The following is a 72,089-nucleotide window of genomic DNA, read 5'->3' on the forward strand; positions in this document are numbered from 1 at the left end:
CAAAAAAATAATATGGATTCCATATTACCAAATGGACCGAAATTTAGGAGAGGTTTAAGCTAATTAATTGTTTAATTGGTAGCTAAACATAATGATTGTTTTGCTTTTTAGCCATGCATGCCTATGATGCATTGTGAAGGCAAATAAATCCATGCATTGGCTCCCCTTTTCTTCTCCCTTTTACACGGTTTAGAGAAGAACAATTCATCATTGTTCTTCTAATTATTTTACCCATAATATACAATAGATTGTAGATTATTAATTCATTCTATTCATTCATCCAAAATACTAGTTTCCTAGAGAAATAAAATCCTCCCTTTTATCTCTCTAAAACCGAAATATATAAGAGTTTTATAAACTTTTTGGTTCAATTTTCTACTAAGATTAATATTATACTAGATCTTATAATATTAATTGTATTAAGGGTTAAGCCTTGGGTATAGTATTTAGGGAGAGATCTTACTCTTAGATCTTTGTTCTTCCATTGGATTAAGCTCAAGAACAAAAGAGAAAGGTGATCTCTTTTGTGCCCAAATATCCGAAATTAATTATGTAAGGACATGATTTCTCCTCTATTTACATTATTGTTTGCATGCATAAGATCCGTTTTAATTTTATGACAAATTAATTAGACATATATGAGTATGTTATAATGTACTTGAATCTACATTTCCTTCAATCGGTATCATGAGCCACGGTTGTTTGCATGCAAATTGGTTAAAAGTTTTTCCGAGTTATATGAATAACAAAATAAAACTTGTAAAATTTGTGTTATTATGATATATCACGAAATAATTACATGCATGTTAATATTTCTGGTCCTAAAGTGTTTTAGGATTTTTGGTTAATTTTTCGGATTTTTATTGTTCATATTTTACAATAATGGCATTTAAATGTGATTTTATGAGTAAAAATGTCATTTTTGGTCTAAAAATAGCTATACTTCGAATTTTCACTTGGTTTTTGGATATGTTGTCACACATATTATTTTGAGATAACCTGTAAATTTTCATAATTTTTGCACTTGTTATGCTCGAAAAATGAATTTTTCATTATTAAATTCGGATTTAAGAGAAAAATAGGTTAATATGAGTTAAATTTCGAATCTGGTCATGGAAAATTTATATGTTGTCACATGCAATTTGACAAGATGTGTGTAAAATAATTGGCTATAAAGAAGTCTTTTAGCATGATTTATGAATTTTTGAAGAAAAATGGCATAAATAGTGACATTATTAATGAAAATTAATAAAATATAATCTATGACTTAGGAAAAACGTCTAATGTTGCATTTTATTGTATTTTTCAGATCTAAAATTGAAAAGTTAATGAAAATAATTTTTTCCATGTTTTTATGATTATTTTATTAAAATCGATAAACCGCAACATTGTTTTTCCTAAAATTTCCAAATTTTTAACCTAAGTTTTTGAACATTATGAGTGTCATGGAATTTTTCCAGAATGTTCATGAATTTAAATTTCAAATTTTGAATTTATTTGGAATTTTTGGATTTATTTGAAGTTTAATAGCTTAATTTTGTATTTTTGGCCCCTTTATGAACAATTTTGTAAATAAAGGTTAATTATGGTCAAATTATTAGTGAAGACTATATTTTGAGTCCTAAGAGGTTAGGGTAATTAACTTATGCATAAATATGAGTTTATGTATTTTAGTGATTATAAAATGTTGAAATCACGCAAATCCGTAAAAACCGAGTAATATACGATATTGGCTAATTAAAAGGCGATTTAGCATAAAAATTTGAGCATGTTCATACATAATATAATGCTGCATTTTTATTTATGATTGTCATAATTTTAATTTATGTAATTTTGAATTATGTAATTTTACTTAGTATGGCCTTAGATTTTAATTGGTATTTCCCGAAATGTATGGGAATATCGATTCGGTTGTAATTTTTATTGTGATCTCGTATCACCGTTTTGTAATATTTAATAGATTTATTTTATTTTAGTTACAAATGTATAATAGGAAATTATGTAATTTATTATGTAATTTTATTCATTCCGGAGTTCCAAAAGACGGATTACTTCAAGAATGGCGATACATATAGACGGTGTTACCTCGAGATGCGTGCCACAACCGAAGTTCAAGGGACCAATGGAGTTGGTTTCCGAATATGTAATAGATTAATAGTTTTTCTATTTTAGGAAAGGCCATACTAGGATTTATTTACTTTTATGCTTGCATTTTATTTTATGTCACATGCATTGCTAAATCGCCATAACTAAACATGCATTGTCTTTTATCGAGTTTATCGACCGTGTCAATTAGAATTATCGTAATTCACCGCTTTAGTTCACTTAAAACGTGATAGATAATAAATTGACATGACCTCTCGCTAAAACTATCAATTGAGACATAGCCTTACCAAATAGTAGAAACCATGAAAACCTATTTCGCGAGGGAGTGCGCTCGGCCCCACCGGGGTACAAACCTTGTTACGTAGGGGAAGTGGGTGATGAATGTTAATCCACCGAATTCATGTTGATGAGGGATGTATCGGCCCCACCGTGCCCAAGTTAATGTGGGTTTGGATCATGGACACATTTATTCGAAATTTGGATTGAACTCAACAAAAGTATTTGATAAGGGATGTATCGGCCCCACCGTGCCCTTGTCGATGTGTTTTGGGCTATAGATAATTGTTAATGTAATATTATCGACCAAGAGTTCTAAAAGTAGAATCGATTAAACGTTAATCCACCGAGTTATATTGATGAAGGATGTATCGGCCCCACCGTGCCTAAGTCGATATGAATTTGGGTCTTGGAATCATTTATCTAGTTGGGTAGAGGTCACTAGAAAAATGCTTATAACTTGTTTAAATCATACATTTTTACGAGTATAATTAAAACGACAATTGTTTTACTCCTTATATTTTGTTTTGTAGACCACTTCTTATTCATAACAAATGGCAACACCAACTCCTAATGCTACACCACTCGCTACTTCATCTTGGCTCCGATCCTTTATGGATCGATGTAAACTTGAAAAGAATGGGTCAAATTTCTCCGAGTGGGATGCCCAACTCAAATTAGCCGCCGAGGGTGACGACAAGCTTCGTTACCTTACCGAGGCCTCTCCACCCGAACCCTCCACTAGGTCCACCGCGGCCACTAGGGAAGCCTATGAGACTTACCAAAAGGAGTCCGCCGCAATGAAAAATGTCTTAATATTTGCGATGGAGGCGGAGCTCCAAAGGAGAGCCTTTAAAATGGGCAATGCTAATGAGATTTACTCCAAACTTGTGACCATGTTTTCACAAACTCCGCGGATCGTCCAATATGAGGCGGCCGCGGCATTCTTTGATCTCGACTTCAAAGAGGGCCAAAAGGTTAGCCCTCATGTGCTCAAACTCATGGAGCTTGTCGAGACCTTGAAAATTCAAAAGGTTGAAATCCCCAAAGAACTCATCGTAGATAGGATTCTACACTCCTTGTCTAAAGTCAAGGCATATGTGCAATTCCGGGTGAATTTCAATATGCAAGACAAGGATGTGTCTCTTGAGGAGTTGCACAAGTTACTTGTGCAAGCCGAGAGGGACATGGGGTTAAATGTGAACCCTCCCAAGGATGTGCTTAACATAAGCACAAAGAGTAAGGGGAAGTTCAAGAAGAATGGGAGAAAGGGCAAAAAGCAAGCTCCCACATTCACCAATGCTAAGTCTTGTGAAACTAGCACATCCAAAGTCAAGAAGGGTCCTCTTGATAAGTGCCATTATTGTAATGGCATGGGACATTGGAAGAGGAATTGTTCCAAATACCTTGGTGATATCAAAGTGGAAAGATCACTCCAAAGAGGTAAATGACTAACCTTCTTTTATGTTTCAAATTCAACTATGGTATTATGATGCAAAGTTGTGATAATGTATCTTCCCTTTTTATTGTAAATAGGGCATACCACCAAGCAAAGACAAAGGAAAAGAAAAGCAAGCATAAGAAACCATGAAGAAGCTAAGGATAGCTTTTATGGAGCTTTGTTTTTCATTGTCTTATTTTAAGTTATGTTTTGAATTTTAGAACTTTAAGTTTCCGTGTTCGACATGGAAAGGTATTTTGGATAATGGTTTGTATTTTGGATGATAGTGACTTGGTTTGCAACCCAAGTCACCCGTTTTATCATTTATCCTTTATGTTCTAAAATTTCATCTTTAAATTGCTTGCGTTTTGAAACATAAGATTATTCACATAAAGTGATCTAATAGACAAATATAATGACCGGTTTCATTATATGTCCACATGCTTAAGGCTTGTGTATGATCATTTATGAAGCGATTTTGAGTCTATGAACTCTCTTAAAGGAATGTCAATCACCAAGAACACATATGAAATCAATAACAATTAGTCAACCTATGAGGTAGTTCTCCTTATAATTCAACATCATTAATTTGTGTCTCATATGCTATCTTTGAATGCTTAGTGTATTCATTCTAAAGATAGAGTGGGAGAAAAATGAGGACACAACACACAAGGCAAGATATAATTGTGTACTTGTGTAAATGAAGATCTACGCAAGAGAGAATGATTTGAATGAAGGTATATCTATTTACATAGTATACCAAATAGATGAGATCTATAGTCTCAAGTTAGTTCTAAATGACTTAAGAGACCAAGTGAAGTAATCATAAGAGTTTATTCTCAAGATAACTACACGAGGAGACCAAAAGAAGTTTTGGAAGAAAAAATGACTAATGTAAAGTCTTAACAAGCTTTTGACTAAGGTTATGAATCATTTGACCAATAGTTTCAATCATGAGTTTTACTTAAGAGCCTAAATGAATCATAGAAACATACTAGTTATGATCAAGTTGCAAAGATTGATATTCCGATATCTTCAATAGCCAACGTTTTAACCACGCAAATGTCATTGTTTAACCTCGCTATGAAATGGTTAAACCTCCTTCCGAAAGGGTATTCCGAAGGACCTATTCTAAATATTAGGGTATTCCTAAGGACCTATTCTAAATATTATTTGTATTTGAATAATGACATTGCTACACATCATTATGACATGAGTGTGTTAGAGATTTAAAATCTCTTTCCGTAAGGTTGAGATAAGACCACTTCAAAATAGGCATTTTGAAAGGATATGATGGGAACATATATGGTTTTATCCTAGTAACTTGGCAAAGCGATTTATATTTATATTCTTGACAAATTTCGATTGAGAAGTCAATTTCGAAATATGTAGAATTGAGTGGGAGTTAGGAAATTCTCATGTGAAGACATGGGATTTAGTGGGAGCTATCATCCTTGAATGTATAAAACTCATTACTCATTAAAAATGACGAGCTAATACCTTCTTTCATAAAGAAGCTTTCGAGTTTTCAATTCTGGATGAAAATGGACAATGATGAATCCAATTACATCTTGGGATGTTGGATTAGTATTAAGAGATACACATCACATCAACAAACGCGTAGGTTATTCGTATGAATGAAAATGGGATTACCATTAGCAGTCATGGTAGTTCATTGAACCTGAGAACGGTTGATCTCATGATTATTAGTAACTAATGTTTCCGCCATTAGAATAATCATGTACATGTCCAATTTTGAATCGTATGCATAAGAGCATGATGATTGGTTGGTGAGCCATAACAAAACGCTCATGAATTCTCGAGTAGAATCCGATGAGCGATTTCGGTGATTGACGGAATGTTCCATTGTGTGTTAAGAGGTTGCACATACTGTAGAAAATCCGAGCACATATGAGGATTTATGAGAATCCCAAATCTTTCAAGCCTAGAAAGAGAAATGAGAAGTTTTGGAAAGATACTGGGTTAAATAAGAGGTTATTCAAAACAATCTTTCCTGGTTAAGCTAGGACTTGTGAGAAGTACTAAGCTAATAATCTTGTCAATTGTTACAAGATTCTACGAAACATATACCTAGTGCATTGTGTGTGGATGAAATACTTGATCGGTGCAAGTTGTATTATTCATCGCAAATTCGTTCATTATGAGATGAGCAATGAGAAAGTTCTTTCAAGTTAAAGAACCAAAACCAAGGTCAAGAACCTTAATATGTACTTGGTAAGATTCATGCTATGAGAACATGAATGTGAAGGAAATTGCAAGTGTAAGAAGTTTGAACACATGGACACATGGGATGTTAAACTTCTATTGCAATCAATGAGTGTTTACACTTATGATATACATCACAAGGTTGTAATATGATATTGACTACCCGAGTGTGATGCCGACATTTGTCGTTTGAGTTATTATTAACTCACTTGGTACATTGTTATATCCAAACGGGTTGTGGAGACAATTGAACCCCGTTAAAGTGAACATGGATTAACATTGTTTTTGCCCATAGTTACTTATATGAGGTGACGTCTCGAAGTGACTAGAGTGTGATGCGATTGATGGCAAGTTCAAGTGCCATAGAGTCATGTGAGATGACTAGTCGATCACATAGGCAGACTGTTAGGAACTTTTTGTCGGGCCTAATGACCGCTTATAGAGTTCTGGCAAATTTATATAGCCTGGTCGTGGCGAGAGCTACTATAGTATTCAAATGAGTCGATTCTTTTGACTAAAGACTGTTCACCTAAGATGGCACAGTTTTCGATTAACTTTGATTTGTGTTACTACGACCTTCGTAAATGGGGTCAAATGGGCATATTTTGGGTTATGATGGTGTGGCTAGTCGAAGGGAATGAGTGCGATAGGAATTGTCCACCCCTAGTCAGGGTTATAACAATATCTCGGGGCCACTCGAGGAGTAATGAATCGAAATGCGTGGCCACGCTCGGATGGTATCCGAGTGGATAAATCCGGTCAATCGCTTATTCTCCGATCGAGGAAACCACTCTCGATATGATCACTTGCAAGTACGACCTGAAAGACACCTTGCATTGAGTGGGAGATAGTAATAGGACAAGAGAATTGGTGACGCACACTTGTCGAGGACAAGTGGGAGATTGTTGGAATATGTGTCCTCCGACAATGATGCGATCACGACTGTTGATCATGATGATCACATGTTTAAGTCTCATTAAAATGAATACAATTGGGAAGTAATATTGTTACTGTCAACTGGTCAACATATATCGGTAATGATTGGCGACTAGAGTTTGACATTACTGTCGTGACGGTGGTGATCGATTGACCCCTAGGTCATACCTAAAGGGCAATACTCTTAATTGATTATTTAATTAATCGTATAATGTTACGAGTTAATTAAATTACTTGAAAATTGACGGACGATTTTGGAAGTAAAATTTACGTATCAAATTGAAATGTGATTAAATGAGATACGGTCTGAGTAATCAAATTGTATAATTACTCGGATGAAATAAATTTTTTAATGTAACAATTAAATTTGAATGAATTATTATAAATACAATCCGTTGTGATTTATAAATTGGTAAAATATTTTGGCACAAGTAATTATGATATTACTAAGTCGATTTTTGTATGTGACGTATTTTTATTAATACGTTGATTTTTAATATGTTAAAAATACATAACAAATATATGTGACATATGACATGTAACATATAGACAATTGACAAAAAAATAATATGGATTCCATATTACCAAATGGACCGAAATTTAGGAGAGGTTTAAGCTAATTAATTGTTTAATTGGTAGCTAAACATAATGATTGTTTTGCTTTTTAGCCATGCATGCCTATGATGCATTGTGAAGGCAAATAAATCCATGCATTGGCTCCCCTTTTCTTCTCCCTTTTACACGGTTTAGAGAAGAACAATTCATCATTGTTCTTCTAATTATTTTACCCATAATATACAATAGATTGTAGATTATTAATTCATTCTATTCATTCATCCAAAATACTAGTTTCCTAGAGAAATAAAATCCTCCCTTTTATCTCTCTAAAACCGAAATATATAAGAGTTTTATAAACTTTTTGGTTCAATTTTCTACTAAGATTAATATTATACTAGATCTTATAATATTAATTGTATTAAGGGTTAAGCCTTGGGTATAGTATTTAGGGAGAGATCTTACTCTTAGATCTTTGTTCTTCCATTGGATTAAGCTCAAGAACAAAAGAGAAAGGTGATCTCTTTTGTGCCCAAATATCCGAAATTAATTATGTAAGGACATGATTTCTCCTCTATTTACATTATTGTTTGCATGCATAAGATCCGTTTTAATTTTATGACAAATTAATTAGACATATATGAGTATGTTATAATGTACTTGAATCTACATTTCCTTCAAAAACTATCAATGGAAGTGCAAGGCTCAAGTAAATTAACAAGTTATAGTGCAATATCATCACTGAAATCTACCGTTCCGACTCAACCTACATGCTAAATTAAACGTGAAATTTGAAATTTTAAAATTTTTTTACTTTTTTTTTGTGAAATTTTGAATTTTTATAGAAATTAACAACAATGCAATACGGAAGTGCAATAAATGTGAAAACAGAAATGCAATAAAAACAATATGCAGACGCGGATATGGATGCATAACCTCCCCAAACCAAACCGTACAATGCCCCCATTGTACCAAAACATGGAAAGGAAATGCAAACTGAAGGAGAAGGAGAGTAAATACGGAAAACTCACAAGATACGCGAAATAAGGGACCTCCCCAAACCGACCATGAAATGAGAGGTTGCTAAGGGCCCGGAAAACCGTCTCAGGAAGCTAATCCAAGTCAAAAGCGTGAAAGGGCATCCAAAAACTGCTCGATCGAGGAGAATAGCAGTCGATCGAGTAGTTCCTCATGTTGTAGGTGGTCGATCGAGTAGATTAATCACTCGATCGAGTGAATTTAGCAGAAAAAGCTCTCGATCGAGTACAAAAAGTACTCGATCGAGTAATCCTCAGTGCATACCTGCAAAAACGCAATAAAAATAGCCCGCAACTAACAAAGACAAGCTTAACTGAGACCGTCTATGGTATAAAAACCATTTATTACAACTGAAATAAATTAAAAATACAAAATAAAATCGCCGGGTTGTCTCCCGGGTAGCGCTAGCTTCAGTCAGGTCCCAGCTCGACCTCCTTCTTCTTCGAGCCTCTATAATCAGCTACAATCAAAACAGCTCAAAGCGAGCAGCATTAGATCGTAAATCTGCGCATGTGCTACACAAAACAGTAAGTAGCACCAGAGTGGAATACAAAAATAAGAAATAAGATTAAACAACCGTTTAAGTCTAACAAATTTCCTATGTGAGCTCCTAAATTTATCCACAAAATAAAGGAGCGCGGGAGCAATAGACGATATATTGGGTCTCCATCTCAGATTAACAAATTTATAATGATAAGGATGGTGAAAAATCGTTAACTCGTACGACCTACTAGGAAGGGGCAAAGCATTAGAATGCAAGGCATACGTCAAACGAGGCAATTTACTATTTAAACAAACAATAATTAAATTATCGTTCCCTACCTCAGGTTGATCGCTCTCAATGACGGCATCATAGATAAAAGAATTTATTACCTCATCCGCGCTAGGAGTAATTACCGACTCAGCCTCTTTGTCACCCTCCTCAGTAGATTTCATCCTGTAAATTGCAGCCTCAAGTGCATCTAACTCGGCTTTGAATAAGGGGGATTCACCGTAACCGTTATCATCGTCAAAATCGTCATCTAAATCAAACCCAAATGACGAATCAAAGCTCCCAATGGCCATACTACTCGATCGAGTAGAATTGTCAGTCGATCGAGCGCTTTCCTCGATTTTCCACTCGATCGAGCTGTGATATCACTCGATCGAGCGGTTTCTCCTGGCAAATCACTCGATCGACTAATATAAGTCACTCGATCGAGTGATAATTCCTGGTGGGGCTGAAATCTTCGCGTAAAACTCGGAAATACGATAGAAACTCGTCGTCGGAGTCATAGAGGTCATCTTCAAAGATTGGGCAATACGGTTTCCTCGGGGAAAAACCGCTCTCGGCAAGGTATACCTCTTCTTCTTGCATCTCACCGCTAACCGAGCAACTACAGACTTGAGCTCATCAACTCGCGAGTAGAATTGTCTATCATAGTCTTGCTGAGCTTGCAATTGAGATGCAATTGTCTCCATTAAAGATTTCAGATCCGCGAATTCTTCTTCTTGCATATCGGGAGGATCTTGTTGCGGTGGCCATTGATAGGGTGATTGTGGCGGCACAACTACAGCTGCTTGACTAGCTCGACTGCGCTGTTTTAACGCGTAAGCTTCGTCATTCCCTGTCAGATAACAAACTGCATCATTCCCAAAGAAGACCACATCTCCCGCAGAAATCACCTACTGCTCCATATAATAGAACATTGGTGACGGGTCAAAGGTACTCAAGCCTTCCCTTTGACGGTCTTTCACCTAGAACTGTCTAGGTAGTACTGTAAGGCCTATCAAAACAAAGACTCAAGGAAAAAGATTAAAACGGCCTCAAGGTATCTCACAAAATGTCACAATGTCTTTGGGTTTGATTGATTTAACTAAACTAGAGATTAATGCAAGGGAAATGAAAAAAGAGAAATTAACAGAAGAAAAGGGAGTATGCTAGGAGTCGGTCTACCGTGGCAGCTATACTATCGGGAATACTGAGGCGATTAGACTATTGATAAGAAGAGCTATGGTCGTCACCTTTCGGTCCTTAAACCGCCCTAGAGCGTAAATAGCTTAACTTTCGCCCTCACTACGATACCCTATTGTAATTAAGCAAGCCTTCCCTTCCAATCTTTCGATCCAGGTCGGGGTTAACTAGATTTATGGTCTCCTGCATGCATACATTCAACCTGATAACAATTAAATTGCCTAATCCAATTCTTATCGCAAGACTAATCCATTCAAGTCAATTAAAACATTGCTACCACGGCTTCCCTAATCCTAACATACTAAGGGGATTTAGCTAGACATAATTAAAGGGAAACAAGAATAATAGAAATAAGAACAATAAATAAACATTAAAAAGAAAGAGAAAACGGAGAGAAACAATTAATGAATTTTGATCCGGAAAAGGAAGAGCAAAGTAACAGTGTAAAAGTAGCAGTGTATTAAGAGTAATTAGAGAGGTGAAGAGTAACATCCCTAAACTGGCGTGCAAGCCTTATTTATAGCAAAACATAACATAATAAAACCTAATTAACGAAACAGCCAAGCCCAAAAGATTGTTGCTCGATCGAGCACTTAAGGCTCTCGATCGAGTGATATTCCTTAGCATTCCTCTCGATCGAGAACAATTCCTCTCGATCGAGGACTTCTTTCCCTTTAATCACTCGATCGAGAAGAAGTAGCTCTCGATCGAGCAAATGGGCTCTCGATCGAATAGAAATAGTTCTCGATCGAGCACTTCTCAGCGCGTAATTCCTGCTTCGCGCACTGAACTTAAAACGGCTACCATTCCTTCGTTACTTGGACAAATAGGGCGTGGTTGGTGGCGTTGGAAAGCTAAGAGGATAAGCTTTCACCTCCAACTGGAATCACCTTAATAACTGTTGTAGAACTCGAGATATGGCTCTTACAAGCAGGAACTAGCAAATTGAAGCACTCTCTTGGCTCGTCTAACTTCCTTACTCCAATGCGCATCTCAAAATGGTACTTTCCAAGCTCCGACTCAACTCATCTCCTAAATGCATGCGTAGGAACATGTTTTAGGCTTGATTCCGCATCTCTAAGCCCATTCCTGCAATTAATACAAGAACTTCCAAAGTATGCAATTCGGGGCATATTCGTAGCAAATAACTACTAAAATAGCATAAAGATGCGTGCAAGAATAGACTAAAAAGACTATATAAAATGCACGTATCATTCATCATCAGTTATAGCCTTCCTTGGGTCTGATTTTTGCACTTCCGATCCCTCATATGAACGACCGCTTCTCAGATTTATGAAATTTACCATCTCGTGTGGATTCTTCTCATTTTGAGTCGGTAATTAACCCTGCTTTCTTGTGGACTAATTAGTGGCTAATTGGGCAACTTGAGTTTCAAGTGCCTTTATGGACGCATCTTTCTATTGATCACTCAATTGCCACTGCTTCGTGAAGGCTTGCAACATAGACTTAAGCTCACCAATTTCACTCACCCCACCGGAAGATGATGCACCATGGTTAGGAGGAGTAAAGGAAGTAGGCTTTTTAAAGTCTTGTTGATTCTTGTGTGGAGGAACATACGGCTGCTGCTGGTGCGGAGGAGGTGTAGGGTTGAGCACATTTTGACTAGTCCACCTCAGATTGGGATGGACTGCCCCTTGATTATTGTAATAGGAACCCCCTCCTTGCCTATATTGCTGAAAGGCAAGGACTTGTTCCTTCTCCACAAGACAGCCAAAAGCAGTGTGGCCATCATTACCTCCACATCTCTCACATGAAACGGTCTCTCCTCTAGTAAGAACATGGACCGTCTGAGGCTCCCCAGCAGCTTGTAATTCCAGCTTGTCGAATCTAGCATTCATGGTCTCCAGCTAAGCCAAAACTTGCTTATCAACTGCATGAACTGTTCTAATCCAATCCCTCGGGTTACCATACTCAGCACTATGATTCGCCATCTCTTCAATAAGGGACCATCCCTTATCATCATCTGTATTCTCCTGAAATCTTCCACGGGATGCCGCATCAAGTATAACCCTTTGGTCATCATACAGTCCATTGTAGAACTGATTAGCTAGAAACCATGGTGAGGAATAGACCTCACCAACTTCTTGAATCGCGACCATGCCTCATAGAAACTTTCATCGGGAGCCTGTCTGAAACTTGTAATCTTGGCCCTTAGCAGATTGGTGCGCTGTGGAGGGAAATATCTCTTATAGAATGCAAGAGCAAGAGACTCCCAATCTGTAACCCCAGCAGCTGTGCGGTCCAAGTCAGTCAGCCACTCCCTGGTTGGATCAGCTAAAGAGAAAGGAAATAGAACCTCCTTAATCTTATCTTGAGTTACCCCCTTAGTGGCGGGGATAGTAGAACAGTAATCTGTAAAGACCTCCATGTGCTTCCTCGGGTCTTCACCAGCCACACCTCTATAGATATTTCGCTCCACCAGATTGATGTAAGAAGGACGGATGTCAAATGTATTCCCATCCTTAGTCTGGAGATTGAAACCCTTCGGAATAGAGGATGCTTTAGGCACTGAATGACTAGAAAGCTTTGGCATATTTACTGTAGAAATTGGACCGTCTTCCGCGAAAAGAGAATGATCTAGCTCTGGCTCAAAAGTACTCAAGTCTTCCTTTCGTGATTTTCTCTGCAGACGGAGTCTATGCCTGAATAATTTCTCCGCTCAATCACCAAACTAATTAAAACCCGTCCGACCGGGCATAAACAACACCGAAAGAAAATGAATAAAAACGCCTCAAGGAATAAAAATTCCCCGAGACGGATAAAATAAACGGAACTAAAACAAATAGGGCAATTGCCTCCCCCAAGAACGGCGCCAAAATTTGACACGTCCGTCGTGTACCAAAAAATAAACTAACTAACTAAACTAACTATATAGCTAGGGAAGTCAGGTCGATCTCCACAGGGAGGCAAGATATCTGTAGAAGTCCGTCTATTTGGTCACAAATGTGTGTGTGGGGGGGGGGGGGGTTGTTTGAATTGTTTTCTAAACTACGAAGTTTTAAAGGAAGATAAATAAAGGTAAGAGCAGTAAAGGCAAGAAATAAGTTTTAAACTATCAGAGAGAGAGAGGGACATGTCAGGATTTCGGTTCACTACGGTAGTCCAGTGACTCAGCTGTAAATGACTCAGGCGAATTAATGTGAGACGGATACGGGAAAGGTCCTTTCGGTCCACTTTCTATCCTAAAATACCACTAACTTAACTTTCATTCTCGTCAGGGTAGTCTACTGACCATAGGAGGCCTATTTAGTCCAATCATACGATCTAGGATTAATTTTAGCCAGATTAAAGGATAACTCAGAAGCGTGCACTCAACTAAGTCGATAAATACAATTAAATTTCTATGGTGACAGAGTCTCGTAATTAATTCATCTGTTTCATTTACTACATCGTCACAATCCTACCGCAGATCCCCTAATCCCAACATGAAAGGGGTTTAGCTACTAATGTCGCTAATTAAACTAACAGCAGATAAAATTCCAGCAGTAAACATAATGAAATAACAAGTAAATTGCATAAAAGAGAAATTAAGGCAAAGAAATTAAATAGAGTAAACAAGAAATTAAAGCAACAATGATTAATTATTAATAAGGAAAGAGAAAGGAATTACAATCCAAGCGAATCCGGCGTAAAGAACACAAAATCCGAGTGAAATAATCCCAAGAACAAAGTTACAGTGAAGGGAAAGAGCAACGTAACAAAGTTTGATGTGTAAACTGCTTAAAGTGAATGAAAGATAGATAAAAGATCGCTCCTAATGACCTAGTAAAGCGTGCTTAAATAGCAAAGTAATTAAGTTTAGCGAAATTAAAACATAACACGGGCTAATTAAAGCCAATAACAGCGAAACCACTCGATCGAGTGGAATAAAACCACTCGATCGAGCAAAACCTCAGCAGCATCTACTCGATCGAGTAGAAAGTTACTCGATCGAGTAACTCATCTTTCAGCAGCATAAGGATCGAGTAAGAAACTGCTCGATCGACCAACCATGGACGTAAAAACCACTCGATCGAGTGGTAAAACTGTTCGATCGAGTACTTTGACTTCAAATCAGCTCAAGTCCGCCAACGACTGCCTCGTAATCCGTGCCATGACGCTTTAAAACGCAGTATCTCACTCTGGAAAATCCCGTCTCCTATAAAGGCATGCAAAAAGGACGAAAAAGAGTACGATTCCACTACTTTCGCGTTCATTTCTACAAAATGGACAAAACGAACCAAAGTAGCCAATTCGGGGCAAAATACCATAAAAACATTATAAAAATGCATAGAAATACGTGCTGAAATAGGCTTAAAAGACTATATATTATGCACGTATCAGTCCTCATATCGTCCCAAACAACGAGAGTGAAGTGCTCAAGTGGGTCAATGCTCAAGACCAGACAATCAAGCCGCTGAATGCTGCGAAAGAAACCTTCAAGGAGGAACATGATGATTAGGAGTCCGTATATACGATTGAGTCTGAGTCCGAATCCAAGTCTTAGGATTTCTCATATCTATCCTAGTGTCTGTCCTTTTATTCCTAAGAGACAAACTGGGGGTTATCCCCATGATTCACATATATTCATCGAGTCTGTGCTAACATCTTATTTATCTAAATAAAAGCACAATGTCCAGCTATCATATATTCTCCTCTTTACCATTTCCCGTTGACAACGAGAATTGATTTGAGAAATGATTTAAAACAAACAACATGTTCCAATTCAATGTGAGTACACTCGAGTGACGTCCCGTACCGAGTAAGAAGAGGACTCGAAACTCCGTGTCCATTTCTTTACCTATTCCATGTCTGGCAGTAGAAATCTCTCATTAGCACCCGATTTAGAACGAGCTTCTATCAAAGGGATCCTACGACGAACCTAGATAACAAGCCAGAACTTGTTCATGTTCAATGACGGAAGGCAAGCCCATTCCCCACAAAAAACATCCCATCACCAATTATCAACCTTTCACCAACGGGTACATCCCCGTCCGCACCTTTACCTGCCTTGAACGAAGGACGGCAAAGAACCAATAAATCAAAAGCCAAAGCGAAAGGCCAAAATCAAAGGCCCAAGCCAATCTCCATTCATCCAAAGCCAAAGCAAAAGGCCAAAATCAAAGGCCCAAGCCAAAAGCCATTCGGCCAATAGCCATTCATCCAAAGCCACAACGAAAGGCCAAAATCAAGGGCCCAAGGCAATATCCATTCACTCAAGGCCCAAGCCAAAGCGAAAGCCCAAGCCCAAAAGCCATTCACCCAAAGTCAAAGCGAAAGGCCAAAATCAAAGGCCCAAGCCAATATCCATCCACCCAAAGTCAAAGCGAAAGGCCAAAGTCAAAGGCCCAAGCCAAAATCCATTCACCCAAAGCCAAAGTTCAAGGCCAAAGCAAAACCCAAAGCCAAAATCAATTCGCTCAAAGCAAAAAAAACCAAAGCCAAAGGCTACTCACCCAACGTCAAGGCTAAGACCCAAGCCAAAATCAAAACAAAACAAGATTGAAACCCTTTTCTCAAAAAGGCCAAAATCCAAAGAAAACATCCAACACACAAAATCTTGGATAAGTGAGTCCAAAATACCAAGTCCAGGACAAACAAGTCCAAAGCCCAGGACCCACGAGTCCAAAACACCAAGTCCAGGACAAACAAGTCCAAAGCCCAGGACCCACGAGTCCAAAACACCAAGCCTAGGACCAACAAGTCCAAATCCTAAGACCCATGAGTCCAAAATACCAAGTCCAGGACCAACAAGTCCAAAGCCTGGACCTACGAGTCCAACACATCAAATCTCGGACCCAGAAGTCCAAAACACCAAACACTAAAACCTCAACCAAAGCCCAGCACCCCTAAGTCCTTCTGCAGACTACTACAAGGAAACCTATGTAGGATCCTGGGGATTCCCCTCAAGATCATAACCAACATCGCCTCGACCCTAAGTCCTTCTAGAGACTGCTACAGGGAGACCTATCTAGGATTCTGAGGATTCCCCTCAAGCTCGCAATATCACACCTTAACCTTTATGGTCCAGACATGGAAATCTGATCCCATGTTATTTACCAACCATTTCGTGCTCAGGCCACATCAAGCCGGAGACCCCATTCCGCACCACACTACAAGCCGTTACCCTTCGGCCTAAACACCACAAAATTCTTGCTCCAGATTTTTATCTGTTAAGCAAACCCATTATTACCAAAGCTCCACATTCCCTAATGTTGATGCCATTTTTCACCACAATCCCCACGGAGTCCTCGAATGCTTTGCTATCGAGAACGGGACATACCTAATCTACCCTTAGAGTCCACTTTTTAGTGTGTTCAAATGATAAGGAATTTTTTCACAAATTACACCTCTTCGATTCATGATCAACAGGTATTTATCTCCAATCAGCCTTCGGGTCACCAAATGGAATTTTCCGTCGTGACGCTCAACTCCAGATTTTTATCTGTCAAACAAACCATTATTACCAAGCTCCACATTCCCTAATGTCGAAGCCATTTTCACCCTGACCCAGATACGGAGTCCTCGAATGCTTTGCTACCGAGAACGGGACATACCCAATCTACCCTTAGGGTCCTTTTTTTAGTGTGCTAACATTATAAGGAACATTTTTACAAATTAGACCTCTTCGATTCATAATCGAGGGGAATTCTCTCAAATCAATTTTTCGAGTCACCAAACGGCATTTACCTTCGTGACCCTCACACTTTAAGGTCCTAACAACTCGATTAGGCACACATTCAGAACTACGACCTGGTTTGATTTCACTTCACGTGAATACGTAGGTAGTCCTTCAAGGACACAACCATCCACCTCAAAATCACTTTAAGGTCCTAACAACTCGCTTAGGCACACACAGTGATACCCGTCGTGAGGTGTCAAAAATAATATTTATAAACTCCAACTCCAACTATAGCTAGCGGCAGTCGGGTCGAACCACAGAGGAGCAGACGTAATTTCTAGTTGTTTTAATTTCGGTCTAAGGTAACAATAAAGTGGGGGATTGATTGGATTTGGTCTATAGCTAATAACAATAGGAGAAATGTAAGCTAATGAAATATATGAAATCAAATATAAAAAGAGGTACTAGGATGGTCGGTTCGTTATAGTTTCGGCGGCAGCATACTAAACAGGTCTAAATCAAACACATGAGGCGGGAAATAAAGAGGCCCTCTCTGTCCACTCTTAACAAATAGCATCTTTCGATCTCACTAAAGGTCCCTAATATCACTAATACTAACTCTCGTTCTTAAAAGTGACTAATGGTCTAAACTTTACCTATCTTTCGATCTCAGCATAGTTTAATCATTTTAATTGGTGATCTAACAACTGTCCCTATCTCTCGATCTAATGGGTCAGTCATATCATAAACATTCAACTAGTCGTGTGCACTCGATTCGTCGAACAAAGAATTAAAATAATTAAAACGAAAATAAAACCTCACGTGGTCAGTCGATCGACCAGACATGGCGGTCGATCGACCAACCCGCGAATCAGGCCGTGTTCATTATATTGCCGCCTACACTACAAATCCCCTACATCCTAGCACGAATAAATTAGCTACTCATACTGAAATTAAAGGCAACAATAATATTAAGAATTAAAACTACGGAATTCATGCTTAAAACGGTAAAATAAACAATTAACAAAAGATGGCAATTCGGCTTGGGAACTGGTCTAGCAATTCGATAACTATGAACGAAAGTAAAATAACAGAATAAAACCAGAGAGTACCGTGTGAATTGCGAAGGAAAAGAACAAAGCCGATTGACAAAGCGAATTGTATTCAATACCGAAAGTAATCTCGAACCCTAATTATTTCTAAAGAACTGTATGTAAAACTTTATGTAAAACTTGATAAAAACTAGATCCAAAACTGAATGATAAACTTTGTATTCTAGGTCACGTTATATAGCAACTAACGTAACTTTATTTCCTAAACCTAACATAACTTTGGGCTTCAAGATTCACGGTCTTTTAATTCTCGTCTGGAATAGCAACTTGGTCGATCAACTAAGCATGGCTATCGATCGACTGATCTTCAGTGTAAGTAGCTTCTGGAACCCGCAGTTTGGTCGATCGACTAAAGGTAGTGGTCGATCGACTGCTTTAGCTGACACTTGACTTCTTTAATCTCGTGGACTTGTCTTTTGGGCCTTGAAATGCACACCAAGCTCGTTCCTTTAGTGAATACCTCACATCAAATGCAATGCAGGATACTCGGGGACGGATTTAGCTCAATTTCCGTTGAATTCTTCACATTTCTGCAATAAAGCACAAAACACGAAAGTAGACGGAAATAGGGGAAAATGTAGCATAAACTACACAAATGAGCTCTGAAATGCGTGTAAAATAGGATGTAAAACATCATATAAAAGACACGCATCAAACTTCCCCAAACCAAACCCTTGCTTGTCCCCAAGCAAGAACTAAACTCGATCTAATGACCTAATGGAACGAGTTCAATTTCAGAGCGAATTGCAACATGTAAAGCCTAAACCATTTTAATGCAACTAACAATCAATTAGTAATGTGAATCATGCAAACGAGTTATGACGTCGTTAAAACTGCTGAACCGTTGACTATAGAGACTTATCAGATTGGACTCTCACGGGTCGCTCATATCACATATAAGAACAAGGTGAGTATATGTAAGATAGAAAGAATTCATTTTGTAGAGACTCTCACCTAACTACGACCTATAAGAACATGCCTGTAATAAAACATGAAAGTAATCTCTATGACCGTACATATGCATTCCAACCAACAAAAGACCATGACACATGCCGAGGTATATATATATATGGAAATGTGAGGTATGGGTAAGAAGAGGCAAAAAATTTATGGTAAAGTGGAGGTACAGGTGATCAAGCTAGTACCAAAACGGGACCAAATGGCAACATCCTACTTCTTGCTCATAATCAAATGAAACGGTGCTATAGCAAGCACGAGACTCACAAACTCCAAAAAAAAAGTAATCAACTAACTCCCCATAAGATATAAATGCAGCATGGGAGCAAAAATCGCCATAAGATAAAGGATTGAATTATGCAAATTGATTTCTTTTCTTCTCGGACCTTCAGTCGATCGACCAAAGATGCCAGTCGATCGACCATGGGAACAGTACATAATTCTTTTTCTCTTCTTTTTCGAATCATCATCATTTTTTTTCTTTCTTTCTTTTTCTTTTCAACTTTCTTTTTATTATTTTTTTTCCTTCTTCCCTTCCTTTTTCATCTTCCCAATATCATCTCAAAATGAGCATTGGCTACCAAAGACGAAGTGACAATCCCAAGATCATAAACTACTAGCTTGACAAGGGCAGGCTAAGTGTTGGATGTAGTAATGGGACAAAAAGGCTATTTTTGGCAGTGTGGAGCTTATGGGCATAATGAATAAAGGGAAACCTCTACCACATGTGTCAACAAACCACAGACTGAATGCATACAAGTATTAAGCAGATTAAGTTCATATTTATGCACATTTATGTAACATGTCTCATAAGGAGTACTACTCACATTCCTAGATAAACTGGTCATAGATGACACCAGTTATAAGCTCTAAACCTTAGAAAATATGATGTAGCTTGCCAAAAATCTAAGTCGAGTCTCAAGTCCAGCAAGAAATTAACGAAAACTCGTAGATTATGCATATACGATTCTACTAATAACATGTAAATTAGCAAGGCTCAGGCGAAAACAGATGCAAATGCAAAATCATCATTTAAATACTACCGTTCCGACTCGACCTATATGCTAAAATAAACGTGCATTTTATGGAAATTTTTGAAATTTTTCAATTTTTTTTTGAAATTTTGATTTTAATTTTATAAAGAAATAAACAACAAATGCAAAACAAAATGTAAACGTGAATGCAAGCCAAATCCCACAATGTCCCCATTGTGAAAATCATGTAATGAAGAAAAGAGAAGCGGGAATTTGCGAGAAAAAGTAAATAAAAGACATGAAGTGAAAATCGGGAACTCACAAGACTTTAAGCGCAGAAAAAGAAACCTCCCCAAACCAGCGTGAGCTAGGAGGTTTCAGTAGCTAGCAGTGCTACCAAGAAGTACCTGAAAGACAAACAAAACCCACGCATAAAATCGAGAATACAATAATGGAGCGGTATTATGTGCACAAGTAAGAAAAATAGAAGAAATAAAAATTTGACGGAAGATAAAGTGGAGTAGAAAACTCTCTCAAGTCCGCAAATCGACCAAACACAGTAGGGGAGAGGTCGTGAACAGGTACAACAACGTCCTCGGTCGATCGACTATAGACGGCAGTCGATCGACCAATGTGTCAGGAACAGGAGCTCCTGGAAAGTGCAACCCAGTCGATCGACCTATATAGCCAGTCGATCGACTGAAAATACTGCTCTATCCCTCATTTCTTCGTATTTGCTTAATAACCTGAGTCAATGAGGTCTAAAAACCTGCAAGTACACAATAATACGCGCCCAAAATTGCGCAAAGCCCAAAATAAAGCCTAAAGCGTGTAAAATCCTAAGCAAGCAAAATAAAATGCGAAGTTTCGCGCACACGAAAGCAATAAAAAGTGTCCAACAAAAGCAAATAAAATGTTTGTAAAACATGTGATCAACTAGTAGTTGATCAAGAACGGCCACGGAATGGCCCACTTGGTCGGCTTCTGGCTACTAGAGGTAGCCTCAACGGTGCTTATCTTATCAGCCGCGCCCTTCTTAGCTTCAACATCCGCAGAGCTTGACGGATTAACAGCCTTGACATCTCCCCAATCAAAGACCTCTTCCGGCTCGTCAAAGTCCAAGTCAGACCGTCTCACTTTGGCTGGCTCATATTCAAGCTTCTCATCAGTCCCATAGCTTAGGCACCCAAGACCGCCTCTCGAAACGATTTGCTCCCTCACAGCTGGAGCAACCAGCGGCTCTTTCTTCCCCAAACCAGCTCCTGCAATGGTTAAAACAACAGAATCTTCCTCCTTTTAGCTCCCAGTCTGGGGCGGAGGTGTTAACACAGGAGTAGCAATAGACACAGGTAATTCAGGAAGCACAAAGTACGATTTCTTTTCAGAAACCGTGTTACAGGTGACAGGCCACATGGGGTCCTTCTTCTTAGCCGGCTGGGCAAAGACAATATAATGCTTTCCCACTTTGAAGGTCAAGGTTCCGAGACCGACATCTATGACTGCGCCAGCAGTGTGCAGAAATGGCCTACCCAAAATAATGGGAATATGGGCATCCTCAGGCATGTCAAGTACAACGAAGTCGACGGGGAAGAAAAATTTCCCTATTTGGACAGGTATGTCCTCTAGGATTCCTATAGGCTCGACCGCGGAGCGATCAGCCATCTGGACTGTCATGTCTGTAACTGCAAACCTGGTCAGTTTTAGCTTCCTAGCTAGACTCAAGGGCATGACGCTAATACTAGCTCCTAGGTCACATAATGCCTTCTCAATAGAGAAGGTACCTATATTGCAAGGAACAAAAAAACTGCCTGGGTCAGCTAGCTTAAGCGGTGCAGTGTGAGACAGATAAGAATAAGTTTTCTCAGTGAGTGCGACAGTATGCACTGTTTCAAGTGACTTTTTCTTAGACAGAAGTTGTTTCATGAATTTAGTGTCGGCAGGCACTTCATTGACCAACTCAAGGAAAGGAACTTGTACATTCAAACTACGAATAACCTTTTGCAAATTTATTGAAAGATACCTGTTCCTTTGTCGGCACTAGTCTCTCTGGGTATGGGGCTGAAAGAAGTAATTTGGCCCTCTCCTCTAAATCACGCACGCCGACATCCGTGGACTTAGGCTGAAAGTCCACGAACTTATCTTTGTTGAAGCTTGACCCTTCTTCAGACCGTCTCAAATGTGAGCCATTGACCGACGTTGGGTCGAACTTCGGAATCGGGACGGGCCCATCAGAACTCGGGTCTTTCCCCAATACTTTCGGGACTGTCGTGCCCCGAAACAAATGATCCCTCAAGTTGTCGGGCATCGAAGGACGAAAAATCTCACTATCAGCAGCGATCTCAGTCGATCGACCAGTGATGTTAGTCGATCGACTGAGTTGAACAGGACCAGAAGCTTCTGTAACCCGTACTTCAGTCGATCGACTGGGTATATCAGTCGATCGATTGATATACCTGGTAGACGCCTTTTTCTTTCCTTTGCTCGTTCCAGCTTTGTTTTGATTCGGTTTCGCCTCATCTTTTGCAGCATCATCCTCGACCATAGCAGGCCCCTCTAGGGTGGACCCACTCCTCAAAGTAATGGCATTTAGGGTCTCTTTCTGGTCAGTTTGAGTTGGTAAGTGTCCGGGGGCTCGAGTGGTACTCTTGCTAGCCAATTGAGCAATTTGGCTCTCTAGTAGCTTCATCCCGGCTTCTCTAGCTTGGGACTCCTTCATCAACAAGTTTTTAAACTCAGTAAAATCAGAATTTTGAGTTTGTTGCTGCTGCGGCAGATAGGGAGGTTTTTGATACCGTTGTTGCTTATGAGGAGGCACATAAGCTTGCTACTGCTGCTGTTGTGAAGGTTGAGTCGGATTCAGGACATTCTGGCTACTCCACCTCAAGTTGGGGTGGACATTCGGCTCATAGTACGTATTTGTCTGCCTATAGTGTTGAAAGGCAGCACAAGACTCAAAGGGGACAGAACAATTCTCTGAGACATGCCCCTCAGCTCCACATCTTCTACAGACGAAAGGACCGTCTGGAACAGCGTTAACATGGTACATCCCTCCTTTAGAAGCTCCTCCCAACTTATATTTGTCAAACCTTGCAGTGAGAGCTTCTAATGCAGCTACAGAGGAAGATTCAGCAGCTCTCCTCTGGTTTCCTCTCGAATTCCCATATTCAGCCTTATGAGTGGCCAAATCATCGATGATCTTCCACCCCTTAGTCTCTCCTATATTCTCAGCAAATCGTCCATTGGCTGCAGCATCCAAAATAGCCCTCTGGTCATCATACAGCCCGTTATAGAACTGATTGCAAAGACTCCATTTTTCGAACCCGTGGTGCGGTATGGTTCGCACCAGTTTCTTGAAACGGACCCATGCTTCATGAAAGTTCTCATCTGGCCCTTTTTTAAAGCTCGTGATCTGAGCTCTAATGGCATTCGTCTTCGAGGCGGAGAAGTATTTTTTGTAGAATGCCAATGCCAAAGAATTCCAGTCGGTGATCCCATGAGCAGTTCGATCCAGATCACTATACCACTCCCTTGCAGCATCACGAAGAGAGAAAATGAACATGGTCTCCTTGATCTGGTCTTGGGTCACACCGGTCGGCGGGGGTATAGAGTAGCAATAATCGATAAATATCTCCATATGCTTAGCTGCATCTTCAGTTGCAGCTCCCCCGAATTGGTTTTTCTCAACCAAACTGATATAAGAAGGCTTCGGTTCGAATTTCCTATCAGCTCCAGGTAATTCGAACCCCTTGTATAGATTTGCAGCTGTCGGCTCAGAATGACTTGCTATAGATGCTTCTTCAGCTATGACTGGAATTTCTGGAGAAGTGACTGTCTCGGCTGAAGAATTAGAAACAGGAGATGTAGGTGGATCTTCTTCGAACAGAGCGTTCTCGTAGTAACTTGACAGAGTACTCAGCTCTTCCTCTGTCGGCAATATCCTTTGTGATCGTCTCAACTCGCGCAAAGATTTCTCAATCTCAGGATTGAACGGTACTAGTTCACCACCCTGTGACCTGCGCATAAGAAGAAACTACAAAAAGAATATAAGAAAAGTCTAAGGAACGGATGTTCCTTAAACTAAGAAAGACTAAAATAAAACAACTAAAAATTAGAACAATTGCCTCCCCGGCAACGGCGCCAAAATTTGATACCCGTCGTGAGGTGTCAAAAATAATATTTATAAACTCCAACTACAACTATAGCTAGCGGCAGTCGGGTCGAACCACAGAGAGGCAGACGTAATTTCTAGTTGTTTTAATTTCGGTCTAAGGTAACAATAAAGTGGGGGATTGATTGGATTTGGTCTATAGCTAATAACAATAGGAGAAATGTAGGCTAATGAAATATATGAAATAAAATATGAAAAGAGGTACTAGGATGGTCGGTTTGTTATAGTTTCGGCGGCAGCATACTAAACAGGTCTAAATCAAACACATGTGGCGGGAAATAAAGAGGTCCTCTCGGTCCACTCTTAACAAATAGCATCTTTCGATCTCACTAAAGGTCCCTAATATCACTAATACTAACTCTCGTCTTGAAAAGTGACTAATGGTCTAAACCATACCTATCCTTGATCTCAGCATAGTTTAGTCATTTTAATTGGTGATCTAACAACTGTCCCTATCTCTCGATCTAATGGGTCAGTCATATCATAAACATTCAACTAGTCGTGTGCACTTGAGTCGTCGAATAAAGAATTAAAACAATTAAAACGAAAATAAAACCTCACGTGGTCAGTCGATCGACCAGACATGGCGGTCGATCAACCAACCCGCGAATCAGGCCTTGTTCATTATATTGCCGCCTACACTACAAATCCCCTACATCCTAGCACGAATAAATTAGCTACTCATACTTAAATTAAAGGCAACAATAATATTAAGAATTAAAACTACGGAATTCATGCTTAAAACGGTAAAATAAACAATTAACAAAAGATGGCAATTCGGCTTGGGAACTGATCTAGCAATTCGATAACTATGAACGAAAGTAAAATAACAGAATAAAACCAGAGAGTACCGTGTGAATTGTGTGTTGGGGCTGGTGTCCTCCACAGTTAGTGCAATGACATATAAATCTCTAAAAGGGTCAAAGGGTATACTTTTGTATTATTATCAGTTGGTCCACGTTTATCAATAACGGTTGGCTTGCTAGATAAGTTTGACGTTATTGTCATACAGATGGCGGTGATCAACTGGTCCCTAAAAGTCACACCTATAGGATACGTTTGAGAGATGTGACGGTATGAAAATACAGTCATATTGATGCCTAATATGACTAAGCGGTTAGTCGGAGTTATTGACTAATAATTAGTCAAACGCGATGTTGAGATAATTATTTAATACGGATTAAATAATAATGGCTAAGGTGAATTAAGCAGTTAATTCGTAAATTGAATATAAACGATTATATTTAATTAATGTATATTGAATTAATTAATTATACAATATTGTCATTGTCGGACAAGTATTAATATGTCGACTAATTCATGTTACTAGTCGATGTTTTATTATCCGATAACGAATGACGATTTATAATTAAAACCCGTCATATACATTTAGCGAATCGAGTCGGATCACGAGTTAAATAAGAAGAAAGTGGAAAGCCCACTCCCTCCCCTAAGCAACCTCACGGCCGAATGAACAAAAGGAGAGCTTCTCTCCTTTTGACCTAATGATTGTCATTTGCACAAAAATTAGGGTTTTGGAGGCATTCTCTCTGAAATTCTAGATCTCACATCAAAACTCACAAAAAGGCTCTCTCAATATTGCAAGGCAATTAGAGAGTAATTTCTAGCACAAGGGGCATAGTCTCAGACGATCTTGGCTGCAACGATTAGGAGGAAATCTGCGTTGATTTCTGTTCTTAGGCCGCGTTTTTCACATAGGACCCGAGGTTGATTCTTATTCCTTTATCGTTTCTCTTGTTTTTCGTTTATGACAATTAATCACATGGTAATTTGCGTTATAGTCCTTAATTTTAAGGGGTTTTATACGGATACTATCCCACAAGTGGTATCAGAGCGAGGCCACGTAAATTTTTCATCGTGATTTTCATAAGACGATTTGAATCGATATTGTTTTGCCTTGAAAACCGTGCCATGTTATACACGGCTGCTTTATTTTTTTCGTGCATTGAAAACCGTGCCATACGGCTCACGGCTGATCAGTCGATGTGTCTCGATCGATTGGTTTTGTTTTCGTTTTATTATTGCATATTGTTATTATAATCGGTTTTCATAGCAATATGTTAAAGTTTTATCAATTGTAGATTTAATTTTATACGAATTAGATCAAAATTGCAATTGGTCTTGTTTTGTTCAATCGTTTTTCACGAGGGTTTTGATGTTTGGTATTTGCCAATGCTCTCGGCATGAGCTGCCGAAAGAAAAAAAAAAATTTGTTTTGCTCACGGTCCACCCGTGAAAGGAAAAAAAAAAAATTTCTTGTTTTAATTTTTTTTCGGCCATAAAATGTACATTATACGGATGTTGTACACTCGCTTGATTGTGAAACGGTTCACTCACGTACCATTTAGTTATTTTAAAGCAATTTAAAGTAACGGATTGTAATGAATTAAAATTAAGTTGATAGAAGCGGTTTTGTCACATAATTTTAATCGTTAAAAGGTGGTTTGGATAAAATTAACATAATTACGGAATTATGTCACGAATAAATTTTGTTTTAGTTGATGCATTTTTTTTATCGTTACTTTTGAATGCCATGAATGTTTTTATTGCGTATTTAATTTTACAAACGGTTGTAACTTAGTGTGGCCTTAGTAGAACGTGTTACCGTAATGATGGAACACGGTCTTGGTTGTATTTTGAGATCTCGCATCTCCGTTTTGGATTTTTCCTAGTAATTACAGTTTTTATTTAGAATGTAAATAGGTTTATATTTTGTAAATTTTAAATTGTAATTTTGAGAAGACCAAAGATGGAGAATCGGATGCTCACTCCCGCTGCATGGACCAAGATGGAACATCAAGGCAAGCTTCTCGGGTCCAACGGTGGATTCCAAAGTTGTATTATGTTAATTTTGCTAGGATAGGCCACACTAGGACTTTTATTTACGTTTTGCATTTGTTTTTGTTTTTCATCGTAACGATAGTTTGCATCATATTCCGCCTAAAACCAAACCACCTAATATTTGCATGAAAACTGACTCACATAGAGGTTACGCGTTAGTTTTCTTTGACATACAGATGTCACACGGTCATAATAAGCCATCACCTAAGTTAATTCATTCACGTAATGCTAGTTTTTCGTTCACTTAAAATCAATTAAAACTAAGTTGATGGGATCTTCCTCGTATAACCAAAAATTGAGAATAGTCTTTATAGGTCAAACTCCAATGAATCCCTTCTTCGTCGGTAGGCATAATATGATCCCTTCTACGTCGGGTAAGTTGGAACTGATTGACCTATTTTATCTCAACACTATGGTCACTCGTACGATCCTGTGATTATGGTGGACTAAAGATAGGATTTACGGAAATCTATCGACCAAGAGTTCTAACGGTAGAACTAGTCAAACAGTTGGCTTATCAATTTATGAAAATTGAGTCTTGGGATCATTTGTATAATTCTTTTGGTAGATCGATTATACAAGTGCAATGAGTCTACACGTTAAAATGAATTTTAATTAGACTTAAATCACCTCGATGAGTTGCTTATTTCGTTTTGTTTTTCTTTCTTTTTCAGTGTAGATCACGATCATTTAAACTGCTAATAACAAAATGGCTGGCCGTACGGACGACCCAATGCCAAGTGTCACATTGGACCGTGAGTCCTGGCTTCGGATCTTCATGAATCAGATGAATCAGTCTACTCGACTAAAGAATGATGGATCAAACTTCGCGGACTGGGAGGCGACATTACGGAATGCTGCCATTGCTGACGGGAAGCTCAAATATCTGATAGAGCCCATCCCACCAAACCCAGGTCCCACGGCTAGAGTTAACGAGATCGACAAAAATAGCGATTTCGCCATGGAAGCGGGTGCGATAAAGAACGTACTTATTTTTGCAATGGAACCCAATTTGCAGAAACACTTCATAGCCCAAGGTGCAAACAAGAGTTTCACCACGCTCACTAAGGAATTCTCGAAAGCACCGAGAATCGTGACCTATGAGCTTACCTTTCGCTTCTTTGAGGCGAAACTCCAGAAGGGCCAACCGGTTAGCCCACACATTCTCAGCATGATTGAGAATGTTGAGAAACTGGAGGCCCTTGATTGTAAGATCAGTGAGAACATCGTGATTGACCGCATGCTTCATTCACTCCACGATGGTTTTGCGCTCTTTAGACCCAATTACTATATCAATGATTTGAAGAAAAGTCCTCATGCACTACACTCCCTTCTCGTACAGACCGAGAAGGACATGAAGTTCAGTGGGAGCATGAAACATGATGTTCTCATTGTGTCAAACAAGGGCAAGGATAAGGGCAAAGCTCAGGCAGACCTAGCAGTACGTAAACTGAAGTTTAAGAAGTCGGGATCAGGTAAGAGTGGGCCTGGTGAGTCGAGCACCTCATCAGGCGCGGCAAAGAGCAAGACCGGTAACATGGAATGCCACCATTGCCACAAGACTGGGCATTGGAGGCGTACATGTCCTGTATACCATGAGGACATAAAAGCAGGTCGCGTTACTCCTGTTGGTATGTCTTCTTCTTCTTCTTCTACTTTTGTTCATATGATTGAGATTAACCATGCAAGTTACGGAACTTGGGTACTAGATACTGGTTGTGGTTCTCATCTGTGCAATCATCTGCAGGGGCTCCAAAACATCGAACCGCTCGTAAAGGGTGAGGTGGACCTGCGTGTCGGGAATGGAGCACGAGTGGCTGCCGTCTCGAGGGGAACATATGTGATCCAGCTTTCTAGCGGATTTGAGTTATTTTTATATAACTGCTATTATGTATCCAGTCTATCCAAAAACATTATTTTAGTTTCTGCACTTAACAAACTTGGTTTTTCATTTGTAATAGAGAATAATAACTGCATTTTCTCATTAAACGATATGATTTATGGCAAGGCAGTCTCCATGAATGGAATTTATGTTTTAGATCAGACCACCGAAATATTGCACGTAATGAATAAAAAGTTAAAGGTTGGTGACAAAGATCAAACTTATCTATGGCACTGCCGTATGGGACACATTAATGAAAAACGCGTTAAACAGCTCATACAGAATGGAGCTATCTCGGCCTTTGATTTTCAATCATTTGGCACGTGTGAATCATGTCTCATTGGTAAGATGACTCGAATTTCCTTCAAAGGTGTTGGAATGCGCGCTGCTGACCTATTAGGACTCATACATACGGATGTGTGTGGACCTATGTCAATCACCGCACGAGAATGCTATAGGTATTTTATCACTTTCACGGACGATTAAGTAGATATGGCTATGTCTACTTAATGAAGCATAAAAGTGAGTCCTTTGAGAAATTCAAAGAATACCAGAACAGGGTACAGAACCAACTGGGTAGAAAGATTAAAACACTACGATCAGACCGTGGTGGCGAGTATCTTTCACACGAGTTTGATCAACACCTTAAGGACTGTGGGATTGTCTTACAGTTAACTCCACCTGGAACACCACATTTGAATGGTGTGTCCGAACGGAGAAATCGAACACTACTTGATATGGTTCGATCCATGATGAGTCACACCGTATTGCCCGATTCATTGTGGGGTTATTCTCTTCTGTCAGCTAATCTAATACTTAACCGAAGTCCGTCTAAAGCTGTTGACAAGACTCCATATGAAATATGGAAGGGAACGGTCCCTAACTTGTCCTTTATATGGGTTTGGGCTGCGAAGCTTATGTCAAGTGGAGACACGAGGATAAGCTCGGCCCGTGATCGGTCAAGACATACTTTATCGGTTATCCTAAAGGAACATTTGGTCATTACTTCTATTCGCCAACCGAACAACGTGTATTTGTTGCGGCTAGTGCGACATTCTTAGAGAAGGAATTTCTCGAGAACGCGAAGAGTAATAGAACCTTTGAGCTGTCAGAGATTCCAGAACCAAATGCCGAGCAACCATTGGAGGAACCAGTTCCTTCAATCCCGGCTGCGGTGAATATTCCTGAGGAACCTAGGAGGTCGGGTAGAGTCTCTATTCCTCCGGACAGATACATTGGTATGGTCGAGGAACATGACATAGATGATATTCTACTCTTAACGAGTAGTGAACCCGCAACCTATAAAGGTGCCAAAACTAGTTACGACTCAAAGCTATGGCTTGAGGCCATGCAATCCGAGATGGACTCCATGTATGAGAACAACGTATGGGATCTTGTTGACTTACCTGCTAAGGTTCGTCCCCTTCAATGCAAATGGCTTTACAAGATAAAGCATTCTGTGGAAGGTCAACAAGATATCTATAAAGCACGAATAGTTGCTAAAGGTTTCACCCAAGTGCCAGGTTTGCACTACGATGAAGTTTTTGCACCCGTAGTCATGCTGCGTTCCATTCGGATTATCTTAGCGATTGCCGCTTTTCATGACTATGAAATTTGGCAGATGGATGTGAAAACCGCCTTCTTAAACGGTTATTTGGAGGAGGAGTTGTACATGGTACAACCCGAAGGTTTCATCGATCCTGAACATCCTAAGAAAGTGTGCAAGCTTAAGCGTTCCATCTATGGACTTAAGCAAGCTTCTCGGAGTTGGAATCATCGTTTCGACCAAGTGATAAAAGAAAATGGATTTACTCGATCGGTCGAGGAACCATGTCTATATATCAAGTCGAGTGGGAGTAAGATTGTCTTCCTAATATTGTATATTGATGACATACTTCTGATTGGGAATGACATACCTCTCTTAACTTCGGTAAAAGTATGGTTGAAGAACCATTTCCAGATGAAAGATCTGGGTGAGGCACAAAGAATTTTGGGCATCCGTATCTATCGAGATAGATCACGTCGGATGTTATGTCTCAGTCAAGAATCTTATATAGACAAGATTCTAGAGAGATTCAGCATGACTAACTCTAAAAAGGGTTTTCTTCCTATGGCTCCAGGGGTGCATTTGAGCAAGTCTCGGGCACCGAGACACACGGAAGAGAAAGAGCGCATGACACGGATTCCTTATGCCTCTGCTATAGGATCAATCATGTATGCCATGATATGCACACGTCCGGACGTGGCATATGAATTGAGTATGACGAGTCGATTCCAACAGTATCCAGGTGAATCACATTGGATGGCTGTCAAGAACATTACCTACGGAGGACTAAAGATTGGGCATTGACTTATGGAGGCGATCAAAAGCTATGCGCAACCGGTTACGCAGATGCTAGCTTCCAAACGGATCGAGATGACTCAAAATCTCAGTCTGGATTCGTTTTTACTCTTAATGGCGCTGCGATCACCGAAGAGTTCCAAACAAAGTGTTACATCAGATTCTACGACTGAGTCCGAGTACTATGCCGCGTCTGAAGCTGCAAAGGAAGCGATATGGATGCGTCAATTCTTACAAGGACTATCTGTAGTGCCTAGTTCGAATGACCCGATTACCATTTATTGCGACAATAGAGGTGCCATCTTCCAGGCTAAGGAGCCTAAGTCTAGCAACAAGTCTAGACATGTACAACGGAAAGCTCATCTAATCCGAGATTACGTGGAGCAAAAGGAGGTAGTGATAGAAAAGATTGCTACATATGATAATATAGCAGATCCTCTCACTAAACCATTACGACAAGATAAGCATGAAGGGCATGTTATTTCCATGGGAATTAAACGTGTTCCTGAGTTGTAGTACACTTTTATGGATTAGATTCTTTTTCTCGTGTACTCTATACGACATCATCGTTTTGATATTTATATATTTTGTTTTTCATGTGGAGTTGTACGACAATTTTGAACACCACAAAGTGAACTGAACAAACATTATATTTTTAATCCTTAATTGCCCACGTGAGCTGATAACTTTGGCAATTATTTTGTGACGTTGGTTGATGGTGGGTTCAACGAGCCATAAGTCAAACGGTTGACTGACCAATCACAGAGGCGAGTTATACGGATATGTCGTAGGACACAATTGTGACAACGACGTGGGGTCCTAAATGTTTTATAACATTCGGTGCCAGGTCGTGGATAGGACCTCCATGGTGATCCTAAGAGTCGATTCTTTTGACTATCGACTGTCTCTTGAGATTAAGGCATGGTCATGCTCGAATACGAATTCTTTCTCACGGTCATCCGTAACAGGGGGCCAAGTAGATTTTTTCTGGGTCATTTCATGCTGTGGTTAGATCGGCAGGAGTCGAGTTGAAGGAAATATTCAGCCTTTATCAGGTACTGGATATTTCTCAGGGCCACTCGAGGAGCTGTAACTGAAATGCATGGTCATGCTCGAATACGAATTCGTTTTATCAGTTAAGTTACTCTCTAGTCGGGGAAACCACTCTTGATACAGATCGATTGTAAAATACGACCTTTGCGGATACAGATCTGCAAATTGTTTTACATTGAGTGGGAGAAATTTTAAATGGATATGAGAATCGGTTATCGCACATACACTTGTACGGACAAGTGGGAGTTTGTTGGAGCTGGTGTCCTCCAGTTGGTGCGGATAACGTTATTGCACATACACTTGTACGGATAAGTGGGAGCTTGTTGGGGCTGGTGTCCTCCACAGTTAGTGCAATGACATATAAATCTCTAAAAGGATCAAAGGGTATACTTTTGTATTATTATCAGTTGGTCCACGTTTATCAATAACGGTTGGCTTGCTAGATAAGTTTGACGTTATTGTCATACAGATGGCGGTGATCAACTGGTCCCTAAAAGTCACACCTATAGGATACGTTTGAAAGATGTGACGTTATGAAAATACAGTCATATTGATGCCTAATATGACTAAGCGGTTAGTCGGAGTTATTGACTAATAATTAGTCAAACGCGATGTTGAGATAATTATTTAATACGGATTAAATAATAATGGCTAAGGTGAATTAAGCAGTTAATTCGTAAATTGAATATAAACGATTATATTTAATTAATATATATTGAATTAATTAATTATACAATATTATCATTGTCGGACAAGTATTAATATGTCGACTAATTCATGTTACTAGTCGATGTTTTATTATCCGATAATGAGTGACGATTTATAATTAAAACCCGTCATATACATTTAGCGAATCGAGTCGGATCACGAGTTAAATAAGGAGAAAGTGGAAAGCCCACTCCCTCCCCTAAGCAACCTCACGGCCGAATGAACAAAAGGAGAGCTTCTCTCCTTTTGACCTAATGATTGTCATTTGCACAAAAATTAGGGTTTTGGAGGCATTCTCTCTGAAATTCTAGATCTCACATCAAAACTCACAAAAAGGCTCTCTCAATATTGCAAGGCAATTAGAGAGTAATTTCTAGCACAAGGGGCATAGTCTCAGACGATCTTGGGTGCAACGATTAGGAGGAAATCTGCGTTGATTTCTGTTCTTAGGCCGCGTTTTACACATAAGACCCGAGGTTGATTCTTATTCCTTTATCGTTTCACTTGTTTTTCGTTTATGACAATTAATCACATGGTAATTTGCGTTATAGTCCTTAATTTTAAGGGGTTTTATACGGATACTATCCCACATTGCGAAGGAAAAGAACAAAGCCGAATGACAAAGCGAATTGTATTCAATACCGAAAGTAATCTCGAACCCTAATTATTTCTAAAGAACTGTATGTAAAACTTTATGTAAAACTTGATAAAAACTAGATCCAAAACTGAATGATAAACTTGGTATTCTAGGTCACGTTATATAGCAACTAACGTAACTTTATTTCCTAAACCTAACATAACTTTGGGCTTCAAGATTCACGGTCTTTTAATTCTCGTCTGGAATAGCAGCTTGGTCGATCGACTAAGCATGGCAGTCGATCGACTGATCTTCAGTGTAAGTAGCTTCTGGAATCCGCAGGTTGGTCGATCGACTAAAGGTAGTGGTCGATCGACTGCTTTAGCTGACACTTGACTTCTTTAATATCGTGGACTTGTCTTTTGGGCCTTGAAATGCGCACCAAGCTCGTTCCTTTAGTGAATACCTCACATCAAATGCAATGTAGGATACTCGGGGACGGATTTAGCTCAATTTCCGTTGAATTCTTCACATTTTTGCAATAAAGCACAAAACACGAAAGTAGACGGAAATAGGGGAAAATGTAGCATAAACTACACAAATGAGCTCTGAAATGCGTGTAAAATGGGATGTAAAACATCATATAAAAGACACGCATCACACAGCTCAGAACTACGGCCTGGTTTAATTTCGCACACATGCGAATACGTAGGCAGTCCTATTACAAGGGCACAACCACACCCCCACACACATTCAATTTTCACACCTTCAATTTGCAATCCATTGCACACATACTCAGAACTACGATCTGGTTTGATTTCGTAAACACGCGAATGCGTAGGCAGTCCTATTAAAAGGACACAACCGCATCCCCCTTTCAATCTCAACCAATAACATCAATCCTCAAAAGCAGCCTACCCAGCTGCAAAAAATTAATCTTATACCTCTTTACTGGGGGCTTCTTTTTTAAGACGTCGCCCATTCCCTGTTTTGTCAAATTCCCACCTTCTCACTCTGGGGGCTTCTCTTTCAAGACGCCACCTGTTCTTTATCCACAAACATCTTTTGAGTCTCAGCTACAGTCCAAAATAAAACCCCCCATAGCCTAGTGCTCGGTTCGGACAATGATAAGATCTTGGTTCCGCTCTCCGAATCATCAAAACTCGAGAAGGGATCTCAAACAAGCAAACAGAGGCAAAGATGTCTGGAGAAGTTAATCAATTCATGTTCCCCAGCCGAGCGGACCTTCTACCTCAGGGATTTGATATGCGTTGTCACCCTTTTCTTAGCTAAGGAGTTGCACTTACATGTGCAAAGTCTGTCAGGGTCACTCCCGTGTCGTGTCGATACTTTCGTCACGTTCACGATCGTCTGCTTGTCAGTCTGTCTATATGCGTCCGTGTGAGTCAATGTCATAACAGTCACGTGTCTCCAATCTATCAGATCACAGATCTACGAGCAACAAATTCCAACTCTTAACAGCTTTTAAGCTTCACAACATTCAAAACTTCTATCTTCCCTCACGTGAGATATTACATGCTAGTTGCTTATACGCTAACTGCTCACATGCTTATGTGCTTACGTGCTTATATTCTTACATGATAGTTGCTTATATGCTAACTGCTCACATGCTCACATGCTTATGTGCTTATATGCTTGCATTCAACGTACTTGTCTATGCGACTGCGGATTTGTGTGGTCACTAACCATGCAGATAATCTTGAGAAGACAAACTCACTCCAATTGAGTACTGGGTTCTTCCCAACAAACGGCGACCCATCAAGTCCAAGGGCTTTAACCCCGTCAATTACATGGCATACGCTACCTCCCAGCGAGCAGCAACTCATATCCCCGACGAGTCCTGAGAAGTTTCTAACTCCCCAGCGAGTGCCGATTTTCAAATGGATGTCACACATGCTATTTCCCACAGTCGATCTTCTAACCACCATGGCTGGCGAGCCTTTGTTCGCAAACATCCAAGGACAGATCCCGAAGATGCCTCGGGTACATTTCCTTATCACGGCTGGTGAGCCTTTGTTCGCAACACATCATGGACAGATCCCGAAGATGCCTCGGGTACATTTCCTTACCATTAGCTGGCGAGCCTTTGTCCGCAAACAACCAAGGACAGATCCCGAAGATGCCTCGGGTACATTTCCTTATCATGGCTGGCGAGCCTTTGTATGCAAACATCCAAGGACAGATCCCGAAGATGCCTCATGTACATTTTTTTACCGTCAGCTGGCGAGCCTTTGTCCGCAAACGCGCAAGGACATATCCGAAGATGCCTCAGGTATGACACCTTCTTATGGCTGGCGAGCCTTTGTACGTAGTCTAATAGACTTTAAACGACCCGCACGAATAGTCGACAGACTCTAAACTGTTCCCGACGACATGTCCTTGACTCGTACCCTCTATTCGCCTTGGCGTCGCCCTTCCCGACGGCAGGTCCTTGGCCCGAATCCTTTCGAGCCGCCTCGACGTCGCTTGGTTCTCCAGGTTGTAATCTTTGATTGAACTGGGGGCTTTACTTTGACTTTCGCCCTGTCCAAGCCTCAGTCAAAGTGGGGGCTCTGTAGATACCTAGTATCTGCACCTTCCAAAAACCACTCGATGATGATCGGACTATAACGTGTTTTTGATATGCGCGCGTGGATTGGCTATATATGAGACGGTTTAATGCACTACTCGAATATGAAAAATGATTTCAAAAGTTTTCTAACTTCATTTACATTAAAATAACCCTATTTAGAGTTAAAACCGTCTTCGGACCCAAAACCGACTCAAAAACCCGTAACTCGAGTCAACCTGAGTCAACCCAAATCTCGGATGTCAAAAATAATGCCATGAATGTCTTCATCGTATCATTTCCATTAAAATGACCCTATTTAGAGTCAAAACTGACACTGAGCCAAAAATCGACTCGAAATTCAAATCCCGACTCACACGGGTCAAACCCGAGTCAAAGACACAAAATACCTACCCCAAATATCACCTAAGAGGAAGCTTACATGGCTAAGCAAACCTCAAAGACCACAAATCACAACCAATAAAACATTTGTTAGAACAAATGCAAAATCCAAATTTGCGAAAGGGACAGTACACCCCATTGAGTCACTGGGTGGCTCGCGCCTCAATGGGGTGTCTCCTTAGCCTCCAAGCAAAATTGACCGACCTACCATCCCACATTTCTCTATAAATACCCACCATCACACACCATAATCTTCACGCGAGAGTCCGCCCCCTCCTTCTCCCTTAAACTTCTAGTCCCGACTTCCTAAGTCACAAAATCGACACGTGTTTACGACCTACCGATCGTAAGCACAAGCCTTACACATATTGTTTGGTACCGTCGCCGTGCATTCAACCGACCCATTCGACCAACTCAACTCATTAATCAACATGTTTTAATTAACATATTTTCAACATATTTTCAAATCAAAATCCTTTTTTAAGGCATTCTTTTAAACTTCTTTGATCGCGATTAGTCACAACGAGAAAACCGTCTCTAAAGTCGTCTACTTCGCAAACATCAATACACGTAAGTTTGAGGGTGTAAACAACTCACTTTATTTCATATCTTTACTGTTTTTATGAGTCTATAAGAATGAACAATGCATAACACGATTCAATTATAGCTTAGACGAGCCAAAACCGAGTTTTGGACCGAGACAGAAGCCCTTTGGTATGCAAAGAGGCTCGCGCCTCATGTAGGTTATCGGGTCAGACTCATCCGTGTTTGTTCTCGTCTTTCCTCATTATTTCATTTCTTATTTGTAATCGATTTTTACCGTTTCAAATGTTTCAAATCATTTTTATGACAAGCTTTTTAACCATAAATTATAATCACCCTTGGTTCCATATACCATAACAGTTTAATTCGTGACTCGGTGATATTAATTTGTTAATTACATTTTAAAGGAAATCCTTTTCTTTTATTTACCATTTTAATTCATTTTTATGATAAACATATTTTGACCATTACAAAAATCATCCTTGGTTCTTTATACCATGACGGTTTACTCCGTGATTCGATGATATTATGGTTAATTACATTTTAATGGGTATCTTAACACCCTTTTCTTTTATTTACCATCTTTCTCATTTGTTTACATTTGTAAATATATTAGTCATAATTCATAATCATCCTTGGTTCTTTATACCATGTCGGTTTAATCCGAGTACGATGACAAACTTGACTAATTACAAAGAAATGAACTTAACATATTTAGTTCAAATCAAACATTTTGCATTTTTGTTTGTAAGCTATATTGTTCAAACATGCAAGTCCGACAACGAATATTACTAACACAATAGTAATTATTCCGAGTCATGCAAGTCATACTTGCAAATCATTAATCACAAAAAACGGTTTTAAATAACCTTTTCAAGAACCAGGAGATGCCCCCTTGGGTCGCCCCATGGCTCGCGCCGCAAGAGGCCCTCTGCTTTCATGTTTCAAATCCTGGGCAGAGCCCCTTACCTCGCCAATAGGCTCGCGCCTTAATAGGGCTGCCTGGCACTGTTTTGCCTCATTTTTAGCACTTGTCTAGGACGTTTCCGATTACGGTTAATTCGAACACATGACGGATCAGGTTGTCAAGCTTAAATTTTTACACTTTGTCACTTGACACCCTTTTTCAATAAATGGATCGTGTTAAGCATCATAACCCGAATTTGGTAAATGGATGTTTAATTTCCGTTCTCACATGCAAATCAACCATAAATCCAACATGGCATCTTATGCTTGATATTTGGATTAACAAACCGACTTAGAAAGCTCACATGTTAGGTTAACACTTTTGGATGTGCATTCATGCGTTTACACCGTTTTATCAAATATTGCACTTAAACAACCACGATCGATCAGTAGAGGCCGCTAACGCGGTCGGGATTGGGTGTCCGATTAAAGGGCTTCCCAATACGTACCCTCACCCCTTACTCAGAACCTTTGGATATTGGATGGCCTTATCCAGGGCGTACGAGAGTCATTTTAGGCATAGAATGCTAAAAGGGGGACGATTCCTTATCTTTAGTACCTATGTCAAACGCTGCTTTGTGCTTCTATTTGACCGAGGTATAAAGTGGATTTCGAACGGGTTCCAAGCATCACACAAATGCTTGGTGGCGACTCCGAACATCTCTAATCGTTTCGAGACCTTTACCGAGACGAAACCGACCGATCTAAAGCGATCCGGTCGAAATCATTTTTACGCCGCCGAGCGTGGCTTTCAAAAGACCGCTGCATGTCCACAGATTGGCCTGGCGTGCAGGTGGACCGCGACCGCGGACCGGTAGGTGGCCCAAATCCACAGACCGAGACATGGCCCATGTCCACAACTGTACACTTACTCGATCGAGTAAGTATGTTACTCGATCGAGTTAGTATGTTACTCGATCGAGTGGCCGCTACTCAATCGAGTTGGAGCTACTCGGTCGAGTTGTCGCTGGTAGTTCCAACTTTTTCGATATTACAACTCCTCAACTAGATCGAGTAAGGTCTACTCGCTCGAGTAGGCACTCATACTCGGTCAAGTAAGGCTAGGTACTCTGTCAAAATCCACAACTGTAGTTAACGATTCCTGCAAAATAATAACTCGTGTCGCGTCCCAAGTATATTTGAAAATCGTCACAGATTATTTTATTCATTCACGACACATTATTACTACTCAAATGTAACTCAACTATTTTACTTGAACACTACACAATCATTCCATCCTACGTCAATCCTTATGCAAGGCAACTCGCTATAATACCAACTTATACACATCTATAAACAACACATTACTTCACATTTACTTACGCATTTGCAAATTCAACTATCCGACATATATGTATACTACACTAAGCATCCACCTATCAATAAAGCATCATATATTATTCAAGTTTGCTAAAATTCTAATCATGTCACAACAATTCATCAACCATATATCCGACTTAATTATGCCATATAACAAAAGTACTCAACAAATTCATCCATCGCAATTCCAATTACTACTTGACAAACACTATCAACTAGTACAAGACTTACAACTCATTATTATCATCATATGCAAAGACTCACAATTCCTCAATAGACTAGTATGCATACAAAGACTTAGCTAAAGCTCCTTATTATCATCGCATAGTCCAACATTAACAAGGAACAATAAACACTCTCACCATCCTTACCACATCCACGCACGGTTCTAACAAAACCACAACTCTTCACAGTTCATCATCAAGAATTACACGCACTAAACATTACCAGAGACTCCATCATAGCTATTTCTAACTTATCTATCATACATACTAAGCACACAATTCCCGACTCGACATTCCCATACCTAGTGACTGGCTTAAGCATAATGGGGCCGTGATTTTGAAATGAGGGCGCCTACTCACCCAAAATCAAGCATCAACTGGGGCTCCCAACATACATACACCAGGTTCATTTTATTAGACTCACTATGTTCATTGGGCTCATTAGTTATAGGTTCAAAAATCGTTGCTCTGATGCCACTTTGTAACACCCCCATCTACCAAGGAGCCTTAACAAGACCTTCCCTAGCAGATAAGGGCGTTACCATATCGGTTGCCCGAGGACAGTAATAATCAAATGTCGATAAAAGAACAGTTATATGAATTACAAGTGATTTAAACCAATAGACGATATAAGAGATACAACCCAAGACTACTGTCAACTATGTGGAACTATCTCTACTATCAACTATGTGGAACTATCTCTGCCATGACTCGTGGTAGACTCGTCCCTCCAAGCACCCAGCTATGATCCAAACACCAACCTGCTAAGACTCAATGCTCACCATAGTAGATCACGACATACACAAAACAAAGAGACAACACAACAAAACCACACAGGGTCAGTAACTGAGGCATCAAATACAAAAGCAGACACAACACAATTACAGCAATACTCACACACCACCTCCTCCAACCAACCACACACCTCTGACTGCCCGAAGGTCCAGTCCTGCCAGTGGGGGACCGTAGCCGCTCCCACCTAAGCCCCGCTCATCTTTCCGAGCAATAACTCATGTTCCTTAATGTTCACATCCCTTCTGTGTCGGGTTCCACAGAAGGCGAATCAAGGGCGTGAAGACACTCCCGCAAGTGACTCCACTCAGCTGAGGACGCACCTCGAGAACCACAGACAAACAATCACAACCAAATATGCAATCAACAATGACACTAATTCAATTATACAACAACAATAGACCCTCTAGACAATCAACATCACTGAGTAGGAAAACCTACCTTTAGCAAACCGCAGCGATTCTGCGTCCGATCACAAGATACCAATCAACCATCAGAACCACCTATAACAACCATCATAACCCTCTATTACTACTACCATAACCATAACTGAAATCAAAGGAATCAATGATGATGATGACAACATACCTATATAAAGCAATCCCGCGTCAAGACTGCTACCCGACTCAAGCATCCCATCCCTATGGTGTAACCACTCTCAAATGCCTCAATGAGAGGAAGTATGGTGGAGAAGAAATAGAATGACGGCATTTACGTTTTGGAAGAAAGGAGAAATGATTTGGGTTTCACGATTATACGATTTATAATTCCCCGCTGCAAACCCGTTACTCGATCGAGTAACGTACTTACTCGATCGAGTGGCATCTACTCGATCGAGCTCCCAAGCTACTCGATCGAGTAGCCTGAGCTAGATCGAGTAACACGCACTCAAAGACTCACATCGTCACAAGTCATCACTCTTAAGGTTTCCAAAGATCAAGGTAGGTGTCTAAGGTCAGTCAACGGGTCCCTGAAAGGGTGGGTATTACAGAAATAACAAGCATAGAAGAGATGATTGTGATTCTCATTACAATTGCCACACAAATCACAGGTAGAGTCCACCCACTCCCCATCTGAATGAGTCTTTCCCTTCTCAACAATCTCCCTTTCATAGCTGCCCAGAAAATAAAAGAAGTTTTAGGGAGGTTAAGATGGTTCCAACAGGCATGTGTCCATTTGAGTTTAGGTTGCTTAATTCTCAGCCAGTTGTACCCATCTTTTACCCTGTAATCTTTGTCATCTCCCATCCATTTTCCAGCAGTATAAGCAGGTGCAAACAATTTGAGTATGTGAGCAATCTTTTTCCATGACAAGCTACAATCAGAAGGTGTCTCATAACTGGTCCAATCACTCCCTTTCATATACACATGATTGATCCACCTTACCCACAAGTGATCTTTTTTAGTAGCTATCCACCACACATACTTGCCCAGTAAAGCTTTGTTCTAGGTTTTTAAAGCTTTAATTCCCTAATCCCCCCCCCCCCCACTCATCTTTAGGAAGGTAGCAAGGATACCATTTCACATTAGGAGCTCTCATATATGTGTCCCTTCCACCCCCAAAGGCAATTCCTACAAATGGCATCAATTTTATTGAGGATACCATTGGGGATAAGAAAGATGAAAGACCAATTGGAGAGCAAACCAGACAAAACATAATTAACTAGAACCAATCTCCCTGCATAAAATAGGAATTTAGCACCCCAACATCTTACCCTAACAGTAATCTTATCAAAAAGCTTCATCCCGTCATTATTTTCTTTGGTAAAATGTGAGCTTTTGTATTACTTTAAATAATCACTTTACATAGATTCATTACATTCCTCTTGATCAAATTAACAATACTACCAACATCCTTACATTAAAATATATAACTTATGGAACCATATTTTATCATTTGTTGATACTGCCCCAGTAAACTTCAGCTTAATTCGAGCATGTATCAATCTCTTAAGCTCCTGCACAATCCTCTCAAGCCTAGTAAGTTGATGCTTAATCCTGCTGGTGTTCGTCTTAAGCTATAAAGTATACCAGAATGCTGCAATGACCATCTTGCATACCTTCAGCTGTAACTCAGAATGTCCCACACAGTTAGTGTTGAGTTGAATTTGTAGCCAAAGCTTTAGTTGTGCCTTAATCTACGCTCCATAGTTGCATCCATCAAAGAGATGCTGATGGGTTTCAACCCCATTTTCACATAACACACATTCATTCCTGTCACAAATCTTCAATCTGAACAACTTTTCACGCGTATTTAAAGCCTCATGATGAATCAACCTGCTGATGATAGAATGTTTAGGTACACACCATGCATCCCAAACATCTTTATGCCAAACAACAGAGGGGTGTCCTCCCTGCAACAGACCATACCCTACACTTGCAATGTTCTAAAGATCTGCCTTCTTGACACCCAATCCTCCTTCTTTTTTGCTGCAACAAATCCTATCCCAAGCCACCAGAGGTGCCCTCTGATATTCACTCCCACCTTCCCAAAAATAGCGCCTGCAGATAGCCTCAATTTTCCTTACCACAGCTTTTGGAATCAGAATATTGACCCCTATGGACGTGGGCCCACCTACGTATACCCAGCCGATCTGTGGACAATGGCAGCGGTCTTTTGAAAGCCACGCTCGGCAGCGTAAAAATGCTTTCGACCGGATCGTTTTAGATCGGTCGGTTTCGTCTCGGTAAGGGTCTCGAAACGATTATAGATGTTCGGAGTCGCCACCAAGCATTTGTGGGATGCTTGGAACCCGTTCGAATCAACTTTATACCTCAGTCAAATGAAGCACAAAGCAGTGTTTGACATAGGTACTAAAGATAAGGAATCGTCCCTCTTTAGCATCCTATTTCTAGAATGACTCTCGTACGCCCTGGATAAGGTCGTCCACTATCCAAAGTTTCTGAGTAAGAGATGAAGGTACGTATTGCGAATCCCTTTAATCAGACACCCAATCCCGCCCGCGGTAGCGGTCTCTACTGATCGATCTTGGTTGGTTGAATGCAAAAGTTGATAAAACGGTTTAAATGCATGAATGCGCATCCAATAATTTAAACCTAACATGTGAGAGCTTTCTAAGTCGGTTGATTTAATCCAAGTATCAAGTATAAGATGTCGAGTTGGATTTATGGTTGATTTGCATGTAAGACGGAAATTAAACATCCATTTACCGTATTAGGTTTATGGTGCATAACGTGATCCATATGTCTTAGTATGGCGTTTTGCAAATATGATTTTTGAATGAGCAAATAGTCATCTGATCCGTCCTATATCCGGGTTAGCCGGATTCGGGATCGTCCTAGACTAATGCTGGAAAGGAAACAGGCCTTGTGCCAGGCGGCCATATGAGGCGCGAGCATGCCGGCGGTGTAAAGGGGCCTTCCCTGGTTTTGAAAATGAGAAAGAAAAGGCCTATTTAGGTGCGGATTAGTCAACGGTCATATGCCGTGTTCTGACCATTTAAGTAAACGTTTACAAAATGTATTGAAAATGCGTATTTGACCCGATTTGGTTTGAAAGGGTCGTTTAGACTGTATTTGTATATTTGAGGAACGAGACTCGAATAATCATCATTATTTTGATGATATTCGGTGTCGGGTTCGACTTGGCAAGCTTGACATGAATAGTTTTGAAAATAATTATGAACTAATTGTTTTAAGTTAATTTGAATATAATTAGTCGATATTCATCATCGTACCCGGGTTAAAATCCGGCATGGTATATAGAACCAAGGATGACTTTGTGTCGGTGACTAATATGTTTGTTTTGAAGATGTAAAAAAATGATGAAAGGCTTTAAAATACCTTCCAAAATGTAAAGAAATGAAATAAAAGGCTTTAAAATACCTTTTAAATGTAATTAACGAAATATTATCACCAAAACACGGATTAAACCGTCATGATATTAAGAACCAAGGGTGAAAAATGTTTTATGGTTAAAACTTGTAAAATAAAATAAAATGGGTTTGAAAATACTTGAAATGGTGAAAACCGATTACAAATATTGTAACACCCGCGAATTTACCATTTTGACATTTAAAATTTATTAAACCGTTTGATTGCTTTATTTTATATTTTTGAATCATTCAATTCAATTAATTTTATTTCAAATAAGATTTTCATAAAAGTGATATTTTAAAGCTCATTTATATAAAAATACATATTATTAAATTATATTGTTAAGAGATAATTTATATAAGAATATATGTATACACGTATTTTTGGTTGGACAATAATAGTGACAGTAATAATATTAGTTTCCGTCTCAAGTTAAAATAAACGCGAGACATTATTCCGTCTAGCTATAGACCGTCACATTTCACTTTGTACCTACTTTAATCCGGACCAACAAGAATTTGACAACACGCTCACCTACCCTCTTACACTCTACCTCTAAATATCTCCTTTATATATATATTATTATATATTTTATATAATTCTTTTATTATATTATTATTATTATTATTATTATTATTATTATTATTATTATTATTATTATTATTATTATTATTATTATTATTATTATTATTATTATTATTATTATTATTATTATTATTATTATTATTATTATTATTATTATTACTTAATTATTGTTGTGGTTGACCGTAACCCCACTCCCCCCTCATTTCTTCTTCCTTCTTTCGAAACAACAAACAGCATTTGGGTTGCTTAAAAATCCGTCTTAAGACGGTCTTACTTGGGTTGCTATGTTGCATTTTGAATGCTCAATTCCATGCCCCTTGCTTTTCTTGTTTGATTGTCTTGGAAATTTTTAAGAATTATATTTGTGGGGCTCTTTACTACTTAGTTGTTAGACTCAATATAAGTTGTCTGATGGATTCTTTATATTTTAATGGTTGGGCTAAATACACTATATGAATTGGGCTTCTTGTGTTGAATTTGTTGGATTTGACATGAGTAAATTGTTGGTTTTCACATGACCAATTCTTTGGGCCTCACATAGATAGGTTGCTTGTGGGGCTCATAAATGATTTACTTGAGTTGGTCATATTTTTATTCCGTAAGTTTCACATAACGTAAATTATTCATTTTCACTTGTTATATTTTATTTAACCAGCATGTTAAATTATGAAATGGAATATTTATTAATATAATACAAGTATGAGATATTTATTATAAGTAGTTACTTGTAGTAAGTCGTCCTCTAGATAATGTCTAGTATTGTTCGGTTGTGTGAGTCTTGGTTCTACCGGATACTAGGGGTGAGCCAAAAGCCCTCTAGTTGCGGTATGAACGTCGGGAGTGATGTTCCCATCCGTACTTATGGTGATGCAGGACATAAGTATGAATGTGACATTAATCATCCCGTCCCCGAGTCTTGGTCCTATTGGATACTAGGGGTGAGCCAGAGGCCCTCTAGTTGCGATATGAGTCGTCGGGAGTGATGTTCCCATCCGTACTTACGGTGATGCTGGCCATAAGTATGAATGTGACATTAATCATCCCGTCCCTGAGTCACGGTCCTATCGGATACTAAGGGTGAGCCATAGGCCCTCTAGTTGTGATAAGGTCGTCGGGATTGATGTTCCCATCCGTACTTATGGTGAGATGTAAGCCATAAGTATGAATGTGAGATTAATAATCCCGTTCTATGTGCTTGTTTGTTGTGCTTGTTTGTTGCACTTGTTTGTTGTATTTGGCCATGTTTTACAGGTAACCGCTGAGCCAGATACTTGTTTGTTGTGCCTCGAACATGTTTTAAAGTTAACCTCTGAGTGGGGCACTTGTTTGTTGTATTTGGCCATGTTTTAAAGGTAACCGCTGAGCCAGATACTTGTTTGTTGTGCCTCGGACATGTTTTAAAGGTAACCTCTGAGTCGGGCACTTGTTTGTTGTATTTGGCCATGTTTTAAAGGTAACCGCTGAGCCAGATACTTGTTTGTTGTGCCTCGGACATGTTTTAAAGGTAACCTCTGAGTGGGGCACTTGTTTGTTGTATTTGGCAATGTTTTAAAGGTAACCGCTGAGCCAGATACTTTATATGTTGTGTCTCGGACATGTTTTAAAGGTAACCTCTAAGTCAGACACTTGTTTGTAGTATTTGGACATGTTTTAAAGGTAACCGCTGAGCCAGATACTTTACGTGTTGTGCCTCGGACATGTTTTAAAGGTAACCTTTGAGTCGGGCACTTGTTTGTAGTATTTGGACATGTTTTAAAGGTAACCGTTGAGCCAGATACGTTAGAGGTCGTGCCTTGGACATGTTTTAAAGGTAACCGCTGAGCCAAGGTACTTAAGGACTTGTGTCTCAGACATGCTTTAAAGGTAGCCTCTGAGCCGGATGCTTTGCTTATTATGTGATGTTAGTAGTCCTATTTCATGTATTGTATGTTGTTTGGATTTCAAAGTTGGATGCATCATATGCCTTATCTATGATTGACTACGCATGTTTTGAATGTTAGTCTCATGTCTGAGTGCTTGCATCAAATAGTTATATTCATGATGTTCTAATATGTTCTTGTTTATCTGTGTTTGGACATTTTGTGGCTGGGAGAACCTTGAGTTACTCCCCACTGACTATGGTGTTCATGTTTACATGAATGACAGGTGGTGCAGATGCTTACGTGGGGAAGACGTCTGGGCTAGCGAGAACTAAACCCTTGGACCTTAGTTTGCTAGTTTAGAAACCCTTTATTTGTTTATTCGTGGGATATCTTTTCCCCGCTTTGACACGTCTGTCGTGTACCTGTCAAAAATAAACTAACTAAATTAACTATATAGCTAGGGAAGTCAGGTCGATCTCCACAGGGAGGCAAGATATCTGTAGAAGTTCGTCTATTTGGTCACAAATTGGGGGGGGGGGGAGTTGTTTGATTTGTTATCTAAACTACGAAGTTTTAAGGGAAGAGAAATGAAGGGCAAGAGCAGTAAAAGCAAGAAATAAGTTTTAAACTATCAGAGAGAGAGAGAGGGACATTTCAGGATTTCGGTTCACTACGGTAGTCCAGTGACTCAGCTGTAAATGACTCAGACGAATTAATGTGAGACAGATGCGGGAAAGGTCCTTTCGGTCCACTTTCTATCCTAAAATACCACTAACTTTTCGGTCCACTTTCTCGTCAGGGTAGTCTACTGTTCATAGTAGGCCTATTTAGTCTAATATTTCGATCTAGGATTAATTTTAGCCAGATTAAAGGATGACTCAGAAGCGTGCACTCAACTAAGTCGATAAATACAATTAAATTGCTATGGTGACAGAGTCTCGTAATTAATTCATCTGTTTCATTCACTATATCGTCACAATCCTACCGCGGATCCCCTTATCCCAACATGAAAGGGGTTTACCTACTCATGTCGCTAATTAAACTAACAGCAGATAAAATTCCAGCAGTAAACATAATGAAATAACAAGTAAATTGCATAAAAGAGAAATTAGGGCAAAGGAATTAAATATAACGAACGAAGAATTAAAGCAAGCAAAAGATTAACTATTAATAAAGGAAGAGAGAGGAATTACAATCCAGCGAATCCGGCTTAAAGAACACAAAATCCGAGTGAAATAGTCCCAAGAACAAAGTTACAGTGAAGGAAAAAGCAACGTAACAAAGTTTGATGTGTAAACTGCTCAAAGTAAATGAAAGATAGATAAAAGAAAGATCCTAATGACCTAGTAAAGCGTGCTTAAATAGCAAAGTAATTAAGTTTAGCAAAATTAAAACATAACACGGGCTAATTAAAGCCCATAACAGCGAAACCACTCAATCGAGGGGAATAAAACCACTCGATCGAGCAAATCCTCAGCAGCATCTACTCGATCGAGTAGAAAGTTACTCGATCGACTAACTCGTATTTCAGCAACTTAAGGATCGAGTATAAATCTACTCGATCGACCATCCTGGGACGTAAAAACCACTCGATCGAGTGGTAAAACTGCTCGATCGAGTACTTTGACTTCAAATCAGCCCAAGTCCGCCAACGACTGCCTCGTAGTCCGTGCCATGACGCTTCCAAACGCAGTATCTCACTCTGGAAAATCCAGTCTCCTCTAAATGCATGCAAAAAGGACAAAAAAGAGTATGATTCCACTACTTTCGCGTTTATTTCTACAAAATGGGCAAAACGAACCAAAGTAGCCAATTCGGGCAAAATACCATAAAAACAGTATAAAAATGCATAGGAATACGTGCTGAAATAGGCTAAAAAGACTATATATTATGCATGTATCACGCTTTCTAGACTTGGGTTGTAATAACCTAAGTTTGTCTATTGTTGTATTTGTTTCTTTTCATTTTGGGACCCGCGTGTTAGTATTTAACTAGTAATCTTAAAGTTTTTAAAATCTCATAAATTTCCGCTTTAATTTATTAGTTATGTTTCCGCGTTATCGCGGGGTATCACAGTTGGTATCAGAGCCTATGTTGCTCCCGACGCACACACGTGTACCCTAAATTTAAACATGAACTTGACCTTGAATAATGAATGAGAGATGGGTAGACTTAAGGACCTAAGGTGGTGGTCTGTAGTATGCTTGCTCTTTGTCAGGTTCTAACATGTTTGTTGATTGTCATTTTATTTTTGTTTTGCCCTTGGATCAATGACCGTGACCTTATCTACGTGAAGATCAAGATTTGGTGCCTATTGCCGAGGATTGAAGATTTGTTCAACCTTTGAAGAATGCTTCTACTTCCTCGAAGATGTTTCTCATTCTTTGTGTACCTTGCCTTATTCTTTATCTCTTGATGCTTATGCTCCTTCTAAACTCTCTTCTATTTTACTTTGGAAGCTACTCTTATACACCTAACTTGTCCTTTGTTCCTTGCTTATCCTCCCTTAACGCCTTTTGATATCACTCTTTCGTTTGAGGAATGTTGACCTTGGTTGGAAAACTTGACTTTTGAGGAGATTGTTGTATTTGACCCTTAACCCTAGTTTTGAGAAGTCGTGGTGTTAGAAAGACTAAAGTAGTGTGATGAGACATACTTAGTGATTCTTATACCTAGTTCCTTGATAAAGTGAGTATAATTGATTGCTGGATTCTGTGGGTCAAGGGTGAGTGGCATTTGTTACTAAGGTTATAGAACTTGGCTTTGTTGTTTGTGTTTGGGATTTAAAAGGCTTAGGAAGTGTAGTGAGACGTGTCTTGGGATACTAGTGCTTAGTGCTTGACTTAAAATGGATGAATTTGAATGGTGGATTTGAAGATGTAAGTTTGACTAAGTAAGTCGAGTTTATGATTGGCTTTCGTAGTCGCGTTGGATATGAGGGTTTGATGATGTAGATGTTACTATATGAGAGATGCTAATTGTGGGATTATTAGTTGGTCTAAATGAGTGATCTTGACTACTACTTGAGGTATGGTATGGTTGACGCCAATTGTTAAGTTAAAGGGCATAGTTTCAATTTATGGTGTTAGAATGAGAATATATATGAGGTGGTAAAGTGTTGTTACTACTAAGATCTTGTCTCTTTGAAATAATATACCTTGAGATGTTGATGACCCTAATGGATTGGTGATGTGATTTGATATTAGTTGGCTCTTGAGAGTTCTTGAGTTGAGAGAGACTTGGTAATGAGAAGTATTTGTTAACCCTATAGTTTTAGAAACTTTGTGGTTGTATTGAGTACTCGAGATGATGGGATGATGTTGTAGATGAGTGTAGCTTTGATAGGAGCTTGGACCTCAACCTCGTGGAGGTCGTTTGTAGATGTGTGAGGATTTGGAGTGGTGAAATCACACTTATAGTGAAGTACCTTGTTTGATGGAATAGCTTAGAGTGAAGTAACATAAGTGTTTTGAGGAAATCTTTGGGATTGTTGTAGTCATGAGTTTTGTTGTTAGGAAGTTTTGGGACCATTTGGATGATGTTGTTGCTTGATATTTGAGTATCTGATGTTTCTTTGTTGACTAATTTCCCTTCCTCTTTGACCATACACGTTACCGTTCATGCCTCTATTTCCTCGCTTCATCTTGCCCCCGCCCCCCCGTGAGTTTGATGCTAGTGACCTATAAAGCTCTATCTTTGACATCCTTGTAGGTTTGACTTCAATTCTTACCCTGGGAAGTTCATCATAGCTCTTTTGTTGGACTCTCTTAGCGTACCTTGTGTTAATGTTGTCTAAATTTCTTTTCATTTCATACAATTTCTAAATATTTCAAGCTACCATTTTTGTTTCGTTGTTAAAAGTTTATGTTACTTTTACAAAACCTTACCTATTTTAAAGGTTTGAAAATGAAAATTTGTTTTAATTCCCTACTTGTTCTTGGAATGTAAACTTATTCATCATGATTTTAATTGGTAAAACCGAGATTTCTTTAAATTTTTCCCAGTTTCCGTTAACTTTGATCTATTTATGATTTCTTTGTCAAAGTTTGATGTTATCATTTCACAAACATGCCTCTTTTTTTAGTTTAAGAGTGAAACTTTTATTTCTATTTTGGCTTTTGCAAAAGAAAATTTGAGTAGATTACCTTTTCTTTTGATTTTAACGTTGATCGGATGTTAGAACTCGTTATTGGAGACGTTTGATAACTTGTTCTACGCTTGTCGGCGAATTGATTTTGTTTAAATCTGTCTTTGACTTGGAAAGTTAGCGTTCTTCTATGAACGACAAGAGCAATTTCGTTCCATGAATGAGATTTATAATTTTGAAAACTCTTCGTTAATGTTTTTGAAAGTATTTTGATTTTTAATTTATACAAATGATTTGCCTTTCGGCCTGGTTCGGTCGGAAAATTTTAGTTGAAACTTTTGAGAGAATTTTAATTCTTACAACTAAGTAACCTTTTAATGTTTTGGTTACCAATTTCAAAATTCCGGTTTTATTTTTATATAGCCTTTCATTTCTCCTTTCGAGTTTCGAGGACGAAACGTTTTAAAAGGTGGAGTGATTGTAACACCCGCGAATTTACCATTTTGACATTTAAAATTTATTAAACCGTTTGATTGTTTTATTTTATATTTTTGAATCATTCAATTTAATTAATTTTATTTCAAATACGATTTTTATAAAGTGATATTTTAAAGCTCATTTATATAAAAATACATATTATTAAATTATATTGTTAAGAGATAATTTATATAAGAATATATGTATACGTATTTTTGGTCGGACAATAATAGTAACAGTAATAATATTAGTTTCCGTCTCAAGTTAAAATAAACGCGAGACATTATTCCGTCTAGCTATAGACCGTCACATTTCACTTTGTACCTACTTTAATCCGGACCAACAAGAATTTGACAACACGCTCACCTACCCTCTTACACTCTACCTCTAATTATCTCCTTTATATATATTATTATATATTTTATATAATTGTTTTATTATTATTATATATTATTATATATATTATTATTAATATTATTACTTAATTATTGTTGTGGTTGACCGTAAACCCACTCCCCCCCTCATTTCTTCTTTCTTCTTTCGAAACAACAAACAGCAACAACAACAAAATAGCAGAGCACCGTACACCACCATTTTTCGGGACCTTAAAACCCAGATTTCTCCTCCGTTTCTCAACCCATTTCCTTAATTCTTGCAGCATTCTCTTCCTCGTTCCTTCCTCATTCTTTTAAGGTAAGAAAGTTTATGTTTTGACTTAGTTTTCGAATGTGTCGTCTTTTGACAACTCGGCTCCGTGACTCATACAACTCGTTTTCCTCTTTTTAATCGAAGATCCGAGAGCAGCTCGTAATTATGGACGTTTATGCTCTGAAATTCGCGAGGTTAAAGGTAACGGTGATAGGTTACTCGACAAGAATGTCGAATTCCGTTTTACTTATCGTTTCATATGCCCTTGTTTGATAAAGTTTGGTTCTTTACACTTTTCTAATTTGTATGCTTGGATTTATCGAGTCAAATTCCATCTTTATACTCGAATTCAGTTGTTATTCATGAAGTATTTGTGTTTAATATCCGTCTAAATCTCGCTTTAAAAGTTATCTTAAAATGGGTTGAAGTGGACTGTTTGGATGTCGTTCTTGGAGCTGTGAAAGACGATTTCTATGCTGAAATTTTGGAACTGTTTTGGTGGTAAATATGGGACAGTTGTCGGCTTATTACTCTGCTTTGGATCGGCTTAACGGAACTATGTTTGTTTTTGGTCACACTTTCGTGATGCACATACATTTTTCTCTTGTCTGCAGGACATGACAACAATGTCAGTCCGACCTGTGTAAACCGCAAAATAAAACTTACTGATCTCGTAAACAAGGCTATGAGTCTATGACCCAGGAAAATACTCCGTAGCATATATTAGCAAAAGGCCATCTTCATTGCAGAATGTTTGCATCTCTATTACTATTCCTGTTACAAGTTACTTTGGCAGTGGTTTGATCATATAAAACTTTTAAGATTGACGTCATATACTAATTGTTCAATCGTCTTGACCGTGGTAAATGTGAACTGAGCAATTATGTAATACAGAGTATAATGCATCTCCCTGTCTTCAATTATCTCGTGTTTTGGTCAATGTTTGGTTGGTGGTTCGAGCCAACTTTCTTATTTTCGTCTTAAGGGCATGTCCATGTATAAGTTGGGTCATTTGTATGATAAATTTCCGTATTGTTCCATGCTTAAAAATCCGTCTTAAGACGGTCTCACTTGGGTTGCTATGTTGCATTTTGAATGCTCAATTCCATGCCCCTTGCTTTTCTTGTTTGATTGTCTTGGAAATTTTTATGAATTATATTTGTGGGGCCCTTTACTACTTAGTTGTTAGACTCAATATAAGTTGTATGATGGAGTCTTTATATTTTAATTGTTAGGCTAAATACACTATATGAATTGGGCTTCTTGTGTTGAATTTGTTGGATTTGACATGAGTAAATTGTTGGTTTTCACATGACCAATTCTTTGGGCCTCACATAGATAGGTTGCTTGTTGGGCTCATAAATGATTTACTTGAGTTGGTCATATTTTTATTCCGTTTCACTTAACGTAAATTATTCATTATCACTTGTTATATTTTATTTAACCAACATGTTAAATTATGAAATGGAATATTTATTAATATAATACAAGTATGAGATATTTATTATAAGTAGTTACTTGTAGTGAGTCGTCCTCTAGATAATGTCTATTATTGTTCGGTTGTGTGAGTCTTGGTTCTACCGGATACTAGGGGTGAGCCAGAGGCCCTCTAGTTGCGGTATGAACGTCGGGAGTGATGTTCCCATCCGTACTTATCTTGATGCAGGCCATAAGTATGAATGTGACATTAATCATCCCGTCCTTGAGTCTTGGTCCTATCGGATACTAGGGGTGAGCCAGAGGCCCTCTAGTTGCGATATGATTCGTCGAGAGTGATGTTCCCATCCGTACTTATGGTGATGCAGGCCATAAGTATGAATGTGACATTAAATCATCCCGTCCTTGAGTCACGGTCCTATCGGATACTAGGGGTGAGCCATAGGCCCTCTAGTTACGATAAGGTCTTCGGGATTGATGTTCCCATCAGTACTTATGGTGAGATGCAAGCCATAAGTATGAATGTGACATTAATAATCCTGTTCTATGTGCTTGTTTGTTGCACTTGTTTGTTGTATTTGGCCATGTTTTAAAGGTAACCGCTGAGCCAGATACTTGTTTGTTGTGCCTCGGACATGTTTTAAAGGTAACCTCTGAGTCGGGCACTTGTTTGTTGTATTTGGCCATGTTTTAAAGGTAACCGCTGAGCCAGATACTTGTTTGTTGTGCCTCGGACATGTTTTAAAGGTAACCTCTGAGTCGGGCACTTGTTTGTTGTATTTGGCCATGTTTTAAAGGTAACCGCTGAGCCAGATACTTGTTTGTTGTGCCTCGGACATGTTTTAAAGGTAACCTCTGAGTCGGGCACTTGTTTGTTGTATTTGGCTATGTTTTAAAGGTAACCGTTTAGCTAGATACTTGTTTGTTGTGCCTCGGACATGATTTAAAGGTAACCTCTGAGTCGGGCACTTGTTTGTTGTATTTGGCCATGTTTTAAAGGTAACTGCTGAGCCAGATACTTTATATGTTGTGTCTCGGATATGTTTTAAAGGTAACCTCTAAGTCAGACACTTGTTTGTAGTATTTGGACATGTTTTAAAGGTAACCGCTGAGCCAGATACTTTATGTGTTGTGCCTCGGACATGTTTTAAAGCTAACCTCTGAGTCGGGCACTTGTTTGTAGTATTTGGACATGTTTTAAAGGTAACCGCTGAGCCAGATACTTTAGAGGTCGTGCCTTGGACATGTGTTAAAGGTAACCGCTGATCCAAGTTACTTAAGGACTTGTGTCTCGGACATGCTTTAAAGGTAGCCTCTGAGCCGAATGTTGTGCTTATTATGTGATGTTAGTAGTTCTATTTCATGTATTGTATGTTGTTTGGATTTCAAAGTTGGATGCATCATATGCCTTTTCTATGATTGACTAAGCATGTTTTGAATGTTAGTCTCATGTCTGAGTGCTTGCATAAAATAGTTATATTCATGATGTTCTAATATCTTCTTGTTTATGTTTGTTTCGACATTTTGTGGTTGGGAGAACCTTGAGTTACTCCTCACTGACTGTGGCGTTCATGTTTACATGAATGACAGGTGGTGCAGATGCTTACGTGGGGAAGACGTGTGGGCTAACGAGAACTAAACCCTTGGACCTTAGTTTGCTAGTTTAGAAACCCTTTATTTGTTTATTCGTGGGATATCTTTTCCCCGCTTTCTAGACTTGGGTTGTAATACCTAAGTTTGTCTATTGTTGTATTTATTTCTTTTCATTTTGGCACCCGCGTGTTAGTATTTAACTAGTAATCTAAAAGTTTTTAAAATCTCATAAATTTCCGCTTTAATTTATTAGTTATGTTTCCGCGTTGTCGCGGGGTGTCACAAATATGAAAATAGATTAAAGGGGAAAGACGAGAACAAACACGGTTGAGTTCTGACCTGGGCACCCCATTGAGGCGCGAGCCTCTGTGCAGAACAAGGGGCTTCTGCCTCAGGCCAAAACTCAGTTTTGGCTCGTTTATCCTATGTTTTGGATCGTGTTATGCATGTTTTAGCATGTTATAGTCATAAAACAAGTAAAGACATGATAAAATAAGGGTTTTTACACCCTCATACTTATATGTTTGGTTATGGCGAGAAACCGACGTAAGTGTAACAACTCATTTGGTCGGAAAAAGACTCGGTTTAAAACCGTTTTGGTAAGTAAAAAGAGTGTTTTATTAAATTTAGTGACGGTGTAGTGGTCGGTCAAGTGATTTAATGCACGATGACGGTACGAAACAATGTGTAAGGCTTGTAATTACGATCGGTAGGTCATAAATACGCGTCGGATTGTGACTTAGGAAGTCGAGTCGAGAATTTTAAGGGAGAAAAGAGGGGGCGGACAGTCGCGTAAGTTCTCAAATAGGGGCATTTGAGGGGTATTTATAGAAAAATGAGTAGTTGTGTGAGTTTTGAGCGACGTGGCCACCTGGGCTGCTCAAAGAGGCGCGAGCCACGTCGCGGGTCTTTGAGTTGTCCTGTTACTTTCACACAAGTGCAATCATGATTTGTTCTATCCTAGGATTTGTAGTCACATGTTTGGTACTTGACCATTCATGAATCCGGGAAATTTTAGTATAGAAGGTTTGAAATGGTTTGTTTTTTGTGGTTGACTCGGTTTGATTCGTTGTTGGAGTCGGGATTTGAATTTTTGAGTCGGTTTTTGGTCCGGTGTCGGTTTTGACTCTAGTTAGTGTCACTGTGACCCCGTCGTCGTGCATTAAACACTCCAGGTACTTTTGAAAAGTTTTAAAATGTTTTATTTTCGAAATCGTTTTAAGTTTTCCGACGTAAAGTTGTACACAAACTGTCGATCAAACGCCGGGATTCCAAAGCACGTTATAGTCCGATAATCATCGGGTGTTTGTTGGAGTCTCAGCAGATACTGGGTATCTACAGAGCCTCCACTTTAACTGAGGCTTGGACAGGGCAAAAGTCAAAGTAGGGCCCCCAGGTCAATCGAAGATTACAACCTGGAGAACTAAGCGACGTCGAGGCGGCTCGAAAGGATTCGGGCCAAGGACCTACCGTCGGGAAGGGCGACGCAAAGGCGACTCGAGGGTACGAGCCAAGGACTTTTTGTCGGGAAAAGTTTAGAGTCTGTCGACTATCCGTGCGGGTCGTTTAAAGTCCGTTAGACTACGTACAAAGGCTCGCTAGACATAAGAAGGAGTCATACATGAGGCATCTTCGGATATATCCTTGCGCGTATGCGGAAAAAGCTCGCCAGCTGTGGTGCGTACATGAGGAGGGCTCGCCAGCCGCGATGCGTAATAAGGCTCGCCAGCCATGGTGCGTATATGAGGAGGGCTTGCCAGCCGCGATGCGTAGTAAGGCTCGCCAGCCATGGTGCGTATATGAGGAGGGCTCGCCAGCCGCGATGCGTAGTAAGGCTCTCCAGCCATGGTTCGTATATGAGGAGGGCTCGCCAGCCACGGGGCGTATATGAGGAGGGCTCGCCAGCCGCGGTGTGTTGTAAGGCTCGCCAGCCACGGGGCGTATATGAGGAGGGCTCGCCAGCCGTAGTGCGTTGTGAGGCTCGCCAGCCATATGGGCGGTCGATTGATCGTCCGTGAGAATAGCCGTGTTGGATGGGCTTGTTTTGGAAGTAGCGGACTCTTGATGCCGCCGTGGAAATAGTGAATTTTGAATTTCACTATTATTGTTTTTGAAATAAGCGGGTTCCGCGAGGAAGCCCCATGTTGACATTTGAAGGAATAGTGAATTTTGAATCTTCACTACTCGTTTTTGAATTTGAAGTGGCGGTTTTAATTGCCGTTTGTTTGAATTTTGAAGGAAGTAGCGAATTTTGAATCTTTGCTATTACGTTTGGAGTGAAGGTTTATGTTGCCGCCGTTGACATGTGAAGGAAATAGTTAATTTTGAATCTTCACTATTGCTTTTGAAGTGACGGTTTATGTTGCCGCCATTGACATGTGTGGTGAAAATAGTGGATTTTAATTTCCAACCATGATTTTGAAAATGACGGTTTTAATTGTCGTCGTTTGAATTTTGAAGAAATAGTGAATTTTGAATCTTCCCTATTATTTTTTGAATTTGACGGTTTTAATTGCCGTCGCTGAAATTTGAAGGGAAATAGTGAATTTGAGTTTTCACTATTATTTTGAAAATTGATGGTTTTAATTCCCGTCGTTTTAATATCGAAGAAATAGTGAATTCTGAATTTTCACTATTATTTTTCGAAATTGAGAGTTTTAATTGCCGTCGTTTGAAATTTGAAGGAAAATAGTGAATTTGATTTCACTATTTGTTTTTGTATTTCAAAAATGAAGGTCCTTAATGTCGTCATTGAAAACTTGAATTTTGTTACGGGAAATTGGGCCAAAGCCTAAAATTTCGCTGAAAGAGCAGGGAGCACCTCATTGAGGCGCAAGCAACCTGGCGAGTCAAGGGAGCTTCCCTATTTTTCTGTAAAAGACGCGAGAATGGTTCGCATACCATTCCCTCATATTGTCTTCAACCTCTCGACAAAAACACAAAAATCCGCCATTGTTGGACCTTTGCTCGCTTTCATTCGTGCCATTATCAACAATGTCCTCTCAAGGTATGTATTTCCTCTTGAATCCATTTGAATTTGTTGATCCTTTAGCTAAATTGAATTAGGGCGAAAATTTTACCCTAGAAAATCGATTTGGGCGTTTTTGATTGAGCCCATTTCGAGTGAAATTGAATATTTCATTAGGTTAGCAGCCTCTTCAGGAGTATAGGGGTGCTTTTAGTTTGCATTTTGGTCCCCATTCCCACTCCCTATGCTCAAAAAACGTGAGTGAGGTGGAAAAACCGTCTCATTTCACAATGCCAAGTTTATTTGCTTGGGTAATGGGTCCCACTAGGTTGCATTGTAGTCGGGAAAGACCGTATTTGCCATTGTGGAACTTTGTTGGGTATTGTGGGCAAAATTGGAATTTTTGCCTTTTGTGACGGTCTTATGTCTGACAAAATAAGCGTCTATTTGGGCTTGAACTGAGTCAATTTACCTTGAAATGGACCCCATTGGTAGTTTAGGTCGCTTTGAGGCGTGATAAAATCATGTTGCCTTGTTGTGGTCGTATTTTGAAATTTTGACCGGTTTGCGCTCAAATTGGCGTAGAAATTGCCTTTTTGAGCTGTAGAAAAATACCCCATTGTATCGGGAATGTATTTTGGTTTGTTGGCGTACCTTGTATGGGTCTTGGGGGCGCCGTTTTTTTGTTGTGGTTGTTTGACTCGTCTCTTGCTTGAAAAGAAGGGCGAGTCGTTTTTTTGTGCATTTTTTTTTGTAAATTTTGTTTTGTTTCTTTGGGTTTGGGCGGGATTGCCCTTTTTCTGCTTTGCAGGTTTTGTTTCGGATTTTTTTGGATTTGTGCATTTCACGCCGTCGTAATGCCGAAATTTCGGCTGATGTTCTTTGTTTGCCTTTGGTTGTAGGGGAACATTCGGGACCTATGGGGTCGGTCGTTGAGGCATTAGAGGAGGAGGAGGATCCGGGAGGAGCGGAAGTGACCAAGGAGGCTGCTGGAGCCGGGGTGGTGGTAGAGGATGCTTCCGTAGAGGAGGAGAGGCAGCTGACGTGGCCGGCTTATCCTTTTCATTGTGGCTCATAGACAGGATGGCTGATGATTGGGGGTCAACACCGGGGTGGTGCGCCGCATCATGGTTTTTGGCCTCCTTATCATCCAAAATATGCCAGACACTGTCTTCTTTTTTGTCGTGGAGCGGGAACAAGGTATTTCTGTTATGGTAATCACCTCTGCTTCCGTTGTTGCTCCTCTGTTTCCGGTGTTGCTCCTTTTTTTTCCGATTGGAAGGATAGGGAGTGCTTAGTTCGGTAGGTGGCAGGTAGCCCCCAGTTTGTTGTCTTAGGCCAGTGTCTGTATGATAAATGTATGTACTTGATCCTGTTTGTATGGTCAGTCTTTTGTATCAAACGTGTGTTAATGTATTTTGCGTGAGGCGGTTTGTATATATGTGTTTTTGGATTGTGGTTCATTTCGTGATTTTTAGCTTTTTTGTGTTGTGTTTCGGAGAAGCGCTGTCGGCTATCAATTCCCTTTTGCTTTGCACCAGTTCCTGCATCATTAGTGTAGAAAACAGGCAACAGGGTAGCACGTATGCATAAACGTAAACACGCAAAAGCATTTGATCGAAAACAAAATTTAACCGCGGTGACCCGAAGTTAAAAATTGAAAATTGAAAATTGAAATGAATTTTTTGAAAATTCCGCGACAAGTCGTCACGTTTGGATTGCAAAAGGAATTAGTTTGAAAATTGAGCAATTAACTCGTGTCTTGAATTAAATTGCGTCGGAATTATTGAAATGGATTTGTGACTCGATAAAAAATTCAAACTCAAACCGTCAGGGATGAATTTTTTTAGAAAACATTTTTACGAGTATATTTGATTTGATTTTTTTTTTTTTTGTGAAATCAAGACTCGAATTTGTGAGTGCTTGAATTTTTGAGGAAAATTGATGTCGTGTTATCAATTTTCGATTTTATTTTGATGGAAACTGCGAAAAAGCAAAACATTTTCGGCATTTTGATTGACATGAAACGATCCGTCGCGGATCGGGGCGACTAGCCCTTCCCCCTTTTAAAAAAGAAAGAAAAATCTGTATGTTTAAAGCCGCGTCATGGAAACCGTGCCGGATTTCGTGAAACGCGAAAACAAAGGAATGTGAGTGTGAGGAAACACAAAATGTCTTGGACCATCCCGAAGAGGCGCGAGCGTTCTGGCGGGAGGTTTGAGGTGTCAGGAGAAAACACAACTTGAAAGGGACAATTCAAGGCGGCAATCCTGGGAGAGGGCCTAAAGACGCGCCAGAGGCCTGGCGATGGGAGCCAGCTCTCCTTTTTTTCTGAAAAAACGCGTTGATTGTTTTGTATAAATAGTGATGTTTGTGCTTTATTGTTTCATCATCCGAAACACAAAAACATCTCTACAAAACCTCTTCTTCTTCCAAAAAAATATTTCATGGATGCCTTTGAGAATGCGTTGCGACAATGGTGCCGGGATTTGTCGCCTCCCGAAAAATATCAACTCATTTGCATGGGAGTTGGTCAATTGTTGGTGCTCCGTCAAGTCAAGGTGAAATCCTCATTTCTCGAAGCATGCTCTCGGTTTTGGGATTCGAAACATAATGTTTTCGTTTTCCCGAAAGGTAAAATTTGTCCTCTTGCCGAAGAAGTTGGAGCCATTGGTGGGTGGCCGAGTCGTGTTCTGGTGCTTCCTCCGATTCGGTTGTGCTACAAGGAGAAATTCCGTTCAATGTTGGGTTTGTCGACAAGTCAAGTTTACATTTTGTGGTTGGGAGAACCTTGAGTTACTCCTCACTGACTGTGGCGTTCATGTTTACATGAATGACAGGTGGTGCAGATGCTTACGTGGGGAAGACGTGTGGGCTAGCGAGAACTAAACCCTTGGACCTTAGTTTGCTAGTTTAGAAACCCTTTATTTGTTTATTCGTGGGATATCTTTTCCCCGCTTTCTAGACTTGGGTTGTAATACCTAAGTTTGTCTATTGTTGTATTTATTTCTTTTCATTTTGGCACCCGCGTGTTAGTATTTAACTAGTAATCTAAAAGTTTTTAAAATCTCATAAATTTCCGCTTTAATTTATTAGTTATGTTTCCGCGTTGTCGCGGGGTGTCACAAATATGAAAATAGATTAAAGGGGAAAGACGAGAACAAACACGGTTGAGTTCTGACCTGGGCACCCCATTGAGGCGCGAGCCTCTGTGCAGAACAAGGGGCTTCTGCCTCAGGCCAAAACTCAGTTTTGGCTCGTTTATCCTATGTTTTGGATCGTGTTATGCATGTTTTAGCATGTTATAGTCATAAAACAAGTAAAGACATGATAAAATAAGGGTTTTTACACCCTCATACTTATATGTTTGGTTATGGCGAGAAACCGACGTAAGTGTAACAACTCATTTGGTCGGAAAAAGACTCGGTTTAAAACCGTTTTGTTAAGTAAAAAGAGTGTTTTATTAAATTTAGTGACGGTGTAGTGGTCGGTCAAGTGATTTAATGCACGATGACGGTACGAAACAATGTGTAAGGCTTGTAATTACGATCGGTAGGTCATAAATACGCGTCGGATTGTGACTTAGGAAGTCGAGTCGAGAATTTTAAGGGAGAAAAGAGGGGGCGGACAGTCGCGTAAGTTCTCAAATAGGGGCATTTGAGGGGTATTTATAGAAAAATGAGTAGTTGTGTGAGTTTTGAGCGACGTGGCCACCTGGGCTGCTCAAAGAGGCGCGAGCCACGTCGCGGGTCTTTGAGTTGTCCTGTTACTTTCACACAAGTGCAATCATGATTTGTTCTATCCTAGGATTTGTAGTCACATGTTTGGTACTTGACCATTCATGAATCCGGGAAATTTTAGTATAGAAGGTTTGAAATGGTTTGTTTTTTGTGGTTGACTCGGTTTGATTCGTTGTTGGAGTCGGGATTTGAATTTTTGAGTCGGTTTTTGGTCCGGTGTCGGTTTTGACTCTAGTTAGTGTCACTGTGACCCCGTCGTCGTGCATTAAACACTCCAGGTACTTTTGAAAAGTTTTGAAATGTTTTATTTTCGAAATCGTTTTAAGTTTTCCGACGTAAAGTTGTACACAAACCGTCGATCAAACGCCGCGATTCCAAAGCACGTTATAGTCCGATAATCATCGGGTGTTTGTTGGAGTCTCGGCAGATCATCGGGTATCTCTGAGCCTCCACTTTGACCGAGGCTTGGACAGGGCAAAAGTCAAAGTAGAGCCCCCAGGTCAATCGAAGATTACAACCTGGAGAACTAAGCGACGTCGAGGCGGCTCGAAAGGATTCGGGCCAAGGACCTACCGTCGGGAAGGGCGACGCAAAGGCGACTCGAGGGTACGAGCCAAGGACTTTTTGTCGGGAAAAGTTTAGAGTCTGTCGACTATCCGTGCGGGTCGTTTAAAGTCCGTTAGACTACGTACAAAGGCTCGCTAGACATAAGAAGGAGTCATACATGAGGCATCTTCGGATATATCCTTGCGCGTATGCGGACAAAAGCTCGCCAGCTGTGGTGCGTACATGAGGAGGGCTCGCCAGCCGCGATGCGTAATAAGGCTCGCCAGCCATGGTGCGTATATGAGGAGGGCTTGCCACCGCGATGCGTAGTAAGGCTCGCCACCATGGTGCGTATATGAGGAGGGCTCGCCACCGCGATGCGTAGTAAGGCTCTCCGGCCATGGTTCGTATATGAGGAGGGCTCGCCAGCCACGGGGCGTATATGAGGAGGGCTCGCCAGCCGCGGTGTGTTGTAAGGCTCGCCAGCCACGGGGCGTATATGAGGAGGGCTCGCCAGCCGTAGTGCGTTGTGAGGCTCGCCAGCCATATGGGCGGTCGATTGATCGTCCGTGAGAATAGCCGTGTTGGATGGGCTTGTTTTGGAAGTAGCGGACTCTTGATGCCGCCGTGGAAATAGTGAATTTTGAATTTCACTATTATTGTTTTTGAAATAAGCGGGTTCCGCGAGGAAGCCCCATGTTGACATTTGAAGGAATAGTGAATTTTGAATCTTCACTACTCGTTTTTGAATTTGAAGTGGCGGTTTTAATTGCCGTTTGTTTGAATTTTGAAGGAAGTAGCGAATTTTGAATCTTCGCTATTACGTTTGGAGTGAAGGTTTATGTTGCCGCCGTTGACATGTGAAGGAAATAGTTAATTTTGAATCTTCACTATTGCTTTTGAAGTGACGGTTTATGTTGCCGCCATTGACATGTGTGGTGAAAATAGTGGATTTTAATTTCCAACCATGATTTTGAAAATGACGGTTTTAATTGTCGTCGTTTGAATTTTGAAGAAATAGTGAATTTTGAATCTTCCCTATTATTTTTTGAATTTGACGGTTTTAATTGCCGTCGCTGAAATTTGAAGGGAAATAGTGAATTTGAGTTTTCACTATTATTTTGAAAATTGATGGTTTTAATTCCCGTCGTTTTAATATCGAAGAAATAGTGAATTCTGAATTTTCACTATTATTTTTCGAAATTGAGAGTTTTAATTGCCGTCGTTTGAAATTTGAAGGAAAATAGTGAATTTGATTTCACTATTTGTTTTTGTATTTCAAAAATGAAGGTCCTTAATGTCGTCATTGAAAACTTGAATTTTGTTACGGGAAATTGGGCCAAAGCCTAAAATTTCGCTGAAAGAGCAGGGAGCACCTCATTGAGGCGCAAGCAACCTGGCGAGTCAAGGGAGCTTCCCTATTTTTCTGTAAAAGACGCGAGAATGGTTCGCATACCATTCCCTCATATTGTCTTCAACCTCTCGACAAAAACACAAAAATCCGCCATTGTTGGACCTTTGCTCGCTTTCATTCGTGCCATTATCAACAATGTCCTCTCAAGGTATGTATTTCCTCTTGAATCCATTTGAATTTGTTGATCCTTTAGCTAAATTGAATTAGGGCGAAAATTTTACCCTAGAAAATCGATTTGGGCGTTTTTGATTGAGCCCATTTCGAGTGAAATTGAATATTTCATTAGGTTAGCAGCCTCTTCAGGGAGTATAGGGGTGCTTTTAGTTTGCATTTTGGTCCCCATTCCCACTCCCTATGCTCAAAAAACGTGAGTGAGGTGGAAAAACCGTCTCATTTCACAATGCCAAGTTTATTTGCTTGGGTAATGGGTCCCACTAGGTTGCATTGTAGTCGGGAAAGACCGTATTTGCCATTGTGGAACTTTGTTGGGTATTGTGGGCAAAATTGGAATTTTTGCCTTTTGTGACGGTCTTATGTCTGACAAAATAAGCGTCTATTTGGGCTTGAACTGAGTCAATTTACCTTGAAATGGACCCCATTGGTAGTTTAGGTCGCTTTGAGGCGTGATAAAATCATGTTGCCTTGTTGTGGTCGTATTTTGAAATTTTGACCGGTTTGCGCTCAAATTGGCGTAGAAATTGCCTTTTTGAGCTGTAGAAAAATACCCCATTGTATCGGGAATGTATTTTGGTTTGTTGGCGTACCTTGTATGGGTCTTGGGGGCGCCGTTTTTTTGTTGTGGTTGTTTGACTCGTCTCTTGCTTGAAAAGAAGGGCGAGTCGTTTTTTTGTGCATTTTTTTTTGTAAATTTTGTTTTGTTTCTTTGGGTTTGGGCGGGATTGCCCTTTTTCTGCTTTGCAGGTTTTGTTTCGGATTTTTTTGGATTTGTGCATTTCACGCCGTCGTAATGCCGAAATTTCGGCTGATGTTCTTTGTTTGCCTTTGGTTGTAGGGGAACATTCGGGACCTATGGGGTCGGTCGTTGAGGCATTAGAGGAGGAGGAGGATCCGGGAGGAGCGGAAGTGACCAAGGAGGCTGCTGGAGCCGGGGTGGTGGTAGAGGATGCTTCCGTAGAGGAGGAGAGGCAGCTGACGTGGCCGGCTTATCCTTTTCATTGTGGCTCATAGACAGGATGGCTGATGATTGGGGGTCAACACCGGGGTGGTGCGCCGCATCATGGTTTTTGGCCTCCTTATCATCCAAAATATGCCAGACACTGTCTTCTTTTTTGTCGTGGAGCGGGAACAAGGTATTTCTGTTATGGTAATCACCTCTGCTTCCGTTGTTGCTCCTCTGTTTCCGGTGTTGCTCCTTTTTTTTCCGATTGGAAGGATAGGGAGTGCTTAGTTCGGTAGGTGGCAGGTAGCCCCCAGTTTGTTGTCTTAGGCCAGTGTCTGTATGATAAATGTATGTACTTGATCCTGTTTGTATGGTCAGTCTTTTGTATCAAACGTGTGTTAATGTATTTTGCGTGAGGCGGTTTGTATATATGTGTTTTTGGATTGTGGTTCATTTCGTGATTTTTAGCTTTTTTGTGTTGTGTTTCGGAGAAGCGCTGTCGGCTATCAATTCCCTTTTGCTTTGCACCAGTTCCTGCATCATTAGTGTAGAAAACAGGCAACAGGTAGCACGTATGCATAAACGTAAACACGCAAAAGCATTTGATCGAAAACAAAATTTAACCGCGGTGACCCGAAGTTAAAAATTGAAAATTGAAAATTGAAATGAATTTTTTGAAAATTCCGCGACAAGTCGTCACGTTTGGATTGCAAAAGGAATTAGTTTGAAAATTGAGCAATTAACTCGTGTCTTGAATTAAATTGCGTCGGAATTATTGAAATGGATTTGTGACTCGATAAAAAATTCAAACTCAAACCGTCAGGGATGAATTTTTTTAGAAAACATTTTTACGAGTATATTTGATTTGATTTTTTTTTTTTTTGTGAAATCAAGACTCGAATTTGTGAGTGCTTGAATTTTTGAGGAAAATTGATGTCGTGTTATCAATTTTCGATTTTATTTTGATGGAAACTGCGAAAAAGCAAAACATTTTCGGCATTTTGATTGACATGAAACGATCCGTCGCGGATCGGGGCGACTAGCCCTTCCCCCTTTTAAAAAAGAAAGAAAAATCTGTATGTTTAAAGCCGCGTCATGGAAACCGTGCCGGATTTCGTGAAACGCGAAAACAAAGGAATGTGAGTGTGAGGAAACACAAAATGTCTTGGACCATCCCGAAGAGGCGCGAGCGTTCTGGCGGGAGGTTTGAGGTGTCAGGAGAAAACACAACTTGAAAGGGACAATTCAAGGCGGCAATCCTGGGAGAGGGCCTAAAGACGCGCCAGAGGCCTGGCGATGGGAGCCAGCTCTCCTTTTTTTCTGAAAAAACGCGCTGATTGTTTTGTATAAATAGTGATGTTTGTGCTTTATTGTTTCATCATCCGAAACACAAAAACATCTCTACAAAACCTCTTCTTCTTCCACAAAAATATTTCATGGATGCCTTTGAGAATGCGTTGCGACAATGGTGCCGGGATTTGTCGCCTCCCGAAAAATATCAACTCATTTGCATGGGAGTTGGTCAATTGTTGGTGCTCCGTCAAGTCAAGGTGAAATCCTCATTTCTCGAAGCATGCTCTCGGTTTTGGGATTCGAAACATAATGTTTTCGTTTTCCCGAAAGGTAAAATTTGTCCTCTTGCCGAAGAAGTTGGAGCCATTGGTGGGTGGCCGAGTCGTGTTCTGGTGCTTCCTCCGATTCGGTTGTGCTACAAGGAGAAATTCCGTTCAATGTTGGGTTTGTCGACAAGTCAAGTCAACTTCCTTCTTGCTCCACATGGTGTGGATATGTTGGCTCTTATCAACATCTTCTCAAACCAATTACATGCCAATGTTTCGGAGGTGGCTAGGAGAAGGGCTCTTGCCTTTTGCCTTGTCCATGTGTACCTCTTTGTTGATGCTTTAAAGAAGGAGGGGCCAAAATGCTATGGTAGCATGACCCTTATACATGTGGTTGAGCAAATGGAGCATGGTAGAGATCCATCATTGTTGGTGCTCGGCGAGATCGTCCAAGCTTTGGACAAGGAAGGCTCTTGTAGAGAAGCTCCTTCATTTGGATCCCTAAGGATCCTCCAAGTGTGGCTATTGGAGAGGCTAAGGTATGTAGAGCCTCCCATTGATTCTTCTTCTTATTCCTTTCGTCACCTTACTATGAGGAAGAAGTTGTACTCGGATAGTTTTACTTCCACCGAGGCTTATTGGACCGCAAGATTGGCGGAGGAGGGTGGTCCTCACATCCGTTGGGTGGTGCCATGGGGGCACTTGAGGTCCTTCATGGGGTTGTCCGCTTCGGGTGCTAGTCCTCGCGCTTTGATGGTGGTGGGTTTGAAGGTTGCTTCCTTCATTTATCCTGAAAGGCAAATGGGGCGTCAACAAAAGGTGCCCGCTCAAAATACCCTTATCCAAGAGAATGTTTTCCTTAACTCCGAGCTTGTGGAGGTCTTCGAAAGATGGTGGGCCACTCGGCCACTTTGGGAGGTACCAAACCCCGTTGCCACGACATGGGTAACTCCCGCTTATGTCAAGTGGTCAAGAGATTCGTCCTTGGAGGAGAGGTCCAAATTCCGTAAGGACGAGGTCGTTGACTTGAAGTATCAAGAGGTTGGCAAGGCCAACCGTGCCTTCTTTGATGAGTATGTTGATGGAGCTAGCCCGGACGTGATGAGGCCACCAAAGAGGAGAAGCTCGGGTTCAAGAATATGGTGGGCCGTGCATGGGCTTGTTTCGGACCAAACATGGGGTCTTGTGCTAGACCGGAGGCCGTTGCCGTCTTAGATCCGTTGAGGATCCGTTCCGAGGAGAAAATCCATGCTAGGAGGGCCAACAATAAGAACAAGGGGAAGATGTACCCCGAGGGAAAAGCCAAGGGTAGAATGGAAGAGTGAAGACCTCCATTACCCACTTTATTATTATGTTGTATTAGTGTTGTGAGTTTTTATTATGTTGTACTAGCTATGTATTGTGTGTTTTGTGCTAGTTTTATTATGTGAGGTGTTTTAGTCGACACCTTAGCTTTGACAAGTTGTAGACTCGTCGAGCTTTATTTTTTGTTGAAATTGTAATCCCTCCCATTATTAATTAAATAAGAGGATTACCCGTGTCAAAATTGTGAACGCTTGTTTCTTCCACCCGTTTTGTAAAGGCAATTCGATTTGAATCGTCCTAAACATTTGCACTTGGGAAAGTGGGATTTTTGTGGGAAGGGATAAAGGCTTATTTTTTGCATTTTTGTGGGGAAGGGAAACGTTTATTTCCCTTTTCCTTTTTTGATGGGGATGTTTTTGTATGTGGGGTTTTTTTTTATTATGGGGATGGTTGTATCCTTCTTGTGTAAGAAAGGACTGCCTACGTATCCACCTGAAGACGTGAAATCAAACCATGATTGTAGTTCGAAATGTCTTGTAAATTTGATTGGGTGTTGTGGTTGTATCCCTCAGGTATAAGAGGGACTGCCTACGTATCCACCTGAAAAGGTGAAATCAAACCATGCTCGTAGTTCAGGGGTTTTTTGTTTTAGTGCAAATGGATGTTGCCTTTGACAGATCAAAGGGCCTTCGAAACGGGCAAGGTGCTGCTACTTAGACTCGATAAAACATGCAATTTCAAATCAGAACGCGTTGAGGAACTTGACTTGAAAAGGGTGGAAGTGGACGCTAGTTGTAAAACTAGGCTGAGGTCGTTGGTTGCTATGGTTCAAGGGTAGTATTTCTTGAGTTGGTCTAGGTTGGTCGGGTTTGTAAAATCTTCCCCGTCTAGGTCACTCAGTCTCAGTGCGCCCCCCGAAAGTATTTTCTTGACCAGGTATGGCCCGGCCTAGTTGGGTTTGAATTTTCTCCTTGGATCGACGGGTAATGGTGCTCGGACCGCCTTGAGGACTAAGTCGCCTTCCTTGATGTTCCTGGGTTTGACTTTCTTGTTGAATGCTCGTTGTATACGTCGTTGTTATAGCTGGATGTTATGCAAGGCGTTGAGTAGCCGTTCGTCTAGAAGAGTGAGTTGCTCGTACCTTCGGCGGGTCCATTCCGCCTCAGGGACTTGACTCTCCAGTAGGATGCGTAGAGAAGAGACCTCTAACTCTACCGGTTGAACCGCTTCCATACCGTATGCTAGGAAGAAGGGTGTGGCGCCTGTCGGCGTTCGAATGGAGGTTCGGTATCCCCAGAGTGCGAATGGGAGTTTGCTCGGCCAATGGCGCTAGTTGTCTTGCATTTTCTTGATAATGGTGACAAGAGTTTTGTTCGCTGCCTCTACCGCTCCGTTGGTTTGGGGACGGTAAGGGGATGATCGATGTCGTTTGATCTTGTATTTGTCCAGCAAGGCCCGAGTTTCCGCCCAGAAGTGGGAGGCTTGATCGCTGATGATTTCATGGGGTACCCCATATCTGCAGACGATGTTGTTTTGGATGAACTAGGCCACTTGTTCAGCGGTCAAGACTGCATATGATTGTGCTTCAACCCATTTAGTGAAGTAGTCGATTGCGACGAGGACTAAGCAATGCCCCTTGGTGCCTATCGGGTTAACTTTCCCGATGATGTCGATGCCCCGGGTTGAGAAAGGTCAGGGTGACGTCATGGTGTATAAAAGGGATGGTGGTATGTGTTGTATGTTGGTGAAGATTTGGCAATTGTAGCAATGTTTGACGTAGTTACGGCAATCGGCTTCCATGATGGTCCAGTAGTAACCTAGCCGCATGATTTTTCGGGTAAGCATCATGACGCTCATGTGAGGACCACATTCTCCGTCGTGGACCTCTCCCATGACTTTTTTGGCTTTGTGATGGTCAATGCAAAGGAGGAGAATCCCTTCGGGTGTTCTTTTGTATAGTTGATTTTGGTTCATCACGAATTGTGATGCAAGTAAACGGATGGCTCTTTGTCCTCTTTGATCAGAGTTGGGAGGGAATTCGTTTTTGGTTTTGTAGTTGAGGATGGCTTGGTACCAGGGTTCATCATGGCTTTTCTCGTTGTTGTTGATGGCACAAATGTGAGCTGGCTCGCTCCTTCTTTTGACACATAGGGGCATCGACGTCATGTCGTCAGGTATATTGACGAGTGCGGCAAGTTTTGCCAGGGCATCAGCAAATTGAATTTCCTCTCGCGGCAAGTGGAAGTAGTCAACTTGGTCGAAGAACTCGGCCTCTTGATTGATTTTCGCTCGGTAGGGAGCCAAGCTGTCACTTCGGATTTTCTATGATCCGGACACCTGATTGATGATGAGCGAGGAATCGCCGTGGACTCTCAGTCTCTTGATGCCAAAGTGTGATGGCTGCTTGTAGGCCAATGAGACATGCTTCATATTCGGCGGCATTGTTAGTGACGGCGAAGTCTAGCTTGATCGAGATCGGAACATGTTCTCCCTCTGGTGATATTAGAAGGATTCCTACCCCGAAGCCTCTCAGATTTGATGCACCGTCGAAGTATAGGTCCCATGCATCGGAATCGGCACAAAGGATGTCCTCGTCGCGAAGTGACCATGTGTCGGTCATTGGAACCTCGTTGACGGGATTTCCTGCCAGGAAATCGTCGACTGCTCTTCCCTTGATAACTTTGAGGGGTACAAACTTGAGATCAAACTCGGACAGCATGAGTGTCCACCTAGACAGCCATCCGTTTAGTACGGGTTTTTCGAAGATGTACTTGACCGGATCCATCTTGGAGTAGATGTGGACCGTCTAGCTGAGCATGTAATGCCACAGCTTCTTTGTTGACCATACTAGGGCAAGGCATGTCTTCTCTAGTTGGGTGTACCTTGTCTCATACTCAATGAACTTTTTGCTGATATAGTAGATGACTCGTTCTTCGCCGTCGACTGTTTGTGCTAGCATTGCTCCCATAGTTGTGTCGGTGACAGTCAGGTATAGGGATAAAGGAATCCCTGGTTGAGGTGGCATGAGGACAGGAGGCTTGGATAGGATTTCTTTCATCCTGTCGAAGGCTTTTTGAAAATCGTTGTCCCAATCAGTATGATCGTAGGCGCGAAGCTTCTTGAATATTGGTTCACAAATCATGGTGAGCTTGGCAATGAAGCGGCTGATGTATTGAACCTGACCGAGAAATCCCTGAATCTCCTTCTCGTTCTTAGGCCGTGGAATTTGTTGAAGGGCTTCGATTTTGGTTGGATCAATCTCAATGCCTCTTTTGCTGACGACGTGTCCCAAGAGTTTTCCGGAGGTGAGCCCGAATGCACACTTCTGAAGATTTAGTCTCATGTTATACTTCCGCAGACGAGCGAAGAATTTTCGAAGGACGTTGATGTGGCCGTCCCGTTCTCTTGATTTGAAAATCATGTCATCGACATATACCTCTACCTCCTTGTGCATCATATCATGTAGGAGAGTGGTAGCGGTTCTTTGATAGCTTGCTCTGGCGTTGATGAGGCTGAAGGGCATGACCGTATAGCAATATGTACCCCACTGTGTAGTGAATGCAGTATTGTGCATGTCCTCCTCAGCCATTTTAATCTGGTTGTACCCAGCATACCCGTCCATGAATGATAGGAGAGCGTGCTCGACAGTATTGTCCACCAGAATGTCAACATGTGGTAAAGGGAAGTCGTCTTGGACTCGCCTTGTTCAGATCCTGAAGTCGACGCAAACCCGAATTCTTCCGTCTTTCTTCAGTACAGGAACAATGTTGGCCACCCAGTCAGAGTACTCAGACACTTTGATGAAATCGGCCTTGAACTGTTTATCCACTTCTTCCTTGATTTTCAGAGCCCATTCAGGACGCATCCGGCGCAGTTTTTGCTTCACGGGTTTAGCTCCGGGCTTAATGGGTATCCGGTGCTCTGCAATTTCCATGTCAATCCCAGGCATATATCTGTAGGACCAGGCGAATACATCCTTGTATTCGTGGAGGAGGTCAATGAACTGTTGTCTTTACGAGGGGTCCATGGTTGTCCCTATCCTAAGTTCTTGAGATGTGTTGTCAGTTCCTACGTTAATAGGTTCGGCCTCCTCAATGACGGGGGTTCTGGTTTCCCGTTTGTCAAGTTCTTTGGCTAGGTGAGGTGGGTAGTCGCTCAAGTCAAATTCCTCATCATCATTCAGAATTGCATTACAGTTAAATTGAGACGAGTCATAAGCAAACTTAACGTTCATTAAGTTAACACGAGCGAAAAGCTCGGAGAGGACAAACATCTCGTGGTAAGTCAGAGGCGACACAACAGAGGAGG

General features: G+C 40.3%; 1 non-coding gene across 1 annotated transcript; it reads left to right on the forward strand.

Annotated features, from left to right (window-relative positions):
• Window positions 1-12,604: 12,604 nt before the first annotated feature.
• Window positions 12,605-12,711, forward strand: LOC141620802 (small nucleolar RNA R71). The gene has a single exon (XR_012532043.1). It is a non-coding gene; the product is annotated as a small nucleolar RNA R71 (small nucleolar RNA).
• Window positions 12,712-72,089: the final 59,378 nt, after the last annotated feature.

The sequence above is a fragment of the Silene latifolia genome, chromosome 1 (genome assembly GCF_048544455.1).
Source record: "Silene latifolia isolate original U9 population chromosome 1, ASM4854445v1, whole genome shotgun sequence".
NCBI classification, from domain to species: Eukaryota; Viridiplantae; Streptophyta; class Magnoliopsida; order Caryophyllales; family Caryophyllaceae; genus Silene; species Silene latifolia.